Source organism: Camellia sinensis, chromosome 14 (genome assembly GCF_055761805.1).
Source record: "Camellia sinensis isolate YWXY chromosome 14, ASM5576180v1, whole genome shotgun sequence".
NCBI lineage: Eukaryota > Viridiplantae > Streptophyta > Magnoliopsida > Ericales > Theaceae > Camellia > Camellia sinensis.
The window spans coordinates 16,820,660-16,892,748 of record NC_138974.1 but is presented as its reverse complement, the minus strand read 5'-3'; the positions used below and the strand labels follow the sequence as shown (position 1 = coordinate 16,892,748).

The window sequence follows — 72,089 nt, the reverse complement described above, 5'->3', positions numbered from 1 at the left end:
AAAGATGATTTAAATTTAGATTTGAATATATAAAGATAATTTATATTATCAAATTTCACATCTCTCTCCTCCTATACAAATAGTTATGTTTCAATTGATTGTAAATACTTGCAAAACTATTGACAAAACCAAATAGGGTCATTTGCATTCAAGTCTAAAGATTTGGCTACCAACATGAATATTAAATTATTAATTCTTAATTACTTTTTGAGCTCAGACTCAATGATCTTGGTCTCTTGCGATTAACCCATGTTGCTCTCTCTCTCTCTCTCTCTCTCTCTCTCTCTCTCTATATATATATATATATATTATATAGAATTTTATATTATTTTAGGTATGAGTGAAATGCTTCATACATTTGTAATTTTTGTCTAATTTTTTTTTTTTTTTTTTTTTTTGCAAGTGACATCATAAATTTATTTTTTTAATATAATACTCAAGTTTGACGACTAGAAAGATTTTGAATTTTACAATTTCTTTTTATTGCATCATGTTAAATATTATGTACCAAAATTGCAAAAAGAAAAAAAAAAGTGTGAGGAAATTATTTGTGTATCATTTTCATAAAGATTTTCCCACCAAACTAAAAAAATTTATCACGCCCCAGATTTACAGAATCCGGCCCACGTAATTAAACCACCTAATGATGAAGAAAAGACAGTAATAATATAGAGAAAGATAATAATTCTCATGCAGATGTATACAATATAGTCACATAATACATGTGTTTATCTAATTCCATACATTCTATATACAACCTCTAAGTGGGATGAATGTTCTCTATATTAAACATGCAATGATGTTATTCATTAAACTGAAATGCCCGTAGGCTAACATCATATACAAAGGGTGTGACCCTTACAAGAATGACACACGACCAAATAAAGAAAACAAATGGCCCATGGCCTACAAATAAAGGAACCACTCTACACGGTTCCGAACACAACTTCAATGCCTTAGTCCACATCCGTACAAGCCATACACTTGAAAAACATTTTCAGCCATGTAAAGTAAGCATAAAACCCAATAGAGAATATTTCAAAAACTAAATATGCTCTACTAGCATAAATGATCATGATGCAGTACATATATGTCCAGATGCATTTTCAAAATCCATTTGATTCTCAGAACACAAATCCTTTTTTTCCGATCACCAAAATCCTTTTCGTTTATTGAAAATGATTTTTTCAGAAATTTAAACATCTGTTTATTAAAACCTATTTCCAAAACAAGTTTGGTATGTCACAATACCAATCAACAAATACATTGCCAAATCAAACGCGAATATGTCGCTAAACAACAACAAATATATTGCTAAAAATAGTTTTCAAAACATCATTTTCAAAACCAAAATGACAATAAATAAAATGAGTAAATCTCCAGGGCTAGTGTTTATAATAGTGCGCTATACAAGCCACTATGCCATTTTACCGGGATTATTTGGATGGACTCAGCACTTACCGTGCGGGTTTTAGGTCTTTTACCATGGACACACAAGTTAACTTATTTTTGCTTTAATACCCCTTGTAGACACCCCATTTTTGACCGCTCTTAAGACTTGGGCACCTCATTTTGAACACTCGATGATAAAAATGTATGTTGTACAAACGTTCAATTTCCTCAACAAGAAGCTTCGATTTTGAGTTTCAGAGCCTGAAACCTTGCACCCTTCTTTGAACCAAAACCCAATTTTTTCTAGCCTAACCACCCAGAGTCCTGTTGGCCAACAAGTAGCCAACTGGCCAAAAATTAGTGGCCGGTCGTCCCCCTATATGGTTGGCCAGCCAGGTTTCTCGGCAAACAGATATTTGCTGCCAGTTGTCCCCTCCTTGTGCATGCACTGCACCAGCTGGCTAAATACAGATATTTTTGAGATAGGAATGTGTTTTTCTATATATACTTGACCATCTCTCATGGTTTTAGGTTAAAAAATTCTCCAAACTCCAAAGTTTGCAAAACACTCTTACTCTCTATCTTGCAATATACATACACTATACATACATTTCCTAAACCAATATTTTGAGGCTCCTTGCTGGAATTCTTGAGCTAAAATATCAGCCCTTGAGAGTGAGCATCTTGTGGTTTGTGAAAAAAAGAGTGTCTTCTCTTCAAAGGTATAACTCTTGCCATCCTTTTGCCTACTTTTCTCAGCTCTTTTTCTTGGTTTTCTATACTATTTTTGGATTGTTTTGATGAGCTAAAACTTGTGATTTAAAGCTCCCAAAGGTGGAGGAGTTAATCACCCTTTCTTGAACCTTATTCCATAAGCTTTTATCTTTGTGTTTCTCACTTATTTCTCTACTTTTGGCTACTAATTTTTAGAGATTTCAGAGGCTAAAACATGTGGTTTTAAGGTCCAAAAAGTGGAGGGATTAACCACCTCTCCTTAGGTTTGCTTACTAGCTTTAATTTTCTTCCATTTTGCTTACTTTTTTTAATTTTTGCAAACTAATTTCAGAACTATTTTGTGCTATTTTAGGGTTGTTTTAATTATTTAGTTAGCTTATGCTTTGAATATCATGCTTGTATTGTTGTAAGTCCTTATAGGTTTGGTGATTTAGGCCTTAGAAACCAACCTATTTGAGTTGATAGCTTTTATTTCATAGTTTTCATACGTATACTCACTCTTGTAATAATCATTTCTGCAACGCCCCTCATTTCTTGGTTTTCTTTGTTTAAGAGTTGTTTCAAATTTGATTCTAGTTTAAGGCATGAGAAAGAGACCTTCCATGTTTAATGGTTTAATCTATTCGAGGTGGAAATCCTAAGTAATTCGTGATTAGATCAGGATTTAAAATATTCCAATTCCCAAAAATTTAAAACACTCAATCTAAATCAACAAGCACTTACGAACGTGATTTAGATTGTTGTTTTAAGAATAAACAATAAATCGACACAAAAGATTTTTACGTGAAAAAACCACAATTGAAGAACCTTCAATTGTAATAAAAAACCACGGGCGAAACGCCACTAATCAATCCACTACTGAAGAAAGAAAGATTACAAAGATAATACACAAATTACCCAAATCAGTCAATTTGCCTTCGAATCTTCTGTAACTCTTTCACCAAGCCTTCGTCTCGGAACTAATCCACTTGAAGTTGAATCCACAGCTTCACTTGTCGAATTAACGACTACGTACAGAATCAAATGCCTTTGAAACTCTACGTTTGAATCTTCACCGAAGAATAACACTCTTGTATGTATTCGATTAACCTCCTTGATGTATGCTTCTCAATTCATGAGTTTAATACTCAATCAATGTTATCAAGGAAAAACTCACAAAAAACTCTCCAGAAGAAAACCTTAGAAAACCTCAAAGTAGATTTGAAAGAGTAATCCTAGTTTTTGGAGAAAACCAACTACTTATAGAAATCCGGATTTTGAAGCTCGCTCGAGTGAAGCTTCTCTCGCTCGAGCGAGAACCTTAACTCGCATGATTTCCATAAGTGCCTTCGCTCGAGCCACGAAACCTTCGCTCGAGCGAACAATGAACACTTTTAGGTTTTTATACAGACGCAGTTCTTCGCTCGAGTGCACATTCAACTCTCTCAGGTTTTTGCTAGACGCAGTCCTTCGCTCGAGCGAGGATGACAAAACAGTAAGGAGAACAGTAAGGAAATTTTACAACTCGATTAACAAAGTTGTTCACGGGATTGACAAGAACAAGGGACCTAACAATCTCTCCCTTTGTCAATACCTGGACAAAACTTTCTAACATAATTTCCTAACCAAACAACAAACTAAACAATCCAACGAAAAACCAGGAAAAAAAAAAAACCAACTCGCAAACCAATCTTGATGGACAAACAGGCTGCACAAAATTAACCAATCTGCACAACATAAACTAAAGAGAATTTCCATTATCAATCATCATAAGCAACTTAAATTGCAATATAAACAAAACTGAAGTCCAAGTGCTGCCTGCAAAAGTATACCAAGAGTAGCATATACATTCATATACATCAAAACATATCATACCCCATAACCAGCAAAACATATACCCTATAACCAGCAAAACATATTCCAAACCTATGTACCCTGCAAAAAAATATGATAACATATGATAGACCCCTGCAAGCAAATCATACTCCCCCTTTTTGTCCGGGAGTGACTCAAAAACAGTCATAGAGCATATCAAAACTATCCAAAGTAATAACAAAAACTGTCCAAAAAATAGAAAACTGTCCAAGAGAAGCATATGCCAAAAGCTAAGAATGAGAAGATGGTGGCTGCTGCAACTGAAGAAGAGAAAGTATCTAAGCAAGCATAACACTCTGCTCATCAAGGTGACCATCAAGGCGCGCATCCATAAGATCAAGGCGACGTGTAACTGACTGCTCAAAATGCTGTAGCTGGCCACGAAATGAGCGAGGACGCAGCTCAGGAAGATCCGGGACACCAGCAGTGGTGGCCTCAAACTCCTCCTCCTCTGTTAGGAGATCATCATCACCTGTACCAGAACTCCCAACCCCCGACACACTCCCCCTCACATGGGCCTGACTCTGGGAAACTGTGAGTTTGGTGATGGGTTTTATAGGATGTGCAAACTCATCGTCATCAAAAATAGGAATATCAAGAGAAGTGAGAAACCGAGTAAGCAGACACCCATAAGGAAGCCCCAAAGACTTTCTACCCTCAAAGACCCCAATCATTTTAGAAACAATCATCTCTGGAAGATCAATGGGAAGTCTATGATGAATATAATACAGCACATATCCCCGGCCCTGGGAAATGTGTGAGGAATGGGTGGTGACATAAAGATTCGCACACACAATGATATTCAAAAGACGGAATCGAGGAAGCAACTCATTTTGCTGAATGAGTGCCCCAGCAAGCCAAGTCTGGTCAACTCCACATAATTTAGACGCGACACGATCAAAATCAACACCGGACCGAGTAAGAAACGGAAAATGACAATTACTAATTTCAGGAAGATCAAGAAACAGCCGAAACACATCCCCAGTGATAACAAGTGACTTCTTCCTAACCCAAGTCTTAAAGGATGCCGGGAGTTCTTTCCGAATGGAATGGATATTGCAAAAGAATTCCCGGATGAGACTCAAATTTTGTGGACCGGAAAAATGCAACACTTGATCTCTGCCTAATGAATCAAATAAAGACCGAATGGTAAGAACCTCAAAGGCACTTGGGAGGACATTTCGCTCTAAATGGACTTTACGAGATGCAAACGACTCCCTAAACAACTTGGCCTTTTCTTTTGACTCGAACTTTGCAGTGTTGAAAGGGGGACGGGAAACAGTGGTTTTACGACGCTTGGATGACTCCGCCATGGCTAAACAAACCACAACCCACAACACAAGGACAGAGATAAACCAACAACCCAAAGTACCCAATATCAACAGAGCAAAGCCACAGCATTAGTAATCCATCAGTTAAAATGAAACAAAATGCATAATATAAATGTTATGACTTAACACAGACAGAGGAATAATCAAACAATCATAGATGGAACAATGGATGAAATGCATTAATCAATAGAAGTAATATCAGGACAAATCATAGAGATCACCAATGTGCAACACAAGCTAATCAGGAAGAGAGTAAACAGAAAAACAATCTACTAAGATCACAAATTAAACACTAAAAGGTGAAAACACTAAGTAAACAGATTAAACACAATAAACCCCAAATTAAACCAAAGCAACAAAACCTAGTATAAAATGAACCAAGAACGCTAACCCTAGATGCACGTGAAAGACACTAAACAGTATGAAAAAAACAAAATCATCAATGAAGTACCCTAGATTGAATAGAGCAAACTCACAGACACAACTCAACCCAAGTACCACACAAACCAAAGAAATAAAAAAAAAAACAAACGAAGAAAAAAAAAACTTACCAAATACTTAGAAGGCAGATGAAGACAAGGAAAATGCTCCAAAATCAAGGGAAAAACAACAGATGATTGCAGCAAAGCCAACCACGAAAACCCTAGGGGAGAGAGAGAGAGGAAACACGATGAATGAGGGAAAAAAATGAACTGAAAAGACACCCCTTTAGAATTTGAACCGCAACAGGTCGCTCGAGCGACGACTTTCTCGCTCGAGCGAGGTCAATAATGCGCAAGGGTTCGTTCGAGCCAAACACTAGTCGCTCGAGCCAAAAACACATGCTCTCAGGTCTAACTTAGTAGCAGAAGCACGCTCGAGCGAGGAATCCGTCGCTCGAGCCACGAAGAAAAAAACAAAACCCCAAGAAAAAAAACATTTTTTTTTTTTGGAAAAACAAAAAACAAGATACTCAAGATCATGAAGAGAGACCTGGAACAAAAGTAGATGATCACATTTAGCCAAAATGAATACTAAGATGAAATAATCCGCAATACATGAATTCTGTAAACTTGCAATTTATATAAAAAAAAAAATGACACTGGAAATCATGAGCAAAGCAGATAAAATATAATCAGTGATCATAAGCAACATGAGAATGTACAACTCAAAATCCAACATGAGATCTCACAAAATAAAGTGTGTGCGTGTAATCCATGAGAGTCCACTGAGCTAGAGTTAATCCTCATACTGATCGGATGGCTAGACCTCCGGCAAGAGTAACTGAACATCACAGAGAAAAGTCAAACCACTAGGAATCACGGGGTATTTGTTGAGTAAATGCGGAGGCTCCCCCTCAATCAATTAGTCCTTTTTTTTATATTTTTTCCATACTTTTTCTTTTCTTGTAGGCACTCACTGGTGCCATTCACGCTCAAGAGTATGGAAACCAAACCAGAGAATAATGAAATTTATAATGATGGCCTGATTGGTGCCTCTGAGGTAGCCTTTTCCTAATGCCCGGACTTCAAGGAACTGAGGGAGAAACCGTGGAAGTGAAAAACGATGGTAGATGGTTAAGAGACTCAACATCACCCATGATATACTAGTATCAGTCAATTCCACTGTAAAAGTATAAGAAACACTATTAGTGGTCCATAGAGAACTTTGATCACTTGTGCGGAAACCCCTGCAATAATTTATCTCAAGGATGTGTACAGAATAAGGTCATGAGGTTAATGAGCATGGGCATTCAAAATGAGCTATGAACAAAGAACAATGAGATCTTGTAAGCAGCATGAGTAGTGTACATAAAAAGTTGGATGCAAGAAAAACAGATATCAATGACAATGAGATTATAGCATCCAAGCACACGTAAGGCAAAGCACTCACAACCACTCAAGAAACAAGTAAAACTCTAGTGATCAAGCATGACACCCAAGGTCTTTCTAAGGAACTCAAACCGAAGAAGGTCAAGGGGTTTTGTGAAAATATCAGCTTTTTGATGCTCAATGGGAACATGCTCAAGAACAACAAGGCCCTCTTCCACTAACTCTCGAATAAAATGATGACGAATGCCAATATGTTTGGTGCGAGAGTGTTGGACAGGATTTTTTGAAATGTTTATGGCACCTGTGTTATCACAGAAAAGAGTGAGAGTGTTCTGTTCTATCCCATAATCATGAAGCATTTGCTTCATCCACAGCATTTGTGCACAACAACTCTATAGCAACCCTCACTTTACTCTAGTCATGCTTGCATGTATTTACATGATCTTGTCTTGTTAAGTTGCATTGCAAACCTTGATTTTGTTTTGCATAAGTGTTGCTTGCATGTTTTGTTTCTTGCTTGGTGTGAGTTTAGTCGAGGTCATCTTAAGCCTAGGTTACACCTTTGAACTTCTTACACCTAGGACCATCTTGGAACCACTTTGGTTGACCTCCATCCTCACCCTGACATGTTGGCCGAGATATCATTATCTAGGCCGAGGTGTTCACCACCAAGGCTGAGATGTGTATTATCTAGGCCGAGATGTTATACCAAAGTGATCTTATCCTTGGACTGGTATGACCTAGACCGAGGTGTGGCACATCTAGGCCAAGGTGTGGCACAGCTAGGCCAAGTATTGTCCTTCCTGGCCAAGATCATTGAGACCTTACTTGCCGAAGCTTTGTCCTAGCCGAGATCATTACCCGTCGGAGTGCCTTTGTTACCTTGCTTATCATACACACTTTGTCATAGCCTTGTCTTGTCTTTCTATCACCTTTTTGAGAAGATCCAATCAGTCGTTGCCACGTGTCCCAATAGAGGGTTAAGTCAGCCGACAGAGTTAGAATTATATCATTTGTGTCATATCTCTTGCATGGTAGAGAGAGAAGCTCTAGGAAGAAGAGAGGAAGTTGGAGTGAGAGAGAGCTAGATTCCAAGCTTGATCTTTAGAGTTTGAGCCGTTTAATCCGTGTTTTGAGGTTAGAATCTTGATTTACTCTTGTTATTCTTTACGTTGATCCGATTGCATTGCATGATCTAGCATGATTCATGAACCATGCATTGATTTAAAGTTTGTTTTAGAAAGAGAAAATGATGTTCTTGTGTTCTTGAGATAAAACCATGTTTTGATCCGAAAGTTTGTAACAAGTCCCATGTTTTTGTGTTTGTTTCCATGAAATCTTCAAGTATGGGTACCTAGGTCCATGTTTTCAAACTCATCTCATGAAAACTCAGATTTTGAATGAAGAAGTTATGATTTTAGCATTTCATGTTCTTGTTCTTCATGTTCTTCAAGAGGGAAACCCAGATTTTCCCAGACTTCATTTCTTCGAATGTGGTCGTCGGGAACACACCTCGACCAAGAGGTGTGGGACCTCGGCCTAGACTTGGTTAGTACCCAGCATGTTTTGCTTTGTTTTGACTTGGTTTTAAAAGAAATGCCGAGATCCTTTCCTGTCATGTGAAGCTTGTTTTAAGGATGCATTTCATATCCATCTTTGAGCATCTCTTCTTGTCTTCTTGAAATGCATTCAATGGGATTTATTATGTGCTTGTAGGCCTTGGATCCTTGCTTGTAATTCCTACACCCGAAGAACTATGTGAGTAGTATTTATAATAAAGTTATGTTATAAAATTTTGATAAAGCTTTGCTTTGCTTTGTTTTGGAAAAAGTATTTGTTAAGCATGAATGAATACCCCTATTTTGTGTATCAAGTATTAGCCTCGTTTTGGATGACATTCTTGGAAAGTCTGTACGTGCTAGGGGACTTTAAACCTTTGTAGCACAAGTCCGTACGTGCTAGGGGACTCTAAACCTTTGTAGCACAAGTCCTTACGTGCTAGAGGACTCTAAGCTTTTGTAGCACCTTTGTTTAATGTCATCCCTTGTATTATATTGATGCTAGTAAGCGTCCCTTGAAGATTTTGAAAGACTTGATTGATGGACTTGGTTCATCCCTTGATTTTGTATTGTATGCTATGTATTGTTTAGAAAAAAGATCTTGAATATCATTCATGCAAAACCTTTATTACTGGTATCATTCACTGAGTACCCAAGCTCACCCTCTCTATATATATGTAGGTGATGAGCAAGAAGGCGGCGATGCCTAGATGACTTATTGCAACTTGTTTTGGACTCGCATTTTTGTAGCATCTTGAAGATCATGCTTCTTGGCTTGTAGTTATCCCTTTTGTATATGTCGGCTTGAGAAGCCTTTTGATCAAGATTTATTTGTACTTTATTTTATTGTATCCAAGTTGTAAGCTATATTAAGATGTATGTCATTTCATTTGATCTATGCACAGCTCTTGTGGACTATTTAGTTTTAAATTTATTGCTTCCGCACTTGTAAGCCCCATATGTATACTCTGATTGTGTATGAATCTTTGTAAGTTGGCCTTTGGTAATCTCGAATTACTGGCCATCACGGCACCATTCTACTAGGGACGGGATGGGGTCGTGACAAACTCCCTGCAGCAATGTACTCAGCCTCAACAGTTGAAAGGGAGATGACATTTTTCTTTTTACTATGCCAGGAAACCAAATTATCCCAAGGTAAAAACAACCCCGGATGTACTCTTCCTATCATCCGCACACCCTGCCCAGTCGACATTAGAAAAACCAGTAATTTCAGCTGTACTATTAGTAGAAAACCAAACCCCATACCCCAATGTCCCATTAACATATTTGATGATGCATTTGACCGCAAGAAGGTGAGACTCTTTAGGACTGGCTTGGTAATAGGCACAAACACCGACACTGAAAGAAATATCAAGACGACTGGCTGTGAGATACAGAAGATTCCCTATCATACTCCTATAAAGGGTAGGATCTACATCAATTCCGGAGGAGTCTTTGGAGAGGTGACGACTGGTGCTCATGGGAGTACGTGTATAGCGATTCCGGTTTTCCCTTTCGTGCTTAACTGTAATCCGGATTTGGTTTCGTAAGGGTGCTGTTGTCTTATCCTCTTTCTATCCCTTTCCCTGTTGCGTTCGAGCTTTGAGTTGTGTTGGGCAAGTTGGGAATAAGTTGGTTATGTTTTAAAACGTAAAACCTTTGCCCAGTTTTTGGTCTCTCAGCTCGAGCGGCGCTTTTGACGCTCGAGCGGGGAAATCACCCATCCAGTATTTCGTCTGCAGAGGTAGACGCTCGAGCGGGGGGATTGGCCGCTCGAGCGGGAGTTTGTGTCTGACACTCGAGCGGGGAGTTTGACGCTCGAGCGGGAACCATGTCTGTAAAAGTTCTGGGAGCGTGCATCTGCCGCTCGAGCGGGGGATTGGACGCTCAAGCGGGGATCTGTGAGTGACGCTCGAGCGGGGAGTTTGGCACTCGAGCGGGGCGACTTTTATATAAAGTCGAGATCCAACTTTTTTGTTCACTTTTCAACATCCTTTCTCTCTCTTACTTTTCCAAAAAGCTATTTTGAGAGTTCCTCTCACTAAAACCCTAACTTCTCTCTTAGGATTGATCTAGTAGGAGTTGCTTTCTCACCTTGGGCCTTTACAAAAGTTGTGTTGATCGTCGAGGGCTATCTTTTAATCTGAAAATTTTAGGATTTGGAGCATTTCCATTTCTTCACCTCCTTCGTTGGGTCCCATTATTTGAGGTAGGGATATCCTACTCCTCTTTATGAGTTATGTCTTTAAATTTTGGCATTTCGATATGTTGGGAGTTGTTGGGTAATTTTGAGAAAGTTTGGGCCTTTGTGTAATTTTACAAAAGTTGGGTTTTTAATCATATAAAACCTAAATGCATGTTTGGCATGGAAAAGTGAAATTAATGTTAAAACATTAATGAAAATGGAACCTAAGGGTTGTGATGTTAATTATGGAATATGCCCTAATTACATTGGTTAATTAATTTGTATAATTAATTGTTGGAAATGAGGAATTGAATTGAGAATGTTGAAAACGGGAATGTATGGGACTAAAGAGTGTAGTTGAACCTTTTATTGCTCATCTAGTCGGAATGTTGATATATTATCTATTTGTGCATTTATTTCCTACTTAGAAATAATTGCTTTGGGCTACCGGTGGAGGGTAGTGTTGATTGTTGTAGACAATGCATGATGATTAGGCAAACTAAAACTAATCAATTGGATGTGTCATAGAGTATGACGGTTGATAGAATACATTAACTTTATGTATCTGTGGATTGTGCATGTGACCAATGTGTTTATATGCATTATGTGTAGACGGTTGATAGAATACATTAACTTTATATATTGATTGATTGCGTATTTATATGCATTACTTGTGTATGGGAGGAGATGGGGGATGTACTCCACGGTTTAGAGGAAGATGGGGGATGTACCTCTAAACCGGTTAATGGTTTAGGGGAAGATGGGGGATGTACCTCTAAACCGGTTAATGGTTTAGAGGAAGATGGGGGATGTACCTCTAAACCGGTTAATGGTTAAGGGAAGATGGGGGATGGACCCAGGGATGCAACTCATATGCTCACCCATTGAAGTGTTGATACAGCTCATATGCTTATCTATTGAAGTGTTGATACAGCTCATATGCTTATCTATTGGAATGTTGATACAACTCATATGCTTATCTGTTGTAGTATTGAATATATCTCATATGCTTATTTGTTGAAGTATTGATATAGCTCATATGCTTATCTGTTGTAGTATTGAATATAGCTCATATGCTTATTTGTTGAAGTATTGATACAGCTCATATGCTTATCTATTGAAGTGTTGATACAGCTCATATGCTTATCTATTGGAATGTTGATACAGCCCATATGCTTACCTGTTGTAGTATTGATATGGCTCATATGCTTATCTATTGAAAAGTTTGTTTGATTTGATATAGCACTAAAATGTATATCATCATCGTTTATGAAGTATGGAAGTAGTTTATGTGCTATTGATACAATACCAAAATGTGTATCCATCTTGAATTTCGAAAATGTTCTAGTGATGAACTATAATCCCATCAAATGTTTTGGCCAGAGTATTGAACCTTGTTTTCAAACCCAAAGTTGAATAAGAAATGGAAGGTAAATTGTAACTTAGACTTAACCGTCATGGAATTGTAATAAGATGTAAAATGGAAGTGTCAGTGTTGACCATCTATCAGTTGCTAATTTCTTAGTCATTGTTCATAGTTGGTTTAGTATATTTCTACTGGGCTGTGGCTCACCCTTTATGGGAACGTCATTTTCAGGTACAGGTAGCATGCCACCTCCAAGGACATAGCTTGGGAGGCTAGAAACGGACAGACTTTTGTTGTCTTATTTCCTTTAGGATGTATTACGTGTAAATTCAAGCCAAGGGCTTAATGTGCATTTGAGTTAGTACTCTATTTTTTTTGTAACCACGCGTTGACTTGGAAAGCTGTAAGCTCGTAGGGCATTTATTATTGTTGTTAACTTGTAATGCTGCTGTAAGAACTACTCTGATGAGTTGAAGAATGTGGATCTCTTGTTTATAAATGTAGGTTTAATGTCTTTTTTTTGAGGGCGTTACAACGTGCATGTTTGGCAAACTCAAGACCAAACTTGGAAACAAGATTTTTGGCATACTTACACTGAGAAACAAACATACCTGAAGGAGACTGTTTAATTTGAAGACCTAAAAAATAAGACAACTCTCCCATCATGCTCATCTCAAACTCATGTGTCATGCAATCCGAAAAATATTTCACAAGATGTTCAACAGTGGATCGAAACACAATATCATCAACATAAATCTGAGCAACAAGAATATGAGACTTAGTATGTTTCGCAAATAAGGTCTTATTCACACTACCCCTTTGAAAATCATTGTCAAGAAAAAAGGTAGTAAGTCTATCATACCAAGCCCGAGGGGCTTGTTTCAACCCATACAAAGCCTTGTCTAACTTGTAGACATGATTTGGACATTTAGGGTCCTCAAACCCTTTTGGTTGCTCAACATATGCCTCTTCTTTCAAGTACCCATTCAGGAAGACACTTTTTACATCCATTTGAAACAATTTAAAGCCAAGAAAACAAGCAACACCAAGCAAAATACGAATAGGTTCGAGACGTACGACTGGGGCAAACGTCTCATCATAGTCAACACCCTCTACTTGTTTGTAGCCTTGAGCAACCAACCTAGCTTCATTCCTAACAACAGTACCATTCTCATCAGATTTATTTTTAAAGATCCACTTGGTACCTATCACATTCATGTCTCTAGGTCTGGGAACTAGAGTCCAAACATTGTTACGTTCAAATTGACCTAATTCTTTATGCATGGCATTGACCCAACTATCATCTAGCAAGGCCTCTTTAAAATTCTTAGGTTCAATTAATGAAACATAACACATATGTGATACCTCATCCCGAATATGTCTTCGGGTTTTCATTCGATCCGATACACTTCCAATCACCTGTTGTGCTGGATGATTCAGTTTCACCCTTGCTGATGGTTTGAACTCAGGACTTGTGGTGATAGAAGCAATAGGAGTGATGTACCTTTGAGCACTCTTTGGACTTGAACTTATCTATGAGGGTGGTGCTGTAATAATTTCTTGTGATTGGACCTCAGCTTCTCTTTGACTTTGTGGTTCAGTATCCAAGATTGGAGACTCACCATTGTCATCCTCATTTGTTGCTGGAGTAGGTGAACCTGTGTCATCTATAACCACATTAATAGATTTTATTAAAGAAGAAGTTCGTAGGTTATAGACTCGAAAAGCCCTATTGGTGGTTGAATACCCTAGAAAAATACCTTCATCACTTCGGGAGTCAAATTTCCCCAAAGGCTCTCTATCTTTGAACATATAACACTTACTCCCAAAGGTTTTGAAGTATTTTACATTAGGTTTCAATCCCTTCCACAATTCATATGGAGTTTGTAAAGTGTCAGGCCTTAAATACACGCGATTTATGACATAAACAGTAGTATTTAGGGCTTCAACCCAAAACTTTGGAGGAAGACTCTTACTAAGGAGCATGACCCTAGCCATTTCTTGAATGACTCTGTTCTTCCTCTCAACCACTCCATTTTGTTGTGGAGTAATGGGTTCAGAAAATTCATGCTTAATTCCATGTATATCACAAAAATCCAAAAACGAACTATTTTCAAATTCACGACCATGATCAGTTCGGATTCTTATGATACGCCCAATGGAAAACACCTTGTTCATTTTGGATTTTAAGGACTAAAGCCTAGAAAGCATCAAATGTATCAAATTTTTCCCTTAAAAAATTTACCCATGAAAAACGAGTAAAATCATCAACAGTTAAAAAAATATATCTCTTACCTCCAATGCTTTCAGTGCGAGTAGGACCCATTAAATCCATGTGAACCAGTTCAAGAGGTCGTTTGGTTGTAAAGCTGTTCACCTTTTTATGAGGGGCACGGGTTTGCTTTCCAAGTTGACATGGTCCACACACATGGCTCAAATTCTTACCCAGTTTAGGTACTCCTCTCACAAGCTCTTTGTTGGCTATCTTAGTTAGGTCTTTGAAATTCATGTGACCTAATCTTTGATGCCACAAATCAATGTTACTTATGATGGCAGAGTGACAAGTGAGATCATTAGTAGTAACAATCCCATAGCAGTTATCAGATGTGCGAACCCCATGTAGGACAGTATTTCCCTTTTTATCCAAAATTTCACCTTTATTTTTTAAAAATAATACTTCATGATGGGAATCACACATTTGACTAATGCTTAAAAGATTTGCTTTAAGACCATCAACAAGTAGAGCATTATCCAGCTTGGGAAGACTAGCAACACTTATAGAGCCCTTACCAATGGCTCTAGAAGTGCCGCCATCTCCAAAGGTAACAATTCCTCCTTCATATTTTTCAAGGGAGGTGAAGTAAGATTTGTTACCGGACATATGACGAGAGCACCCACCATCAAGATACCACATGTGTGAGTCACGTACTTTTAGAGCAGTGTGAACCACTAAACAAGTCAAATCATCTTTTCTCACCCAAATCTTTTTAGTCTTGGTAAATGTCTTGGCGTTGTGAACACCCTCATGAATCTTGGTATTCCGCCTAGACATGTAAGGTTGTCTCCTAACCCAAAAAGTATTCGAATTTCTACCCTTTTGAGACACCTTACCAAACAATTCAAAGCAATAAGGATGAATGTGGCCATACCTACCACAGTGATGACAAATAAAAACAGGTTTTACCTCCCTTTTGTTGATCTTACCCACTTTCAGTAGATGAAGAGATGAATCATCCTGGTCTACCTTGAACTTCCCCTTTGCTTGAGTCTTTAGCTTACGTGAGGTAGAGGCTTGTCCCTTGTGAGTTGTCGCACCATAGCCTAGCCCACTTTTGTCACAACCCATTTGTTGAGACCTGAGAATGTCTTCTAGAGATTTGGAACCTTTGTTCCACATGGCAATTGTTGCTCTAGCAATACGGAGTTCTTCATCTTTCTGACAGACTATCTCTTCCAATGCAGCTTGTGACATCTCAAAGCTTTCAAGCTTTTCTTCATATGTGGAATACACTTTCAGAAGTTCATTCATTTCAGTTTCACAAGATATGAGTTTTCTACATAAGTCTTGCCTGTCACTTGAGATCTTGATGACATTCTGTTTTGCTGCTACAAGTACTCCTTTTGGCCTGACATTCTCACTCTCACATGTTTTGAGCTTGAGAGAGAGTTTGCCGTTGATTTTGTATAAATTCAGAGATTCCTCGTATAGCTTTTCGTAAGCTTGTTGTAGTTCATCGCCATTGATCTCATCATTGTCTTCAGATGTTTCATCATCCTCTTTTTGCTCTTCATTCTCCTTGACCTCATCCAATCTAGCATCTAAGACAGGGAAGTTGTTAGATGGTCGGGAAGGTGAATCTCCTCTTTCATGGAATTGGCTCAGAATTTCCCATGCATCTTTAGCCTTTGTGCAGTGAACAACTCATTGCTGTTCTTCATCAGAAATTGCTCCACGAATAGTAATCAGTGCTCTCTGATTGCCCGGATTGTCTGCACTTTCTGTATCTTCTTCAATGGCTTGCCAACCTTCTGGGTCAAAAGCTCTCAGAAAAGCTCTCATTTTGATCTTCCAATACAGATAGTTACTCCCATCAAAGGTAGGAGCATGATGCAGGTTCTGACCATGAGCTAATTCCGATGGCTTTGGAAGAGGTTGAGCGAAAAAGGACCAAAATGCCATGAAAGCACTATCCCCGTCTTCACCGAATTCAGGTTCTTCGGGTTCTTGCTCCGACCCGCTTTCATCATCCCAAGTCACAGTGTAGACTTTCTTTTGGTTCTTTTTTGAAGGGCATTCAAGGGCAATATGACCAAACCCTTAACATTCATAGCACTTGACCCCTTGCCCCTTTACAATCTTCTTTTCAGTTTTTGGAGCAAGTTTTGGTGGAAAAGTTTTGGGTTTTTCATTACTCTTGTCTTTTGAAATAGGGTCTCTGAAATTAGGCTTCTTTTTCTTTAATTTTTTTTTAAACTGTTTAGTAAACATAGCTGTCATCTCAGACTCTAAAACAAATTCAGTCTCCGGAGTTTTTGCAGTCTCATGAGCACTAGTGAAAGCCACACCATCTTTTTATTTTTTTTCTTTGAAATCTGGTGGGCTTCATAAGTCTGCAAGTTTTCAACCAATTGATCAAGCTCTAGGGTATCAACATTCTGAGCCTCCTCAATGGCTGTCACTTTTGATTGGAACCTCTCGGGTAAAGACCTCAAAATTTTTCCAACAACTTTAGCTTCTGAGATTTTTTCACCGAATGTGAAACAGGAATTCACGATATCACTAAGTTTTGCTTAGAAACCATCAAACGTCTCATCATCGCGCATAAAAACGGTTTCAAAGGCGGAGGTGAGACGTTGAAGTTTTGACCTTTTGACAGAAGTAGTACCTTCGTGAATCGTTGCAAGAATGTCCCAAGCCTCTTTTGCTACCTCACAAGTGCATATACGGCGAAACTCTTCAGGTGTGACGGAGTAAAACAGGGAATTGAGAGCCTTACTGTTCTAAAACGAGTTTTGGTAATCAGTTGTGTCCCATTTATCAAGGGGTTTAGGAATATCAACATCATCAATGGTGACAATAGGTTCACTCCACCCATAGATCACGCAGTGCCAAACTTTCTCATCGATGGATTTTAAAAATGCTCTCATACGAGCTTTCCAATAAGAATAGTTTGTACCATCGAGTAAAAGAGGTCTATGGGTCGAGTTACCTTCACGAATAAAATCCATATCACTAGTCACACAAAATCACACTCCTATAGTTTTGATAAAAAACAAAGAGTGACCCGCTCTGATACCAATTGAAAATCCTAAGTGATTCGTGATTAGATCAGGATTTAAAATATTCCAATTCCCAAAAATTTAAAACACTCAATCTAAATCAACAAGCACTTACGAACGTGATTTAGATTGTTGTTTTAAGAATAAACAATAAATCGACACAAACGATTTTTACATGGAAAAACCATAATTGAAGAACCTTCAATTGTAATAAAAAATCACGGGCGAAACGCCACTAATCAATCCACTACTGAAGAAAGAAAGATTACAAAGATAATACACAAATTACCCAAATCAGTCAATTTGCCTTCGAATCTTCTGTAACTCTTTCACCAAGCCTTCGTCTCGGAACTGATCCACTTGAAGTTGAATCCACAACTTCACTTGTCGAATTAACGACTACGTACAGAATCAAACGCCTTTGAAACTCTACGTTTGAATCTTCGGAATCCACCGAAGAATAACACTCTTGTATGTATTTGATCAACCTCCTTGATGTATGCTTCTCAATTCATGAGTTTAATACTCAATCAATGTTATCAAGGAAAAACTCACAAAAAAACTCTCTAGAAAAAAACCTTAGAAAACCTCAAAGTAGATCTGAAAGAGTAATCCTAGTTTTTGGAGAAAACCAGCTACTTATAGAAATCCGGATTTTGAAGCTCGCTCGAGCGAAGCTTCTCTTGCTCAAGCAAGAACCTTAACTCGTGTGATTTCCATAAGTGCCTTCGCTCGAGCCACGAAACCTTCGCTCGAGCGAACAATGAACACTTTCAGGTTTTTATGCAGACGCAGTTCTTCGCTCGAGCCACCAACTCTTCGCTCGAGCGCACATTCAACTCTCTCAAGTTTTTTCCAGACGCAGTCCTTCGCTCGAGCGAGGAAGACAAAACAGTAAGGAGAACAGTAAGGAAATTTTACAACTCGATTAACAAAGTTGTTCACGGGATTGACAAGAACAAGGGACCTAACAAAAGGTTCATTACCAAGGCTTTACATCTCTCTCATGCCAAAGATAACATCTTGTTTGACACTCTCTTAACTAGTGGACGTAGTTATCACTTTCAGACAAAAATGATTAAGTAATGGAAAGGTAATAAAAAGAGGCTAATAAAATTGGAGTAAAGGAGGTTAACAAGATAATAAAATCAAGGTGGGTTCAATTAGACGTTAATTGAACCTATTGCGTCTTGACTCATGGCGTACTCTCTAGTAACGTTCAATGATTTAAGAAGCAATGTCCACCACTTTCTTTGAGGTAACTCCATGATAAGAAAAGGGTGTGGTTAGTCTTTTATTTCTGGTTATTGACATTTTATCCTTTGATTCATAGATCATCACGCAACAACTTTGTGACAATTGATGGTTTGTGAATTGATTCTACTCCGCTCTTGATCAATTTCATGATAGGGAGAGGCAGAAAGGACAAACATCTCATGAAACACTCTGTTTTTGCTCTGTTTTCATTTTGTTGCAGCAGGGCAGCACCTAAAACCAATGGCCAGCCGGCTAGCTCTCCATCCGGCCAACCACTTTCCATGGCCGACCGACCACTTTATTTTGGATAGACAGTGTCATTTTCATGACAGAACAAAGCAGAAATTGCGGCAAAAACAGAATTGTTTTCTAATTGCAAGCAAAACAAAATCTGAAAGCAAAATAGAGAAGTTTCCGGGAGGATTTTCTCGATTGCACGTGTGGTTCTTCGACTCCCGTTCGAGTTAATTAGTTTAAATAGCTCTTAGATTAATTAGTGTATTGCAATTAATTAGTTAATTCCCTTGGAATTTGTAATAGCTAATTAATTTAGTTAATTAATTCGGTGTTGTAATAATTATTTAATTAGAACATTCATTCAGACTCTCTTGTGCGAGGGCCAATTTATAACACTTGTAAATATTGTGTATGTCTTCCAACCCCCATTTCTTTCTCTATTTTATTTACTCGTTTATGATGGTCGCATGTAATATCATATTTTGATTTCATATCATTACCATGTGTAAATATCCATTTTTACATGTATCAGGTTCGAGTCATCATTCTAACAAATATTGTCATTTCTTACTTACTTGAATACGTATGCTATCGTATGTTTTAAGTTAATTCACATGACATATGAAAAATCGAACCTCGTAGTTGCATTTTGTATATGTTGCATTAGTCACTTCATAGTAGAGAATGCATTTCTCTAATGATTTTATTTCTTTTAACTTGCCTCGGTTGACTACTAGGTGAGCATTTCTTGCTTTAGCATATTGCATGTGTGTTAGTGTTGTCATATCAAGCATGTTTACCATAAGGCTAAGTGCTTAGTTTCTATACCTCTCGATTGCCAGTGGATGAAGGCTTTTTCGTTTAAATTGGGATGATTTGATTAATGAACATGTGAGCTTACTTTTTCAAAGTAGCACATGTTCAAAATTCTTTTCAAAACAAACATGAAATCAAAACGTTCCAAAATGGGTGAATTAGTCTATACTTGTGCTTCACATAGTAAAGATAGCATAATAATCAAAACATGAGTATATATTGTACATAAGAATCACATCATGATTACTAGAGGTCGATTTTTGATCGAGTGAGTAGGGTGCTCAATTAATGACATTCTCCTCTCATATCTAAGTTCCCAAGCTGAAACACTTTGGTTATGATGGACAAGTGGCCATTGGCATGAGTCATGACCTTCCTAAATTTTTCAAAAATATTTAGGTGGCGACTCTGAAATCTGGCAATGTGGCCAAGTTTTGGCATTTTTTATTAAAAATCAATTTTCCAAAAATTTGTTGGATTTAGACTCTTTTGTGTTTTTCTGTTTCACATTGTACTTGTGAAACCAGATTCAGAACCATGAGAGTCCGACCTGTAGGGCTATCATATCCGAGAAGACTAAACCCCTCTGAGGAGCACGAAAAGCAAGCTACACCCCTTTACAGCTTTACTACTTTATTTGCCCTTTTCTAGTAGCACAATACATGTAATCCAAAATATTGTTTTCCAAACTGATATACACATGTTTTTCAAACATAAAACGAGAATATTCCAAAACCCATGACATGCACCATGATATGTGTGATTTTATAAACATTTCAGTTTGCTTAATTCACATGCAATTTCTAACACACGACAATGCTATCGTCCACCGATAACCAAAACAGTTATCTCTAATGCAATAATTAAAAGATAACAATACGGATATACAATCCAGTAATTTTAAAATCACATTTCTAGAACATTCCCAAAAGAGTATTCAATACTCGGTATTTTCAAAATCTCATAACACTTTTCCAACCAAATTCATTTTCCAAAACTCTAACCAATTCCCAAAATCAACATCATTTAGGATTTTTCTACAAATTGGAGCTTCTCCACTTTTAGAAATCCATATGCGATTTTGTATACCAAAAATAGATTTAATAGCAAAATCATGACCAAACAACCCTTAATTTGGACAAACACTCAACCCTCATAATTTCAAAATCAACCCAACAGCAACAAAAACAAAATCTATATAACAAAATAAGCCACAAATACACTATTGAACTCATATTAAGTTAAAGAAATAGACCCTACCTCTTGAAGCAAAGAGGAAACAAGTTAGAAAAATCGCCGATGGCAAAAAGCTGATCTGCTCAGATTAAATGGAATGGAGAAAGGAGGGGATGAATTGAACACTTTAGAAATAAGGTAAGCAGATTTACTATTGAATTCTCCATCAGTTGATGAACCCCAAACTGGTAGGTCCCCACCCGAAGTGAACTGAAGAAGGGTGATGCTACAAATATGGTTCAAAATAGATGAAGGGAAGGTAAAGGAGAGTCTAGAGAACTCCCAGCCATAGTTAACCCGACAGTCTCTAACAAAAATTGTTTTTTTGTCCCTATGGAGGGGTCCAGCAGTAGCATGTCTAAGAAACACTTACCAATCAGTCCTATTAACTAGACTTATTTACCCACATGTCCTAACTGATAAATTTATCACTATAAAACTAAGACACTGATAAATTTATCACTATAAATTTATTCATAAAAACAAAAAAACTGATAAATTTATCACTATAAATTTATTTATAAAAATAAAAGACTTTGACAAATTTATCAATAGGACTTAATGGGTAATAAGTCTAAAAAATAAGACCTATTGATAATTTAATACTACCTAACCCAAGTCCAGTTATGTAACCAAAAGGATTCATCTGACCCACTAGCGATTGGAGTTATTACCTAATAATTTCTATGTGAAGTTTTTATGGATATTTTAATCTTGAAAATCAAACTTTAGTTTTATTACGAATAGTTAGAAAAGTGAGTTTGTGAGTTGGAAATTATGGTTTAGCAAGACTTGTAGTCCAGTCCAAAGGACTGTCCATAAGTCCCTCTCATTTTAACTAAATGGCAGTTTGCCAATAATAAAATGAAAAAAAATATGGGATTTTTATTGATAAATCTCATTTAAAAGTGTTTTAACCCAAAAAGTCCATGAAAAAATTTATTAACCCATTTAGACCTATGTATGTATAGTTTTATTCCATAAAGTCCTTTTTCTTGATTTACACTCTTTTTTTAGACTCCTATGCCCTTATATTTAATTTTGATACCCTTACAAATATTTTTTGAACGGTTAGCAATTTTATGATGTAAATATTCACATTTTAACATTCACATTGGTAAGAATGTAAAATTGGCCCGTGGGCGGTCCGAAGATCGCCCCCGGGCCGGGGCGGGCCCGGTCCGTTGACAATGTGAATATTCACATTGACATGTTAACATTCACATTGATAAAAGTGTAAAATTGGCCCGCTGCCCGGGGGCGGGCTCGGCCCGGCCCGGCCCGGCCCGTTGACAATGTGAATATTCACATTAACATATTAACATTCAGGTTGATAGGAGTGTAAAATTGACCCGCGGTCCGTAGGCGGCCCGAAACCCGCCCGTGGGCCCGGCCCAGCCCGTTTACAATGTGAATATTCACATTGACATGTTAACATTCACACTAATAAGAATGTAAAATTGGCCCACGGCCCGTGGACGGCCCGAAGCCCGCCCCTTGCCCGGAGCGGGGCAGGCTGTAAATATTCATATTTTAACATTCACATTGGTAATAATGTAAAATTGGCTCGCGGCCTGTGGGCGGTCTGAAACTCGCCCCCGAGCCGGGGCAGGCCCGGTCCATTGATAATGTGAATATTCACATTGACATGTTAACATTCACATTGATAGAAGTGTAAAATAGGCCCACGGCCCGTGGGCTGCCCGGGGCCGGCCCGGCCCGGCCCGTTGACAAAGTGAATATTCACATTAACATATTGATATTCACGTTGATAGAAGTGTAAAATTGACCCGTGGCCCGTAGGCGGCTCGAAACCCGTCCACGGGCCCAGCCCGGCGCGTTTACAATGTGAATATTTACATTGACATGTTAACATTCACATTGATAGGAGTGTAAAATTGGCCCGCAGCCCGTGGGCGGCCCGAAACCCGCTCACAGGCCCGGCCCGGCCCGTTTACAATGTGAATATTCACATTGACATGTTAACATTCACATTGATAGGAGTGTAAAATTGGCCCGCAGCCCGTGGGCGGCCCGAAACCCGCTCACGGGCCCGGCCCAGCCCGTTTACAATGTGAATATTCACATTGACATGTTAACATTCACATTGATAGGAGTGTAAAATTGGTCCGCGACCCGTGGGCGGCCCGAAGCCGCCCGTTGCCCGGGGCGGGGCGGGGCGGGCTGTAAATATTCATATTTTAACATTCACATTGGTAAGAATGTAAAATTGGCCCGTGGCCCGTGGGCGGTTCGAAGCTCCCCCCTGGGCCAAGGCGGACCTGGTCCGTTGACAATGTAAATATTCACATTGACATGTTAACATTCACATTGATAGAAATGTAAAATTGGCCCGCGGCCCGGCCCGTTGACAATGTGAATATTCACATTAACATATTAACATTCACGTTGATAGGAGTATAAAATTGACCCGCGGCCCGTAGACGGCCCGAAACCCGCCCGCGGGCCCGGCCCGTTTACAATGTGAATATTCACATTGACATTTTAACATTAACATTGATAGAAGTGTAAAACTAGCCCACGGCCCGGAGCGGGTTCGACCTGTTGACAATGTGAATATTCACATTGACATGTTAATATTCATATTGATAGGAGTGTAAAATTGGCCCGCAACCCGTGGGCCACCCAAAGCCCACCCGCGGCCCGGGGCAAGCTCGTTTGGGCCCGGGCCCAAGCCCAGCCCGAGAACTTGGGCTAGGACCTGGGCCATCACTTTGAAGCTCGGTCCGCATAAGACCCATTTAAGGCTCGGCCCGAGGCCCGGCCCGCCAGAGGCCCAGTGTCTTTTTTGTGAAAAATAATAAAATTTTGGGAGAAAAAATTAAAAAGAATTTTAAAAAATGGTGAGGCTCACCCAAGCCCAAGTCTAGGCCCAAGCCCCTTGGCTCGACCCACCGGGGCACCTAAAGCCTGAATACCTTTGTGCCAAGGCTAGGGCCTAGGCCTAATTTTTTGGCCCATGGGCCGGTCCGGCCTGGCCCGAATTTTGGCAAACACCCATGAGGCTTTACATGGGTTGGCCCCGGTCGGGGCTGGGCCGAGCCCCTACACATTGATGATATGAACATTTATATTGACGGTGTGAACATTTACATTGACAGTGTAAACATTCACATTGACGATGTGAACATTCACATTAGGGGTATTTTGGTAATTATGTCACCCATAGGACTTATTGAAACATAAGAAAATAATGTGGACTAAATGGAACATAAGTAGATGAAAAGAGTATTTTGGTCTTTTTACCTCAAATAGGAACATTCACATTGACGGTGTGAACATTTACATTGACGGTGTGAACATTCACATTGGGGGTATTTTGGTAATTATGTCACCCATAGGATGTGAACATTCACATTAGGGATATTTTGGTAATTATGTCACCCATAGGACTTATTGAAACATAAGAAAATAATATGGACTAAATGGAACATAAGTAGATGAAAAGGGTATTTTAGTCTTCTTACCTCAAATAGGAACATTCACATTGACGATGTGAACATTCACATTAGGGATATTTTGGTAATTATGCCACTCATAGGATGTAAACATTCACATTAGGGGTATTTTGGTAATTATGTCACCCATAAGACTTATTGAAACATAAGAAAATAATGTGGACTAAATGGAACATAAGTAGATGAAAAGGGTATTTTGGTCTTCTTACCTTAAATAGGAACATTCACATTGACGGTGTGAACATTCACATTAGGGGTATTTTGATAATTATGTCACCTATAGGATGTGAACATTCACATTAGAGGTATTTTGATAATTATATCACTCATAGGACTTATTGAAACATAAGAAAATAATGTGGACTAAATGAAACATAAGTAGATGAAAAGGGTATTTTGGTCTTCTTACCTCAAATAGGAACATTCACATTGACGGTGAACATTCACATTATGGGTATTTTGGTAATTATGTCATCCATAGGACTTATTGAAACATAAGAAAATAATGTGGACTAAATAGAACATAAGTAGATGAAAAGGGTATTTTGATCTTCTTACCTTAAATAGAACCTAATGGAATAATCAAAAAGAATATAGGTTGGATGGAATAAAGCTCTTAGAAAAAAGATTTATCAAAAAAACTCTCAAAAAATATTAGTAAGCCTTATTTTGCTCTCAAAAGTATAAGTGAATCCTATTTAAGTTTAAATGTAGATAACTAAATCTTTGTTTTGATATTTTGTTTCCAAAAAGTCTAATTCTTTATGATTTGTATGTTTTATTTTAAGTTTACCTTTCATATTAAAATATGAATAACAATTTTATAAAAAAGTTAATTTATTTATTTAAAACTATTTTAAAAGTTAGCAAATTTTATTAAATAAAAGCATGTGCAAAAGATTCATCATTTTTTATTGTCTCACACTTTGAAAAAATATGGATTTGCTACGGTATTTTTTCCCATAGTTCTTTTAATCTAATGTCAATAAAATTGGATCTTCTGGGTTGTTTATTTGTCTAGTTTCTACATTTCAAAAATAGAGTTTTTAAGTAAATTAAAATTGTTTATACAATTGTAAATTTTTTTGATTATCATTATTGGAGATGCTCTGTTTTGGCAATAGGCTATCCTGCACCAAACACCGTGGAGTGTTTCATTGAGTTATATTTTCTGTGAGAAAATTTGTTGAGAGTTTGATCAAAAATATAAAAAGGTTTTCTATTCCTTAGATCGTTGGAGTACTGATTTTGGTGCACAACCCGTGCTATGCAATAATGACTATCAAAAGAACGAAACGTAACTTTTTTAGTACATACCAAACATGATAGATTTTGTTATATATATATATATATATTATCTCAATTGTCAATTAAAGAAATTAAAATAAAGAATAAAGATATATTTGGCTCAAATTGTTAAAAAGTTAATTTTGCTAAAATAAATTGGAAAGAAACATTAAATTTTTTTCTTTTAATATTAAAAGTGATAGTTCATTAAACTTTTTTCATTTAGAAAAAAAAAGAAAAAAATAAAAAAGAGAGAGTATTATAGGTGATAATTTATTATTCATCTAAAATTATTTTCAGATCAAATGAAAAGATAACTTTTTTATTCAAATACTTTTATTTTGTAAGAAATTTGTTTTTATTCTATTTAATATTTTATTGTAATTTTTAAATTAAAAAAAATTTCTAAGAAATCATATTTAAATTATTTATGCCATTATAAAAAGTAATTTTTTTTAATATCAACTTAGTGGTAGTTTGGAAAGTGCAAAATAAGTATACATTTTTACTTTTTACGAATATATATATACAAAAGTTGAGATGTGATATGTCCTAAAAAAGATAATTAAGTATACTTTTTATTTTTACGAAAAAATGTGTAGAAAAGTAGAGATGTGATGTGACCCAAAAAATATAAAAAGATAAAAAAAAGTGAGTTAATAAGAGACTTCCCAAACAACCTTGTCAGACCTTTCTGAAGAATGTATTTTTTTAAATATCTTCAAGAAAAATTCTATTAGAAATCTTAAGTATATTGCTTTTTCTTTTGTTTATTAATATTAAAATTTTAATTAATTTTATTTATTGTTTTAAAAAAATGAATTAGCAAATAATTTATATATATATATATATATAATATTTTGCTTTGGTTGTTCAGGTTTTTTGGTGTTTCTGCCCAAGTCCACTCAAATTTAATTTGGATTTTTGAATTTCTGCATAGATCCTCACTTAATTTAAAACTATGTTGTTCAATTTTTAAAAAAATTTAAGCTCGACTCAAGTTATTTGGGTTGAGCTTACCTAAAGTTTGCAATTCTAACAAGGGGGTTAAAAGTTATATGATTAAATTTATGACAAATTAAAAGTTAATAAATAATGTGTGATAAAATTGTGTGACTTAAATTGTAAATTTCAATCTTCTTTGTTTTCATAATTTGCAAATAAAAATTTAATTATTTATATTATTTTGTATAAAAATATATTATTAATTTTTTGTATATGCCGTGCATAACACGAGTTACCACTAAAAAAATAGCACTCCAACTATATTATTAATTTTTGTATAAAAATATATTATTAATTTTTTTTATATGCGGTGCACAACCCGTGCTATAAACGTTTATGTACTTTTTTTTTAAATAAAAAAATTAACTAAATTAGTCAATTCCTAAAATAACCCTGAGTGTTAATCATCTAACAGTCAACCTCAAAGAAAATAATAATATTCTAATAATTATATTTGTGTTGTACATTTTATTTAAGAAAAAATGATTTTTTTCATTTATGATATAGTGCAATGAAACTCAATGAATTATAATAATAATAATAATCAAATACAATACATAATTAATAAAAATAAATTCTCAAAATGATAGGGAAAAAAAAATCTTAACAAATACACGAGAAACAAAGATCTCAAATTGTAAACAAAAGAAGAAAATAAAAGAGAAAACTCACATTTGAAAAAAAATAATAATTAAATAAATGGCCAAAAAATGGAAAATTATAAAATATTCTCGTAGGACATGTCCGTACTCTCTAATCAATCATTATTCATTATACTCTGTCATGTCCTTTAATCACCGAACACAGTACCCCACCTACTCACATTCTTCACCAATTACAATAGTATGGAGTGCAATATGTCTTTATTCTGGAATGGCTAAATAATTACCCAAGAACAAATAAGGGAAATGAGAGGAGAGAGAAAGTGGATTTGCAGAGTAAAAATTAAACATATAAGGAAAATATGTTTAGAAAATTTCAACATATAGGAAATTGAATTGTTATTTTAACAGATAAAAAAATTTGTACAGATAAAAAATTAGACATATAAGGGAAACAAATTGAATATATAGTCAAAAAAATTGAATAGATAGATATAAATTTGAACAAATAGTAAAAAAATTAACAGATAAATTAAGCTGTAAAATTGAAAACAAAATATCCCCTAAAACTAACAAAAGGACTTCTCACCAAACTATTTCACAAACCTCTCCACAATAATTTTACAGATCTTTCACTAACAAAAAAATATTCACTATATCAAATTCCTTATATGTTCCTTAGATTGAATTTTTTTACAATTTTTCATAACTAAAACCAAAATATTCAAAACAAATTTTTTTAAAATCAAAGCAAATAGAGGTAACTTCTCACTAATCTCTAAGTTTAGAAAATTTATTTCAAATTCCTTTGAAAAACAAAAGACGGAAGGACGTAAACATGTTTTATACTTTTTATTTTTTATTTTTTATACAGGTTATACGGTACATTCAAATGCCATCATTGATTATTTTATGTTTCATCTGTCTTAATTACATAATCCCTGTCAAATATTATTCAAAAATGAGATTTTTTTATCAATTTTTTAGTGATCTTGTTGCTGACTATGTTTCTTCTTTATTAAATATTTTTAAAAAAGATATACACTCTTGTGTTCTACTCGATTACACCAACTAAAAAATAAAATAAAAAGAGTCAAAATTTTGGAAAAAAGTCCACACAAAAAAACTACTAAAAAAAGCAGGGGAAAAAAAAATGTGACTTTGTAAGTGGGATCCAAAACTTACCCTAACCTTTTCAGAATTCGATGCCAATAGTAATCGTTCATAATTTTAAATAGTTTGGAGGACTTCCATTTACACCATAGATGCACACCCAACATCTTTTCTTAACTCCCATTCTTTGAATCTTACGATCTAAGGTTCTTCAAATGACTAGTGTTATTGAGCTTAAGTTCGTTTTTTTTCTTTTTTTAAAGAAATGTAAATGAGTGACCATTTAATTATTTTCTAGAGAAAATCAGTGTCCTTAATTGTGCATGGTGGTCTTCCCTAAAATTAATGCATGCTGTGAGTTTTCCTTACAGTTTTTTAGGCATTATATTTGATTTTTTTTACTACAGACATTATTTGACCTTTAATAAATACCTAATAGACCGTTTGTAAGACCCTAAATAATATAATATGACACCTAATTCATTATTCTAATAAAAAAAAAAGAGGCTAGGTTTCCCTCCAGTCCGATACTGCTGGACCCATGAGGGCCCATCACGGGTCTTATTTTGATAATTCGAACTGTTTAATGTGTAAAACTCGTCGGTACTATATGTCTGTAAAAAATCACGTTGATCGGATATCGATAGCTATCTCATCGGATCAAATTTCTGTCAACCGTTTATTTTTTCACCGTCCATTTTTTTATACAAAATTGATTTGATCATATAACTATTGATATCCAACAAACGTGATTTTTTACAAGCATATAGTAATTGACGAGTTCTACATATTGAACGGTTTAGATTATCGAAACGGGTCCTGTAATAAGTTCCCACGAGCCCAACAGCATCTTTCAATCCTGGAGGAAAGCCAACTCCTAAAAAAAAATCTAAAGTATGAAATTTTGATATTCATTTTAGGGGAAATTACATTGACATGAGTCGGTGAAAAACTATTTACAAACAAATAAAAAAATATTATAAATATTAATAATTAATGTTATAAACTTTTTTTTATTAATTTATAATTTTTTTCATCTAACACCACTGTTAGCTAATTCTCCCTTTACTTACCCAAAAAAATAAAAAAAGGAGATAATTCTCCTTGTTTGATTATGTACGATAGGAAAAGTTTCTTAAAATCACCTAAATGAATACATTGTTATTCTTTCTTTATTATTATTATTGTTTATTAAACTTTACAAACAAATAAAAAATATTATAAATATTAATAATTAATGTTATAAACTTTTTCTCATTAATTTATAATTTTTTTTATCTACGCAATTGTTAAGTGATTTCCCCCTTCATTTTACTTGCCTATTAAAAAGTGTTTAATTATGGTAAGGAAAGGTTTCTCAAAACCACCTAAATGAATTGATTATGAGAGAGTTTGGGAGGTGATTATGTGAATTGATTTTTTAATTATTTATAAAAAATTATGTAAAAAGTAAAGAGGGTGATATGATTGTGTGCTATAATTAAAAGGCCACCACCTCAAACGGGCCTTCAGTGTCGTATGTGAGGTATTTGTAAACTTTAAATTATTTGTATGTTTTGAATTATTGAAGTTAAAATGATTTATATTGACTTCATTCAGTATCACTTATAAATTAATTTATTACTTTAAAAAAAAGTTGATTGATGGTACATTTTAAATTCTTTAGATGTTTTGAATTATTGAAGCTAGCAAAGTTTATACTGACCTCATTTAGTATCACTTATAAATTAATTAATTTAATTTATTTTTTTAAAAAAAGTTGACTTATGGTGTTTACTTATTTATAAATTTTAGCTTTTTTGGTTTATTTGAAAATCTTAAATATATATGGACAAAAAAATCCCATTTTGTTTATCAAAATTGTAACTTTTGTTATGGTTATTTGTATAACAAAAAAGTTATGGGACAACTCATTTAGCAAAATAGATTCAATTTCTTTTCACAAATTATAATAGTTGATCAAAGAAATTCATAACTTTTTAAAGTATTTTAAGTTAATAATCTAAGGGAAATGCTAGAGAGCTCTAAATCTAGAGCTCTAATTTGAGCTCTAGTGATGTGTCAAAGCAAAAAAAAAAAAAAAAAACAAGGCACAAACATCACATCAGGATGGGTCCCACCTCCCCATTAGAGCTATTAGAGCTCTTATATTAGAGCTCTAAAGCATTTTTGATAATCTAAAATGCTATAATCATGAAAGTAACTTATAAGTAATACCAAACGACCCTATTAAAAAAAGATATAAGCATATTTCATGTGCAACGTACGTGTCCTACCACTAGTATATATATAAATGTATAGATAATATATATGATGTGTCTCTCAACTACAAAGAACGGTATATATGTGTTTTGAAACAAATAAGACAAATATAACAGTAAAAAAAAAATTTAAATAAACATAAAAAGACTACCCAAATATATGCACACATCCAACCCAAACGAAGGAGAAAATGAAAACAAGCAATCGAGAATAGTGAATCTAATGAGAAATTATTCAATACTCCCGAAATACATGTGGTCATACTCCAAGTAAATCACCAATTACTTAATCTCATGTTGTTCTTTATACTCAACATAAATTATGAGCCCTTATGTCTCTCTACCAATCAAAACCTTATAGAGCACCACGTATTCATATTTTAGGGAAAACAAGCAATCGAGAATAGTGAATCTAATGGGAGATTATTCAATACTCCCGGAATACATGTGGTCATACTCCAAGTAAATCACCAATTACTTAATCTCATGTTGTTCTTTATCCACAACATAAATTATGAGTCCTTATGTCTCTCTACCAATCAAAACCTTATAGAGCACCACGTATTCATACTTTAGGAGTACTGAATCACCCGAATCTAATAAACATAAACATCCAATAAACATATATCTCCCCAAAATATGAACACATACTTTAGACCTAACAGAACAAAATCTTAACTATATACCATTTAACAATTTCAAAATACCAACAAACAATAGATATCTATACTATATATAAAATGAACACTTTTTATGGTGTCTTAAAGCCTTGGTTTTTTATGCTACAATGTGTCCACTTTTTTATTTAAAAAAAAAAAATAGATAGATGAGAGAAAGGGACTTGAACCTTGAACTTATGTCAAGTGAAGAAGTCTCTTACCCCTTGAGTAGCATACTATATATAATAAATATTTTATTTTATTTTCACTTATTTGAATTGTACACGCATTGCATGTGCCAACCGCTAGTATATATATATATATATATATCTAGTATCACTTCTAAACTTTTCATCAACCTCTGCATGGCTATGGCTCATGAGATTTTCCTCCTCACCATCATAAACCTGATATAATCAAACAATGAAAAATTAAAATTCAAAATTATAGAGTTAAATAGTATATAAAATTGTAAATTCTCACCCTCGTGTTTCATCAGTTTCTTTGTCGATTTTGTTCATGGCATCCCAAACCATCATCCGCGGCAACCAATGAAAAGGGTACTTGTAGCGGGCAACATCCAATATCAAAAGCATGTCTCTGCCCTTGTGATATGCAGCCATTGGTGAAAAATGACCATCACCCGTCTAAATTTCAAAAAATAATAATAATAAATTTAATTTACTATATTATAACAAAAGTCATAATATCATAAAAATAATTAAATCAATATTCAAATCTAAAACAAAATAAATCAATAAATTACCTGATTGATCGTCTTCCTAGAGTAGGACAGAATCATATACAACTCTTCTGTTGAAGTCGTTTGGATCACACAGTTTGTAAATTGCTCTAAAGAGCTATGTTGAGCCTTGAATGCTTCAATGTCGACATGTTTCCTAGCAAGTTCAACAAAACCGTCAAATGTGATTCCTTTTTTCTGGACTATGGCTCATGAGATTTTCTTCCTCACCATCATAAACCTGATATAATCAAACAATGAAAAATTAAAATTCAAAATTATAGAGTTAAATAGTATATAAAATTGTAAATTCTCACCATCGTGTTTCATCGGTTTCTTTGTCGATTTTGTTCATGGCATCCCAAACCGTCATCCGCGGCAACCAATGAAAAGGGTACTTGTAGCGGGCAACATCCAATATCAAAAGCATGTCTCTGCCCTTGTGATATGCAGCCATTGGTGAAAAATGACCATCACCTGTCTAAATTTCAAAAAATAATAATAATAAATTTAATTTACTATATTATAACAAAAGTCATAATATCATAAAAATAATTAAATCAATATTCAAATCTAAAACAAAATAAATCAATAAATTACCTGATTGACTGTCTTCCTAGAGTAGGACAGAATCATATACAACTCTTCTGTTGAAATCGTTTGGATCACACAGTTTGTAAATTGCTCTAAAGAGCTATGTTGAGCCTTGAATGCTTCAATGTCGACATGTTTCCTAGCAAGTTCAACAAAACCGTCAAATGTGATTCCTTTTTTCTGGACTATGGCTCATGAGATTTTCTTCCTCACCATCATAAACCTGATATAATCAAACAATGAAAAATTAAAATTCAAAATTATAGAGTTAAATAGTATATAAAATTGTAAATTCTCACCCTCGTGTTTCATCGGTTTCTTTGTCGATTTTGTTCATGGCATCCCAAACCGTCATCCGCGGCAACCAATGAAAAGGGTACTTGTAGCGGGCAACATCCAATATCAAAAGCATGTCTCTGTCCTTGTGATATGCAGCCATTGGTGAAAAATGACCATCACCCGTCTAAATTTCAAAAAATAATAATAATAAATTTAATTTACTATATTATAACAAAAGTCATAATATCATAAAAATAATTAAATCAATATTCAAATCTAAAACAAAATAAATCAATAAATTACCTGATTGACCGTCTTCCTAGAGTAGGACAGAATCATATACAACTCTTCTGTTGAAGTCGTTTGGATCACACAGTTTGTAAATTGCTCTAAAGAGCTATGTTGAGCCTTGAATGCTTCAATGTCGACATGTTTCCTAGCAAGTTCAACAAAACCGTCAAATGTGATTCCTTTTTTCTGGACTATGGCTCATGAGATTTTCTTCCTCACCATCATAAACCTGATATAATCAAACAATGAAAAATTAAAATTCAAAATTATAGAGTTAAATAGTATATAAAATTGTAAATTCTCACCCTCGTGTTTCATCGGTTTCTTTGTCGATTTTGTTCATGGCATCCCAAACCGTCATCCGCGGCAACCAATGAAAAGGGTACTTGTAGCGGGCAACATCCAATATCAAAAGCATGTCTCTGCCCTTGTGATATGCAGCCATTGGTGAAAAATGACCATCACCTGTCTAAATTTCAAAAAATAATAATAATAAATTTAATTTACTATATTATAACAAAAGTCATAATATCATAAAAATAATTAAATCAATATTCAAATCTAAAACAAAATAAATCAATAAATTACCTGATTGACTGTCTTCCTAGAGTAGGACAGAATCATATACAACTCTTCTGTTGAAGTTGTTTGGATCACACAGTTTGTAAATTGCTCTAAAGAGCTATGTTGAGCCTTGAATGCTTCAATGTCGACATGTTTCCTAGCAAGTTCAACAAAACCGTCAAATGTGATTCCTTTTTTCTGGACTATGGCTCATGAGATTTTCTTCCTCACCATCATAAACCTGATATAATCAAACAATGAAAAATTAAAATTCAAAATTATAGAGTTAAATAGTATATAAAATTGTAAATTCTCACCCTCGTGTTTCATCGGTTTCTTTGTCGATTTTGTTCATGGCATCCCAAACCGTCATCCGCGGCAACCAATGAAAAGGGTACTTGTAGCGGGCAACATCCAATATCAAAAGCATGTCTCTGCCCTTGTGATATGCAACCATTGGTGAAAAATGACCATCACCTGTCTAAATTTCAAAAAATAATAATAATAAATTTAATTTACTATATTATAACAAAAGTCATAATATCATAAAAATAATTAAATCAATATTCAAATCTAAAACAAAATAAATCAATAAATTACCTGATTGACTGTCTTCCTAGAGTAGGACAGAATCATATACAACTCTTCTGTTGAAGTCGTTTGGATCACACAGTTTGTAAATTGCTCTAAAGAGCTATGTTGAGCCTTGAATGCTTCAATGTCGACATGTTTCCTAGCAAGTTCAACAAAACCGTCAAATGTGATTCCTTTTTTCTGGACTATGGCTCATGAGATTTTCTTCCTCACCATCATAAACCTGATATAATCAAACAATGAAAAATTAAAATTCAAAATTATAGAGTTAAATAGTATATAAAATTGTAAATTCTCACCCTCGTGTTTCATCGGTTTCTTTGTCGATTTTGTTCATGGCATCCCAAACCGTCATCCGCGGCAACCAATGAAAAGGGTACTTGTAGCGGGCAACATCCAATATCAAAAGCATGTCTCTGTCCTTGTGATATGCAGCCATTGGTGAAAAATGACCATCACCCGTCTAAATTTCAAAAAATAATAATAATAAATTTAATTTACTATATTATAACAAAAGTCATAATATCATAAAAATAATTAAATCAATATTCAAATCTAAAACAAAATAAATCAATAAATTACCTGATTGACCGTCTTCCTAGAGTAGGACAGAATCATATACAACTCTTCTGTTGAAGTCGTTTGGATCACACAGTTTGTAAATTGCTCTAAAGAGCTATGTTGAGCCTTGAATGCTTCAATGTCGACATGTTTCCTAGCAAGTTCAACAAAACCGTCAAATGTGATTCCTTTTTTCTGGACATTCCCCATGATCTCCGAATCCCCGATCATGGGATCCTCAAACCAACACCACGGACCTACAACAAAAAAATAAAATAAAATAATAAAAAATGAAGGAATGAGCATTGAGACAAAAACATAACAAGCATTAATTATTGGAGCATGAGAGAATGAAAGGGCAACAGGAAAGCAAATCAAATATGAGAGCAATGAGCCCCTGGGATGCAGTGTGGTTGCTCTGCCCTTTGCATAGCAGCCACTGTTGTGAGATGTAATAAGGCTCACTTCAGGTCCCATCTAAATGATCCAAATCACTCATTTTTTAGTGTACATCAATTAGTACATTCTCATAAAAAATTAAGTCGATCAGATATCGATAGCCTCCTAATCAGAACAAATTTATATTCACTTTTATACTAAAAAATACACCAAGCGTTTATTTTTGTAGATACAAATTTGCCCTAAACATAAGTCGATTAATGTCCAATCAATTTGATTTTTTTCAAGAATGTTCTACTCGACGTACCCTAAGAAATAAACGGTTCGGATTATTAAGGAGTAACCCAAAGTGAGCCCTATTACGCTCACAACAGTGGCCACACTGCATCCCCTGCTTATGCCCCTTTCATTTCATTGGCCACCTCATCATTAGTGATGCCATAGTAATTTAGATTTAATAATGTCACACTGAAATATACATGGTAGCAAATTCAATTACAAAAATCAATATAACAATCTTTCCTAAATAATTACAAGTTTAACAAATAGAAACTCTAAGACTAAACTGAACTTTTTTAAACACATTGAAACAAGTTTTATACTGAAAATTGAAACAAAATTTAGCAACCTCTTCAGATAAAAAGGGAATTTATTGAAGGAAAACACATTAGGAAAACTAAACCCAACCGCTTTTTTATTAGATCTAAAGGTGGCCCAATGAAATGAAGAGGGGATAGAAGGGGATACTGTTATCAAATTTTTTTTCCCCTCACAACTATCTATACAACCAAAAAATTATTGCAAATATACTACCCAAAAATTATTGCAAATATACTAACATTTCTCATTGCATAAAAAAGTTAAAAATAAAAAATCACTAAAAAAATTAAGTTGTAAAACTCACACTCAAATTCATCAAAAATCTGTCAAAAGAAGAGGAAAACAACAAAACCCTACTTGCAACATAAATCAAAAAATTGTTTTAGGACAAATCAACAATAAGTTACCATTCTATGTTTTTTACTTTTCGCACATTTTTTTAATAAAAATTGAAAAAGTTATTCTCAAACACCTTTTATACTTTTACAACATATTTTAATCAAAACCCAAAAAATCACTAGAAAAACACTTCCTAAACGAACCCCTAATCGAAAAACCAATCCAGCCTCAATGGATTGAATACTAGAAAAGGAGGCTTTAGACACAGAACTTTTAGTGACGGTTTAAAAATCACAAAAAGCTTAAAAAATTGTCGCGAACTTATTTTTTTGCCGACGACATTTGATTTTCGCAAAAAAGACACCGACTAAATATCACTATTAGAGACGGAAAATTCAAGACTGTGCCAAAAAGTAATATTGTACACGACAGTACGTTGCCCATCGTTTTTTTTTTTTTTTGCGACGCCGTTTGTTAATCCATCGCAAAAGATTTTTTTTTTTACTCATTAGTGACAGTCCTTAAACCTGTCGCAAAAACTTAATCCTTAATTACCCACACGCCCTCCCCCTCCAACCCCCACCGCCACCCCCACCCCCACCCCCACCCCCTTTCCCTCTCATCTCTAAACTTTGGTAATTGATGTTGCAAGACTACTTTACATTTGGAAGTCCAATAAGTTTTGATTATTCACACTACTACAATAATGCTTAAAGATCGCACAAGAAAAATTAAAAATATCTCACTTTTATTATAAGTGTAATTAAAAAAAATTAAATAATATTTCAATCATAGTTAATTTAGTTGAGTGAGATAATATTTATTTTTAATCTCAACATCCAAGTGTGATTATATATTTTTTTTAATCACAGTTTCTGTATAAGTGTGATTGTGTATATATTTTTAATTTTATTTTTATATTTATATAATTAGGCTTGAGGGTTTTTGAATTTGTCCTAAGGAAAAATACTATAGGTACCAAATTTTCTACCAAACAAATGATTAAATGCCTCACATAAATGTGAGGTCTATAAAATTACGGAGCCACATTTAATCATTTATTTAATATAAAATTTGGTATTCCTAACATTACCTTATCCTAAGTGATAAGAAATTGTCTTAGAAATACATTTATAACCAACTATTCAGATCAATATCAAAATCTAAGGGCCAAATATATAACATTGCCTGCCTCTTTGGATTCCTGCTCATGAATACCAATCACACCTCCCCCTATCTTTCACAGACGTCCTCCACTCTCTCTCTCTCTCTTCTTGGTTTTACCTATGGCAACTTTGTTGAAATTCGAGTGCACTATTTGATCAAATACAAGGTAGACCGGTCGACACAACCAGCGAGAAAGAGAAAGCGCCATCAAGATTGGTATCCTCTTCAAATTTTTCCTCCCTTTCCTTGGCATAGCTAGCGTTTCTTAGTTCATTGTTTGTTTATTTTTTTGTCGATTTTTCTTTTTGGGCATTTTTGCTGTGTGTGTCTCTTTGTATGCATACACTAAGTTCTGTAAAATGCCTCACATGTCTCTACATTTTTTTTTTAAAATGGGTCTCCAAAATGCCTCAAAATTTTTATTTGGGTTTTCGTTGGGTGTCTAACATATGCAACATTAGAGTGTAATTTTTTAGGGGGTAATCCAATGGCCCCATCAGCATGAGACTCAGGAACAGAATGTTTACAAAAGAGATTAAAATTTGAATTATCAAAGCCCGTGTTTTCAGAAATAGGAGTATGGAAACTATTTCTTTCTCGTTGTAATCTACTGATTGAAAATTCGTCCTGAATACTATTTCTTTTGTTGGGTGGGTGGGTGGGTGGGTGAGTGGAAGGGGGATTCAATTTTCAAGATATTAGTCTCCTTTCCTTTTTGTTCTTTTTGGTGAATGATCGGTTAAGGCCGTTGATCTAATTACTGAACACGCATGCTGTCACCCCATCTGCAAAAATATGGGCTGATCTTATATTGAAGCAGCCAATTAAAATGTTGATCTAATGCTTCATACCACTCCTTACTTCCTCAAATCTTCAATTAGGGTATCAGATATCTAAATACAATTAAGGAAGTCTGCACTCATCTACTTATACTGACAGAATGGACTCTCAAATCTCTAATATTGTAATAAAAAAAAAAACCATAAAATTCTTAATACAGCATAACATTCTTTTAAAGTGTTCACATCCAAAAAACTATTTCTGAATTAATAAATTTATTGTAGCATATTCATACTAGTATATTACAGTCTCTCCTTGAGCAATCAATGTCAAGGTATGACATGTGATCGCTCAGATTTTACCAAAATATTAAGCAAACTTAATGGAAAAGTCTATATTTGGGGGAAATTATTAAGAACTGGACCAATTTGTAATAATTCTCTACAACTCTTTTTGTACGAAACTTTGTGTTTGCATGATGTTATGCTATTACATGATCAAACATGACAACAAATTTTGTTTATGGACTTGTTTAAATGAATTTACTCAACAAGTAGATTTATCTGCATCATGGCTCTTCATTCATAAGTATCTCAACCTTAAGTGGTGTTATGACCACCTTGAAATTTGGTAACTACAAGCTTTTTGGAATATAATGTGCCTATTACTACCAAAACATAAATAGAACATGTACTAGAAAATGTCTCTAGCTCTGTCAGCAAAGCTTGTTAGAGATGGAATAGAGACTTGGGTTCTAGTCAAGTCACCCTTTGAGCTTGAACATCATCTCATGAACTGAGTTTATGTTGGCCTTCTATGACCTGAGTTTCTGGATCAGATATAGGGGGTTCTGAAATGGACAGTAGGAGAATTACTACCAGTCCTTGGCTGTGATGACCGAGAAAGGTTTGATTGTGTTTCTCATTTACATTATGTAATTTGTTTCTCATTTACAGTGTAAATTGTTTCTCATTTACTTCTCACAACCAAGAATATTGCCACAATTAAAATTTGTCTCTTTCCCCCTCTATATTTTGTGTCATCATGCATACACCATGTTAGGTAAAAGCCTTAATTAAAATAGTTTATTTTCTTTTGGTTAAACCAGTTGTTTATATAATTCTACTTTTTTGTTGTTCAAATAGTGAGTGAATCTATTATAACGGACCAAGTAAATGACTAAACAACCTTTCCAAAATGTAGTGTGGTGGTAAGTTTAGCAAAAATAGAGGGTATATTCAAATGGGTAATGCAAACAGTGGGAGTTGGATATTATTTTTAGTAGGCAATTTTTAGGAAGTTGATTTTGGATAATGGATAATGGAGCTTGCTTACTTATATTTTCTACTCTTTGGAATAACATAGGCACAAATTTATTAAGATCATTTGAAACTTTCATTTGCCTCTAAGATTAAAAATTTAAAACTTCCACTCTCTCTATGTGATGTTTTTAATTTTATTTTTGGAGATGTAGGCCCCCAAAGTCCATCAAGGACCAAGGTTGAGAGCTGTGAGTTTTCTCTATTCCAACTGCGCCTTCCAGTAAGTTTCTCCTTTATCCTTTATTCCCAATTTTACTACTTTAAATTAAGTTCCATTTGGATACTCTCTCTCATGCTTTTGTGTTTTTGTGGGTATGCTTTCTTTCATATTTGTCAATTGATTTGATAAGCAATTTCATCAACTTTTTTTTTTGTTAACCAATGCTTTTATCAATTGATGTCATGAAATGGTTATGTAATATATCTTTTTTTGTTTCAAATTAGAAGGTACTCCCTATGATTTTATTTTTCCTTTAAAATGAGCGGTTTCTTCGCTACATAGCCGTGGTGTGTCAACCTCTTAAGCAATTTCGGTGTTCATATTAATTCAAACCATGGACAATATCAATATCAACATCAATATTGAGGCCTAATTTTTACTTATTATTATATCTAATTTCTTCATAATAAAATGCTTTTGTATCATGTTTAACAGCTGGATAAACGGTAATATTAGATCCATATACCAATTTTTTTTTTTATTTAATCTGCATTTTCTTAATATGAGTTGTACTACATGTAAATATGACATAACTTCCATCATTGTAGTTTTTGTATGTTTTTTTTCCTCTAAATTATCTGCCAATTGGGGTTTTGTACTAAAAAGACAATCTCCAACACTAGAAAATGTACTGATACAATGCCATCGAAGTTACAAAAACACATACACGTACCCTGCATCTGCAGGGTACTCTAAGCAGTTGCTTGTCTTTGGGCCCATTGTCCTATGCTACCATGGTGGTGAACTAAAGGAAGATTGGTTGCTGATGGATTATTATGAGAGCTCTACAGCAACTTACCATTTTCTTTCAATGGTCGTCATCCCTGTTCCTATGCTTCTAGAGACCTCAGCTTCAGCTTTAATCTTACAAGCCTTACATCAGTTCACATTTGCAGCCTTATTAGCAGCCTTAGTGACACATGAATGTGACCCCCCAAAAAAAAAAAAAAATTGACAAGTAGTTCTGTTAGCACTTGATCTTTTCTCGTAACATGTAGCTTGAATTGTTCATATTCTTTAACATCTCTTGTGGTCAAAAGTTATGAATCTCTTGATTGCCTATTGTAATATCTCTTCACTTTCACATATACATCATGCACTTTGATCATGTAATGCAAGTAGTTTTTGTGAATATTATTTGCACATAGATTGGCAAGCATAAGTTATCGCTCTTTAAGAGTGTTGTGTTGATTTCTGATGCGTATCAAGAATATGGATATGCAAGCTTCAAAGGAATTCCTTGCTGAACTGAAGGTGTAGTATTTGATATGGATTTTGTTAACATTTAGAACCTAGAGTAATTGGAATTGATTTCATTTTTGGGAATCCTTTCTATTTTTAATCCTCCAGAATTTAACATCATATTATGGTAATTTGATGACCACTATATTTACATTGTGCCATTTACCAGCAGTTGGAGTCCTCGGGCTTTAGATGGAGTTGGGACTTGCTCTGTTTTTTCTCTGTTGGCTACTTGTACCTAACCACCACTGTATACACACTAGGGAAAATGATATCAACCTTCACTTGATCAACTCACACAACACATCAAACTGGGGTTGAACTCCATTAAACACACACTCAATGATTATTGCTTTGTGGACTGCTTTAACTCATAAAACAGGGCACCTCAATATATAGCTACATAATAAACTTTCATGTAGTGTAAACCTTTTGCACTGTGACTTGTGGATGGACTCGTGCAATGTATTACCTGTTTAGTCTAATCTGGTTTTAAAATTACTCAACTGCACCCAAATAGCAACTCTTAAGTCTTGCTAGTAGATTATGTTGACAACACATCACCACTATGACTATTGTATTGTTCATGTGGCACAATTTGAGTGCCTTACTGAAGTAACAATGCCCAAATGGTTTCCTATAAAAATTGGTTTTTAATGTTAGTTAATTAATTTGAATCTTTCAATTGGAGTCATAGAACTTTTTACAAGATTGTATGAAGTTTCTTCGTTTTACATGGCATATTTTTCAGTGGTGCTTTTTGCCTGCTGGCTGCATTCCAGTAGCGATTATTATGTGTGAATTTCAGAATTTGAAAAAATCGTTCAAATTTGCTTGGGTTTCAAAATTTTGTTTTTAAATAACATGAGTTTGGTTAAAAAACTTTAATTATTGTCATTAGACTTGAATGTTCTCCAAAGTTTTCTCTTGGAAGGTCAAAACATGAAATAATCCATATCCATTAGTGTCTAGTTAAATTTTTAGTATTTTATTTCAACATTCTTATAGAGTATTTTCCTACTTTGAATCGTTTAAATGTTAGGTCGTTACCCTCAAGTAACGCGTTGCGCTTGTCTCCTGGTGTTTCAAAAAGTGAGCAAGGGGCGCTGCATCGACGCTTGGGTGCGGTGAAAAACGGGCAAAGGTTTCCGCGTTTTTTTGGACGAGCGCGGGTAAAGAAGCTAGTCCAAAACTACAGGTTTAGGGTAGCCACTTGGAATATAGGAACCTTAACTGATAAGACGATTGAATTGATAGATGTTATGATTAGGAGGAGAGTTAGTATAGCTTGCGTACAAGAAACTAAGTGGACGGGTGAGAAAGCTAGAGAAATTAAGGATACTGGTTTTAAACTGTATTATAGTGGTAACGACAGACGCAGGAATGTGGTAGGAATCATAATTGTCAAGGGTCTGGTGGAGAATGTACTGGCGGTCATTAGGAAAGGGGATAGGATTATGTTAGTTAAACTAGTTATTGGAGGGAATATAGTAAACGTTATTACTGCATACGCCCCTCAAGTAGGATTAGATGATCAGACTAACAAGGATTTTTGGGAGCAAATGGATGAGATCTTACAGGAGATGCCTGTAGGAGAAAACCTGGTTATAAGTAGAGATTTTAATGGCCATGTAGGCATAGATAAACTAGGCTATGAAAGAGTGCATGGTGGATACGGTTTTGGTGACAAAAATGAGGCTGGAGAGAGTATCTTAGATTTTGCGTTGGCTTCTGACATGGTGGTGGCCAATACTATGTATAAGAAGAGGGAGAAGCATTTGATAACTTTTAAGAGTAGGTCAGTTAAGAGCTAAATAGATTATTTCTTAGTGAGAAAAGTGGACCGCCTAAAATGCAATGATTGTAAGGTGATTCCTAGAGTGAGCCTGACCTCTCAACATAGGATTTTGGTACTAAATTTATGTTTTAGAGGGCAATACCAAGATAGGAAGGATGGTGGGCGTCGTAGGACGAGATGGTGGGACCTAAAAAGGGATAAATTAGAAATATTTAAGAATAGAATGGATAAGGAAGGTACTTGGGACTTGGAAGATGATGCTAACACTATATGGAACTCGATGGCTAATTGTATGAAGAGAATCTCAAGGAAAGTGCTTGGAGAGTCGAAAGGGACAGGACCCAACGCCAGGGAAACTTGGTGGAGGGAAGAGGTTCAAGCGGTAGTTAAGGCAAAAAATGAGTGCTTTAAAAAGTGGCAAAAGGATAGAACTGAGGAAAACCTTAAGAGCTATAGATTGGCTAGTAAGTCAGTCAAAAAAGTAGTGAGAGAGGCTAAGTTGAAAGCTTATGATGACCTATATACTAGACTAGATAGTAAAGGAGAGAAGAGAGTATACAAACTTGCCAAGATACGAGAAAGGAAAACAAGAGATTTTAATCAAGTTAGATGCATCAAGAGTGAGGATTCTAAGGTATTGGTGAAGGAAAGATGGAAGAACTATTTTGAAAAACTATTAAATGAGGAATATGAAGGTACGACAGTAGGGGAAGAAATGGCTAGTAATACGATAAACCAAGACTAGGTTTTATCGCAGGATTAGGAACTTTGAAATGGAGATTGCACTTAAGAAGATGAAATCAAATAAGGCTTTAGGACCCGATGATATCTCTATTGAAGCTTGGAAGTGCTTGGGTAAAAAAGAGGTTGCTTGATTGACTAGATTGTTTAGCAAAATTTTATTGACTAGGAACATGCTATATGAATGGAGGAAGAGTATTTTAGTGCCAATATATAAGAACAAAGGAGATGTCCAGAATTGGAACAACTATAGAGGAATCAAGCCAATGTGTCATATAATGAAAGTGTGGGAGAGGGTGATGGAACGCCGATTGCGAGATATAACAGAGGTGTCAGAGAATCAATTTGGGTTTATACCCGGCAGGTCAACAATGGAAGCGATTTATCTTTTGAGAAGAGTAATAGAAAAGTATAGAGAAAAGAAAAGAGACATTCAAATGGTGTTTATTGACCTTGAGAAAACATATGATAGAGTGTCCCGAGATATAATATGATGGGTGTTAGAGAAAAAAAGGGTAACAAAAGGTTACATTAATGTGATTAGGGACATGTATGAAGGAGTGGTGACCACTATTAGATCGTCTGTTGGAGAGACAAATGAATTTTCTATTACTGTTAGATTACACCAAGGATCTACCTTAAGCCCTTATCTTTTTGTTTTAGTTATGGATGAGTTGACGAGAAATATTCAGGATGACGTGCTATGGTGTATGCTTTTTGCAGACGATATCGTGTTAGTGGATGAGACTAGAGGAGTTAATACAAAGTTGGAGATTTGGAGAAGAGTTCTTGAATCTAAAGGTTTCCGGATAAGCAGAAATAAGACAGAGTACACGGAGTGTAAATTTAGTAACAGTAATAATGAAAGCAGAAGAGAAGTGAAGATTGAGAACCAAGAATTGCCTAAGAGTGAATATTTTCGTTATTTAGGGTCGATTATCACAACAAAGGGGGAGATTGATGCGGATGTGGCCTATAGGATTAAAGCGGAATGGTGTAAGTGGAGAAGTGCGTCTGGGGTATTGTGCGATAAATGAATATCCACTAGACTCAAAGGTAAGTTCTATAGAATGGCTATTAGACCAGCGATGTTGTATGGAACGGAGTGTTGGGCAACCAAGAAACATGTAGATAAGATGAGTGTGGCTGAGATGAGGATGTTAAGGTGGATGTGTGGCAAGACTAGACAAAACAGAATTAGGAATGAGTGTATTCAGGAATGGGTAGGAGTAGCACCGATAAAAGATAAGTTCAGAGAGAATCGATTGAGATGGTTTGGTCACATTCAACGGAGACCAACAGAGGCAGTAGTGAAGAGATGCGATGCTGTAACAATAGAGGGGAGTGTTAGGAGACGGGGTAGGCCTAGATTAACGTTGGCTAACATTGTAAATAGATATATGGATCTACTTAATTTGACTAACGAAATGGCCTTTGATAGGGCCGCGTGGAGAAGGAGGATTCATGTAGCCGACCCCATTTGATGGGACTTAGGGCTTGGTTTGGTTTGGTTTGGTTTGATTTATTCTTATGGAGTTTTTACTGTAGCTGAACATACTCAAACCTGCATTAAATTTGCAGTTTGGCATTGACAGGAAGGGACTAATTGACCCTTAATATTTTTGCTTTGACATGAACTAACACATGGGATAGATTTGAGTTCCGTGTCCACAAGCAAGTGATTGATCTCTTCAGCTCCTCAAATGTGGTTAAGCAGATCACCTCTATCACTATTGAAACTGGTGTTGAGGTTGAGGTTACAATTGCTGATTCTTAAAAAATAGTTAGTGTTGTGTGAACCTTTTTCTTTGATGTTTAACATGGGATCAAGATTTGTAGTAGCAAGTTACTTGGTCCGAGTTTTATCAATTACAATTTTGAAGTTTAAAAGTTAGAGTTTGATGTGACATACGCCTTGTGATGTTATGTTTTTATTTTTAAGAAATTCGAATGCATGCTATTTTTTTATATTTTTGATCCGCTAATGGTTGGGAAACTCTCTTGGGGTATTGATATCTGGAGATTGGTTTGTGTTTGAATATTGTGCATTAGGTGAAAACTAGTTACATAGACTGGTTGTTAATGGTGTTTTTGTTGGTTTGTCTGTCACTTTACCAGTTATTTTTTAATTTTTTGTTGGTTTGTGTATTATGTTTTTTTTCTTTGTACTCTCGATACTTTTCTTTTGTTTTAGATACAAATTTGAGTTTTAAATTATTAAAAATTATTAATATTTTTGAAGGATGTTTTATATAATTTTGTAAAGAATGTTTGGTTGACACTGTATTGTTATAGGGTACATATATATTATTATTCGTATATATGATTTTATGAACGTGAATGTGTGTGGATGCGGATGCATTTCATTTTAGAAAATATTAATAATTTGTACAGGGAATAAATTAATGAAATATATATATTTATTTTATGAAAATATTTTTTTTTTGTGACAGTAATAAACCGTCGCTAAAGCAATCATTATTTCTTTGCATTTTGTTAGTAACGGGTTAACCTGTCACAAATATTATCTTTAGTGACGGTTTAACTGATGCGAATATATTATTGATTTAATTTTATTTTTTTGCAACATTTAAGACCGTTGCTAATAATACTTTTTGCGATGTCAATTACCATCTCTAAAAAAGTTTTTGGTGACAGCATCCTAAACCGTTGCTAAAAGTGATGTTTTCCCCACTTTTTTGTGTCAAGTTATAACGTTGCAAAAATCATTGATTTATTGTTGCTACAAGAAAGCAACGGTTTGTAACCGTCGCAAATATTTTTTGTCACGCTCCCTTTCGCTACCCTCCATTTTTTGTCGCTATTCCGTCGTAAAAAGTCTTTTACGACGACATGTGAACCTTTTGCTACGACGACATGTGGATCTTTTACGACGTTTGAGACCATCGCAAAAAATTCGATTTTTAGTAGTGTGCCGAACTAATAATCTACTCAACCTCACATATGGAGGCGATTAAGCATGAACCTTAGACACATAATTGACCCATATTATAACAAGACTAAACTAAACTGACCCAATCCATAAAAATTAAGTCGAGTTCCTTCATTTTTAGGATCTTTTGAACACTAGGGATAAGCTAATAAAGATAAAAAATCAAAAAATTATTAAAAAAGTTAAAAATCCTATACTATTCAAAGGTAGCTTGTGGAGAAAGCCACTAGGGCAAAATGAATTCAACTATCTAAAAAGTCAAAAAATTAAAAGTCAACAAATCAAAAGGGTGAAATGGTCATTTTAATTTTACTACAATATTTTTTATTACACATTTTTCGTAAAAAGTCAAAAAGTTATTCTAAACATACATATATTTTTTTTTTCTCTATTTTTTTAGCTAAAAAGTCAAAAAGTGCATTTATATAGTACATCCCAAACAACCACTTAATTTGAATCATTTTAGGTTGATAAAATACTCAATATTGATTCAGGACATTCCAAACAGGACCTTAAAGCCAAAAAACTATTCTTAAATAAAAATTTCAACAAATATACTCCCTCCGTCCCAAAATATTAATCATTTATTCTATTTTTTATTGTTCCAAAATATTAGTCTCTTTTCAAAAATCAAGTACGAAAATAATATAAATTTCCTATTTTGACCGTTTAAATTTATTAACAACATAAAAAGTACAATTATGACATTGATATTTTTCAAAAAATATACTATCAAAGAGTAATTTTGAAAAATCAATTTTTTTTAAAGTAAAAATATACTATCAAAGGGTAATTTTAAAAAATTAATTTTTTTTTAAGTTTAATAATTGTACTATCAAAAAAGTTAAATTTTTCAAAACGAACTATTATTTTAAAACGGAAGAAGTACTTTTTTAAATCATTGATGATAACTAACTTTACTCCTACAGAAGGTGAATCAAAGTCAAAGACCAAGGAAATCATTGAAAACTGATGGTTTTGAATTCTCACAAATTGGCAATCTAATTTGAGAGAATGATTTAAGCTTGATGGATTTATTTTGAAATCGATTTCGATAATTTAAATTATTCATTTTTTATGATTCATTGATTAGAATATCCATATAAAAAATTAAAATAATTGAAAATGGATAATTACATGTTCGAATTACATTTTTGTTACAAAAAATAAATGATTATTCTGAAAATTATATTTATTGTCCATTTTACTACCGATATCTAATCATTTTAAATTTTTTCACAAATATACTACTTAACAAATCTTAAAAGGTAACTATTCAAATAATGAAAATCAATCCCAAAATTAATCCATCAAACCCAAATTATTCTCTAAAGTTGAATGGGGACTTGAATCCAATCACAAAAGCAAACAAAACCCGCCAGCCGCCCGCCCCCCCTCCTCTCTCTCTCTCTCTCTCTCTCTCTCTCTCTCTCTCTCTCTCTCTCTCTCCCACACACACACACACGTGAGTACCTGATAATTCTCTTAAGTTCATTGTCATGGAACAAAACCCACCAAGTTCAGAAACAGTGGAGCAAAACCCATCCAACAACGTTTCTAAAAAACCAATGATTTTGTTTCTCAAGTTACTTCTTTTAATCTGATAAATCCACCAAAACACCATTGTCATCGAGTTTACTTTACTTCAATTTTTCATTTACTCGATGTACGGGGAGCAAATATTCTGCGGAACTCGTACTCCTTTCGTCCAAGCTCCTCGTTTGTCTAATCGACCTGTGAGCACAACAGTGATGAGCTACCCGGCGGTGTATGGCTGGAAAACCCCTCCGACGGTCAAGTTAGCACACACTCAAGGATAGAGAGAGAGAGAGCGGAGAGAGTTGAGTGTTTTTGGTTTATCTCACCAAATGATGTTCTCCCTCCAGCATGGGGGGCGCAGCCATGCTTATATACTTTCTGCGCTCACAACTCTGCACCCATTAGTCTCTCGACACGTGGAGCTGCTCTCCCATCTGTCAGCACAAATCCAGCGAACACCACCTAACCAAACCGTCAGACAACATTAGCGGGAACTTGGCAGCCTGGCGACATTACCACGACCGTGCTGCGTAACATGCCTGAGTGCTCCACACACCGAGCTCCATAACGGCCGAGCTCGGTAGCATTCCTGCAAAGCCGAGTTCGAGGCATGTCAGCCGGTGAACAAAAGACATTCCCCGCCGAGCTATGCGTACGACCCATGGAACCCAGGTTGGCAGGCGGTCATCTTGGCCAAGTAAGCTCGGTCTAAACATGGGACCTGGACCTCGGGCCTAGGCCTCGACCGAGCAAGATCAACTCCAGGGAAACCCCAGTTAGCTTGGCCTAAACAGGGGGCCTGAGCCACGACTGAGTGAAACCCACTCAAAACAAGCCCAAATTAGCTCGGCCCATACGTGCTAGGCCCTATCCATTCCGGCTTCTTCCACGGCCCAAAGTCAGATTATAAATCTCCCTCTCAATTGCCCCTTAATTCCGTCCGCGCTAGCGTGACTAGGATTCCATTACAAGGCCCGGCTAGACTCTTTGCTCAGTGGTTCACTTTGCTTGATTTAGAAACTTCAAAGTTGACAAGCAAAGTCAGCTCGGCAACTTGCTTCTTTGCGAGTAAAATCAACTCAGCAACTTCCTTGGCGAGCAAAATCAACTTGGCAAGGACCTTCAAAATTAGAGAGAAAAGTCAGCTCGGCAACTTACATCTTGGCGAGCAAAATCACCTCGGCGAGGAACTCTAAAGTCGGCAAGCAAGGTCCGCTCCGCGACTTGTTTTTTGGGGAGCAAGATCAGCTCGGCAAAAACTCCAAGGTCGGTGAGCAAGGTCCGCTCCGCGACTTGCTTCTTGGCGAGCAAGATCAGCTCGGCAAGGAACTCCAAAGTTGACGAGCAAGGTCAGCTCGGCGACTTGCTTCTTGGCAAGCAAGATCAGCTCGGCAAAGAACTCCAAGGTCGGTGAGCAAGGTCAACTCGGCGACTTTCTTCTTGGCGAGCAAATTTAGCTCGGCAAGGAATTCTAAAGTTGATTAAAACCGTCAACAAACCTCTTGCTGAGTAAAATCCATCCGACAAAGAATTCCAAAGTTGATAAAATCATCAACAAACCTCTTGCCGAGCAAAATCCACCCGGCAAGGAATTCTAAAGTTGATAAAATCATCAGCAAACCTCTTGCCGAGCAAAATTCGCTTGGCAATGAATTTTGATCTTTCCGTCAAAATGATCGTTAGTTGCCCCTTGGTCCGCACTAAATCCGCTTGGCGAGGCGAATATACAACAATTTTCAAGAAAATATTCTACTTGTTTCATTGCGCCAATGGCAAAAAAGGGTTACAAAAATAGAACTAAGAACAAAACTTTAGATTGGCAGAGTTCGATGTTTTGGAAATGGATCGACCATTCACATTCTGTGAGTTTTTTGCCCATTTTCCTCGGCCAACTTACTGACGTCTTCCAAAAACCGAACTCCTTATAACCCTTCCATGGTGGTTTGCATGGCCATCATCTTGTCTGACTACGTAAACCTTTCCCACTACTCTCTTGTTCTCTACTACCGGACTTGCCGTCACGGTAGTTGCGGCTGCATCGTGTTCGACTCGAATGTGCTCATTAATGTGTTGCATGAGTAATTTCATGGTCGACGGTTGATTCAATGTGAGCGAGTCTCTCAGTCAATGTCCAACTGGAAGACCGCGCTTATATTGAGTGATTGCAAGGTTGGTCAGGCAATCAAGGATCTCGTTAAAAGTCTCCCAATACTTAGTGTTATACACCTTCAAAGAGTCACCTGGCTCCATCTTTGCTCTCAAGAGATGGTCAATTTCCTTGGGCGTTTTGATGTTTGTCTTAAATCTGGTGACAAATGCCTCTGCCAACTGTTGCCAGCCCTCGATGCTCTCCTCCGGCAGCCTTTCGAACCATTTTAGGCCCAACTCGCCCAAACTCAATGGAAAAACAAGGCACATGAGCGCATCGTTTCCCCTGTGCCCAGCCATAACCTATTGGAAGTGGCTTACGTGCATATATGGATCAGTCTTTCCGTCATAGAGTGTGAACTTTGGTTGATGGAACCAGGGGGGGAGCCGTGTGTTCTCGATCTCTCCAGAAAAATGGGTGGTGCTCAGCCTTGCTAACTCTCTGTCTAGTGGCGCGTGTGCCGCCAAGCGTGGTTGTGGTATGGCGACTTTTTCATTGGTTCGCCCTCTAGGGACCAGCCGTTGCAGTGCAGGCACCCTCTGTGCCTCCTGCCGGCGAGCGCGCTCCTCCAACATATCCTTCAAGTCTTTCGAACAGTCGAAGCGAGAATATCTCAACGCCGTCGTCGGGCATGAGGGGTGGTAACTGTTATCCTACGTGCGAGATATCATCGCCGGCACAATGTAGTCTCCAACTCTGAGGCTTCTCGTGACGGAGAGTGAAGGGGTGCGACGTCTATTAGGACTGTTGGAACGGCAGGAATGGGCGCGCTCACAGTGGTTTCCCACTCCAGCGACGCCCTTTCCTTTTATCTAGCGTCTCATGGCCGCCTTTATCTCCGTCGCCATATTCTTGATGATGGTATCATGGTCTCTCAGCTTGTCTTCCAAGTGTTGAGTGTGTGAATCTCGCCGTCGGTGACGCTCTTTTGGAATGATAGAGCGCCTAAAACTCCTTGCGCGCTTGTCTCGCGCATCCCAGGGAAGTCCTTGTGCGGTCTCCAAATAAGCCATCGTCAGACTAGCGGACAGGCCATCTCTGCACCGAACAAACTCTAGTGTGATGCCGTCAATGGCGAACAACGAAATGTCGTCGTGATTCGCCATAAAAGATGACCAAAAAAGCTTGGAGGACAAGGTTTTGTTTATCGTTTTCCCACAGACGACGCCAATTGTACGGGGAGCAAATATTCCGCAGAGCTCGTACTCCTTTCGTCCAAGCTCCTCGTTTGTCTGATCGACCTGCGAACACAACAGCGGTGAGCTACCCGGCAGTGTGTGGCCGGAAAACCCCTCCGACGATCAAGTTAGCACACACTCAGGGATAGAGAGAGAGGAGAGAGTTGAGTGTTTTTGGTTTATCTCACCAAATGATGTTCTCCCTCCAGCATGGGGGGCACAGCCATGCTTATATACTTTATGCGCTCAACTCTGCACCCATTAGTCTCTCGACACGTGGAGCTACTCGGTACGTTATATAGTTTATTTTAAGACTTATATCCATATTTTATTATATTGTCTATGATACACTAGTTATAAATAACATTATTTTTTTGATATTTTTCGAAATCAATTGTAAAAACTTGTGTGAAATATTTTTGTAAAAATTTTCAATATTGTAATTAATAAGTACCCCCCTAATTTAATTTTCTGGCTCTGCCACTGCCAATCATGCCTGTTTGGTTATGGGTACCGGTGATGGGTTTAGTAAATGTGCACCATGTTAGAAATGGTTTTGGAAAATATGATTTTTCCTTGATTTTGGTCTAATTTTTAGGTGGAACCCATAGGTCAAATTTGGTGGGTCTAAATGGTAACGCGTTTTATGCCGCATTGTGATTCACGTGGTATATTTGGTTACTCAAAACTATTATTGGGTAAATGGAAAATTAAAGCCAAAGAGAGCTCCATGGAAATGGTATTTTTGGTGAAATTTCCTAAAAGTTTGATTTAAAGCTTGTCCCACATTGATTTTGTAGGCAAGTTTTGAGTGGGTTTATAAGGCATGAGATTGTAACTTAGGGAGGACCTCAAGGGGCACCTCAAGTTTGTAGAAGGGAGAGGTTATGAGCAAATTGAGCTAGACCCATTGGACCAAAAAATAAACATGCGTCGTCAGCCCGCCCGATCGTCTGTCCGTCCGGGGGGGCTGGGCTTAGCTTGGGCGCAAGTGCGTGGTGTGAGGTTGGGCTTGTCCAACCCAATACTAATTATTTTTTGGAATTTGAATTTCGGAAATTAATTTCAAAATTGGCTCCAATTTTGAAACCACCTGAACAGATGTATATCTGTGTGAATTTAAACCAAACAGATTCATATCTGTTTGAAATTTAAACCCAACAGGTTCCTTACCTGTTCATTCAAACCGAACAAGTATAATACTTGTTCAAACAGGTTTTGCACCTGTTTAATTCAAATCAAAGAGCCACGAATTTTCCTAAATAAAGGCAGTCCCTCATTTGGATTTTCACTCCAATTTTCATCCCAAATTCTGCCTACTCTGCATTTTGCTACATAATTTTTCCTGTGAGAAAGAGTGTAAACACTAAGTGTGTTCGTTGTGTGAATAATTTGTAGTGCTGCTATTATTCGCAGATGATCATTTTATACTGAGAGATAGATGTCCACAATCTGAAAGCATCGTGCAAAGGACGAATCTGTCTTAAGGACACTGTTAAATACTGGACTTGATCAGAATTTTGTTCAATAAATACATAAGGTTATTAATTTATTTACTTTCTGTTTTATTATTTTTCCTGGTTTAGATTTTGATTTTGATTTTATTTTTCTAACAAAATAAAAATCTATTTTTATTTATTTATTTTATATTCTGGTTTGATTTTTGAAATCAAACAATCTCTCTCATTTTCTTTATTTATTCTGTTTGTTGTTAGGTACACAAACATAATTTATTCGTAATACAGTGAAGATTGTCCAACACACCAATCATGCCTGTTTGGTTATGGGTATAGTAAAGGTGCACCAGTCATGGGTAGGGCTGCAAATGAATCGAATTATTCATGAACAAGCTCGGCTCGGCTCGGCTCGGCTTGGTTCGTTTAGTAAATGAGCCAAGCTTGAGCTCAAGCTCGAATATTAGGCTCGTTTAGTAAACGAGCCAAGCTCGGCTTGTTTATCTTTATTTAAATTATGTAATAAATATATTATTTATATATTAAATAATATAAATAATATTTCTTTATTTAAATAATATAAATAATATTAAAAAAAATTATCGAGCTGAGCCGAACTGAGCCAAGCTCGAGCTCAACAAAGTTTGCCTCGGCTCGATTCGTTTACAACTCTAGTCATGGGTATAATAAAGGTGCACCAATCATGCCTGTTTGGTTATGGGTATAGCAAGAGTGTTTGGTTACGGGACGGTCCACTTTGTGACAGCGACTCCAAATCACCACCATTTATTATTTATATTTTATTTTTTAAAATTTCTAGTATTTATTTCATAAAAATTACACGGCCAGTTGAGGTAATGAAATTATAACATTATTTTCAATATTTTGTATTGAAATAAATATATATATATATATACATACGTATACTTATGTTACATTACACAATTATTGTCCATTCTCTTCTGAATTATCTAATTATTCACATTTTCCCACAATGTTTAGACATAATAATTATATTGATGTTTTGACCAAACTCTTATGAAATTTATATTTATAAGAGTGAGAGATTGTTGTTGGCCGTGGTAGACTAATGGCGAGATCTATCTCGATGATTTCAATAATTTATCTCTTCTCTAAATAAATTATTTATGTAAGAATTTAAATGGGTCACTTACGAGTATGTTCTATTAATTAGATTTATTTATTCAAAAGTCTTGAGGAATAGATTTATCACTGTAAATTTATTCATAAAAATAAGAGAGACTGATAAATTTATCACTGAATAAAAAATGAATAGAACTTAATGGTATTTAAGTCTCTTTAATGGGATTAGTTGGTAATTATCCTAATTTAAATTGGTTAGACAATTATAGTTACTAATCGGATTACATTTTGTTTTTAAAAAAGTGTAACGACTTGAATGATTGTAAAAATTGACCATTCATTATTTTGAAAATAAACTAATAGAATCATATGTGGTTATAGTTATTCAATTAATTTAAATTCTTATATAAATAATTATTTCTCAAAATTTTAAAAAATAAACATTTCATACTATCGAGGTGAGCCATATGTTGACCCACTTAGGTCCACCAACACCATCTAATTAGAAATTTCTATTTACAGATATCTTTTTCTTAAATGGGTGCATCAATGATGGATTAAAGGAGTGTTGGGGATGATCGGAAGTCTAAAAGTTAAAATAATAATAATAATAATAATAATAATAATAATAATAATAAAATCTCATATTATATTATTAGTTAGTATGATAATTTTAAAATTATATGAGTTAACTCTTCAAATTTATATATTCACATACTAAAATTATATATGTGATGGAAATTTTAAAAATAGTTATAGTCAAATTTTATTAAAAATTATCTAAAATTTTAAGTCTTCAATTACTATTAATCTGTTAGCAAAAATCTGGTTAGGGCCAAATCGACAAACGAGTTTCGACAGAAAACCCAGAATTTCACAAACAACAACAAATCAAGCAATTGTGGTTTGAATGTCCTATGCCTTGATAGATTCAAGGACTTCTTTGGAAGTTGTAATGCAAAGACATAAATGTGAATAGAAGAGAAAACCATTGTTTAGAAGGTATTAAGATGTGTGCGTGTATGCATATGTATATTTGCAAGGTTATTGTACATTAATACAAAGTGAAGTTTTGATAAGTGCTTTTAGAACTAGATTTTGAAGTTACACCAACATGGTTTTTATACTCATGCACGCCAAGGCGATCAAAAACTGTCTCAAAAACCCAAATGGCATAATCTCGACTATTCCAACTATAGAGAGCCTCTAAAAGTCTCTAATCCTTGCATTGGGGACAAAAGTCAAAACGAAATCGGTCCGCCTCCCCTACTTGCCCTTCATAAGGAATAGTTTGGAGGAGAATGAATTGCCGTAATATGTTGGCACCAAAGCAAGGTACCATTCCATTAATCCCCACTAGAGAGAGGAAAGTTAATCCCAATGCCCTGATGCCAATTCGATCAAAGAGACGAGCACCCGTGTACGGTGTACCATACCACGATATCAAGAGTAATGCTCTCAAAAGTTTGTCCAATCAGCAATATCTTGTGGGATCTTTAGGTGCAAGCGGTTTTTTTTTTTTTTTAAATGTTCAATATAAAAAGAAAAGAAAAATAAAATAAAACAAAACAAAAATAAATAAAGAAATAAAACAAAGAAAATAAATAGTATATCAAATGGCTAAATACCCACAACTATAATAGTTTGGCGCAACCCAAAAAATGGCATGTTGGGTTGTCATGCAAGATGAAAAGGCCGCGGTAGGTCTCTGCAGCTACGGTAGATATAATGGAGTGACAAACCATTGCACGTCTATTGCTTTTTAAAAAAAGTCCCCACTAGATTGTAATTACTCTACTGATGATTTCTGGTAAAGGTTTTCAAACCAAAATGAACAAGAACCAACGGTTGGTTAACCACCAAAACCACAAAAGGAAAAATAAGAAAATACCAACCAAATTAATACATGAGCTACACAATATGTTAACCAGATCTTTTATTTTTCTCAAATAAAAAAGTTTCATCAAATTACCAAGTAAAATGCAACATTATTATAAGAGTAGAGAAACTATTGATTGAATTAAACAAAACATTAAATAAAAATAATATAAAAAACAATCTAATTAAATAAGGAAAATACACACAGGATAATGAGAAGCAAAGAATACCTTATTTTATTTTTTTTCCGACTCCACTCATGCCATCAAAACTTCCAAGTAAACAACCTATTTTATTACAAATGAAAAGAAAAAAAATATATAAGAAACTATATACTCTTGATTCCAAGCATTGAAACCTATTAGAAAATAAAACAGTTGCACTCCAAAAGTTCTTGTTCATTAATATATATAAAAAAAAACATATATATATATATATATGCTCTAATAAAAATAATGCACGGCAAAAAAAATAATTCAAATAGTGAACTTGAATCTAGACAAAGATGAACTGAAGAAAAGAATGTAAACCCCTAAGAAGTGTTAACATGTCTAGCAATGACAATGAAGTAGAAACATTACCTGAAGACTGAGGGGGCATGTCTCTCGGCCCTTTCGAGTCTCAACCCATTAAAATGATGAAAACAAAGTGATGAAGAATGTGATCTAGTCTCTGTTTATTGCGGGAGATTCTATTCCACACTTTTTTTTTTGTCTCTGTGTACAAAATTAATGAAGATAAAAGTTATGACAATTTTATCATGAAGCCAAATGACCATAATGACTACAAATTCAATCTAGATTTTCTATATACACATCTTTAAAAAACAATAATTCTCAATGCACGTCTTAAAAAAAAAAAAATTAAAATTAAAACTTAGTTCCTACATTGTTTCTCACTACCTCTATTGTTTTCCATTACTTGCTGCACACCATTGTTACACTCTATCCATTGCTTCCATAAACTACTCTGATATCAAGTACTGAGAAATTGTAAAACATTCAGCACTACAGAACCAATTTAATTTTAAAAAATCAAAATTTAAATATCAAATATTTATAAATAATTCCGAAGTATATAATTGAAAATGTACAATAATTTCGGAATATTTTTTCTGATTGGTGAGTGACTTCTTGTTTCTGAATATTCTTTCTGATTGATCTTTCAGTTCCTTCGGATTTCAATGGCTGCCAACAACAGCCCCTCTGCCCTAGAAAAAGAACAGGTACTTCATACAGATACAGACATTGACACTATATATGTATGCTTATGAGATAGGCAAAACTATTAACCGGAAAAGATTACTCTTTTTGATGATTTTGGGCAGATCACGAAACCTCTCTTTTTTTCTTGAGATCGCGAAATGGAAGAACAATAACATATTATTGCTTTTATTGTTCACAAATACTGTAGGGTTACGGTGGGATGGTTAGGGAAAGAGGAGAGAGAAAGTGGAATTACCTGAAAATGCTTGGGGTTTTCACAGCAATTGCTTTGGTTCTCCTACTCCTCTTTATTCTCTGTACGCGGCTAGGGTTTCCCAGCATCCACTTCGTTTGCTCATATATATATATAGAGAGAGAGAGAACGCTTCAATCTGCAATAGTTTTGGTTCAAAAAAAAATCCCGAAATAGTTATGAAATTTAAAAGGAAGGCTCTAGATAGAAGGAAAATGGGTGGAAACACTAATTAATGCGGCTATAAATGATGTGGTAGTGGTTCCATCCACTGTTATAATGTCATTGTGTCTTTTTTTTTTTAAAAAAAAAAAAAAATAGATGTCACATTATTAGTGATTATTTTAGAACATCACCACTTTTAGTAGTCTCTATTATTGCTCTCTAGATGAAATAGTTAGTATGTTATTTAATTTTTATGTTATCATTAATGTATTTTGGGTAAATTATAAATATACTTTATGAGATTTGCTTAAAGTATAAATTATTTTTTATGATTTAAAAAATTTGAAATATCTCTTTATCAGAATTTTTATTTAACAGAATTAACAAGAAAAATTAAATTTATAATTTTTTTCGTATATAATAATGAAATTACTTAAATTATTAATTGAAATATGTTTCTAAAATTATTAAAAATTGTTAATTGACTTAATAATTTTTTAATCAAAGAAACGATTTGTTATAAAATTAGAAATCTCAGGGATGGAATATAATTTTTAAAACCATAAGAATGATTCGTATTTTAATCAAATCTTAGGAATATATTCTTAATTTACCCAATGTATTTTTTTTATTGAAATAGATAATATTTTATATAAAAATAAATAAATAAATAAATAACTTATGATAGTATGTGAATGGTGGTACTACTCTTACCAGTTGCAGTATAATAAAAGTATTCAAGTACTAGTTGTAAGTATTTCTTTTCCATATTTCTTTTAATGTATGTCTGTTTATACTCTTGTTATATTAAATGATATATTAGCATTTCATATTGAAAGGAAAAATAATTTTCTTGAAAACTTTTTATCAATTTGGCCTAATGACCCTTGGGGTCTCTTATTTCCATAATACCATTGTAGAAGAAACTGTTCTCTACATTATTTCCGAAGATGTCCAATGGCTCAATGATCCTGGGGAAATTAAAAGGCGGTATTTGACTACACAAAACTCTCCACCGCACTTTGATCAATACAGATACATTTTCGAGCAAATTCTTACTGAACTTGTGTCGATTGATTTTAAGCATACATTGGCTGAACCCAACCATACTGCCAGTCCAATTAATTATAGCAAAGCTACTATCCAGAATATTTTATCCATGCATGCTTGGGGTATTCATCCCCATGTTACTTGCACAGTTGAGATCCGTAATAAGGAGTCTCGTTACAGTTACTGGGATTATATAGATGCTTTTACTCAAGCATTTTATTATATGAATCCCCTTCGAAGCCATTCTTGGTTCTTTCGAGTTCTTCCCAACGTCCTTAAAAACGATCTCCCTAATTGGTTTCTCGTTTGTTTCGAGTTCTTCCCGATGTCCTTAAAAGCAATCTCCCCAACTGGTTTCTCGTTTGGTGGGATAAATTTGGTTTACAGCTCGATGCATTTCCAGAACCCATTCATCTTGCATTCAATGAATGGCAAGCTGCTTACAGTCACCTTCCAGTCTACAAGGACATTTCTATGTCCAAATCTACAGCCCATTTTGTTATCAGATTCGGTATCCCATGGATTTGGAAATGGGATTTCCAGTGTGATTTCCAGAACAAAATTTCCCGTTTAAAAGGAGTTTTCTTTTATAAATGGTGGAATAAAATGGATGATCTCAAACCTCACCAGGAACTTCTCCAGAAAATTAAAGCTCACACACAGGCTTGTTGGGATGCGACTCCCAAACTTATCCCAGCTGCTCCAGTACAAAACCTTTTTGTCCAGATTCAGAATGAATTAAGGCAAAAATTTCCAGGATTATCTGAGCAAGAATTAGTTATTAAAAGCATGGACTTTATGAAAGAACAATTCTTGTAGTCCTTCTCCAAAGACGATAGCAGTATGAAATCTGGTTCCAGTAGCGATGGCGGCCATGATGAAGATGAGCATTTTGATCCTCTTTTGGATGAAAATGAGTTTACAGTATTGGCAAGTGAATCACAAGACCCTGCTAACGCAAATGCTGATGCTAATCCCAACTTTGGAGATTTTTGGGATTCTCTCACAGGCCTGATTACTAAAAAAATGAGTCAGGACAAACAGTCAAAAAGAAAAGGCAAAGCTGAATAATGCTTTGTCCCCCACAATGTTCCAGTATCTTTACAGCAGCATAAGGCGACAAATTTGCTTTCGGCAAAAGTGGATTTTTTGTCCGCCAGAATACCAGCTGGCCAGCCAGCTGTCCATCTAGTTACATCCTACCAACATTTGAAGATAAGGGAATCACGAGGAGATAAGGAAGAACGACTCCAAGCCATTCAGGACACGCCACCTGTCTACCTCATCCTTATCATTTTATTTTCAGTTTCTATATAAGGGATGCCTCACCCTTGTTGAAGGCACGCTAAATTTTTCAGTTTTTACTTATATAAGTGTGTACTCTCGCCCTCTCTTTCTCTCTATACTACTCTTACCAGTTACAGTATAATAAAAGTATTCAAGTACTGGTTGTAAGTATTTCTTTTCCATATTTCTTTTAATGTATGTCTGTTTATACTCTTGTTATATTAAATGATATATTAGCATTTCATATTGAAAGAAAAATAATTTTCTTGAAAACTTTTTATCAATTTGGCCTAATGACCCTTGGGGTCTCCAGCAATTAGAAGAAACTAATCAACAGATTAGCCAAGTCCAGTTACAAATACGAGAACAAATTTGCCTTTTGGCTGCGGCCATTAGGCCTCCTCCAGAACAGTAGATTATGAGACCATATATGGCATAATTAGAATAAAATAAAACAAAACTATATTAATGTTATTCTTGGGTTAGTGCTTAATAATGGGTAGAATAGTGTTAGGGTTAGTGGGACGTCACCCAAGTCGCGTAGAGTTATACCGTTAGCAGTGATTGCGGTTAGGTCATTCTCGTAAGTCGTTGACAGACGTGCTAGCTTTACCCTGTGTCAAGCATCATTATTGGTATCGGAGCCAAGTTTACTGTTAATCATAGTTAGTTTTATTTCATTTTAATTATACATATATGGTCACCATACATCCAGATGAGTACTGTTCCTCTAGAAGAATTGTCAAATACAGTAGCCAACACAATGGCCAATACAGTAGCTTCTACGTCAGAAGCCAGAGAACTTGTTGCTTATCAAGATGTTAAGGAAGCACTTGATAAGTGGACAATCCCAAAGGTCAAACCAAATACTATCTATAAGATAAGTATGCTAGACTTCTCCAGTAAAAAAAATCATTAAAACTTTTGAGCATGCAGCATCAGTCCAGAATAATGATGAACTTATGTATTTATTACATATCCAGGATCTATACCCTTTTCTACAGAAATATAAGTATGTCCACATAGGACTTGTGCAGGTAGCTTTCAAGCCTTTGACTCCTTTAGGTCAAAATACCAGCATACAGTGTACACTACGAGATGGTAGATGTACTAATTGGCGAGCCTCACTTATAGAGGCCATAGAAACCAGTCTCGCCCATGGTCCAGTATATTTTGACATATACCCAAACTTGAGTATAGCTCTTTCAGATCAAAATCTATCTAAGGTTTTGGAACTTAGAGTGTTATCTCATGGATATGAGTATCTTCCAGGATCCCCACCTTTTACGGTAATTTCCAGAATTTATCTAAAGGTTTTATCCACCTTAAACCCATATATCAGAAAGCAAAGTGACCAAGGTCATACAGTGCTAATTGATACTAATCTTTACAGTAGCCAAGTAGCTATGCCAAAAATGATTGAATGGCAGAAAATAACTTTTCCAAAAAGATGGCAAATCACTAATGATGTTCCCCCTAGACCAATTGTTCAACAGTCATTAGATGAAATAATTCAGACCGATGGAGGTAATGTTTATCTTCGTTTCCAAAGGCCACAAAGGCAATTATCTCGAAGCATGTCAACCACAAGTGTTAGATCTACTCCCTCTTTTAGAGAAGCATACAGGGTAGACTTTCCTGAATCATCTAGACATTCCACTGCTGAACCCCTAGAATCAGTTATGCAAGGAATGCCTTCCAGACCTCCTAGTAACCCTGACCAAACTCCAAATCCCATGGATCCAGTAGTTCAAGGATTACAATTTTCTGCAAATAGAATTCCACATGGTATTTATGAACCAAGGGAATCCAGTAGCAACCAGAGGCCTTACAGCCCTATTGCGAGTGACATGAATTTTAAAGTTTAATGGATTTTAGTCCAGGAAGTGAAAATAGGAAAATCCTCAATCGGGATTTATACTAGGACAAGTATTCAGAATTCAAGACATGGTACTTTAGTAGCCATAGTCAGACACAATTACAAGAATTTAAAATCCAGTATTATTCTTATTTAGAAGAACACCAGATATTAAAACCTTTCCCTTTATGGTTTAAGGAAAATACTGAATATTCTAATAAGCAAATCAATGTTTTAGAAAATATCCAGAAGAGTTGGGTAACCACTGATGGTCAAAGTATTACTTCAATACACCCTCCTCCAAAATCTTTAGAATTACGACCTAGTGATTCTACTTCCAGTCAGCCGTTAATTATAACTGCATTTGTAGAACCTCCTACAAAAAGTAATACTGCTTTGACAGCCAAAGAAATTATTCCAATTATTAAACAGAATAATTACACTAATCTTTACTGTCAAACAGTAGGGAAACAGTTAACCAGGATTGAAGAAACAATTGTCCACCTCAAAAATAATTGTTCTCTTCAACCTAAAATTCCAGAAATTCATCATGTAGCTATTAAGCCTACACCTACAGTAACAAATTTTAATTTAAAATCTAAAAAACCCAATACAGAATTTATGGATACTCTTATTAATAAGATTAAAGATCTTCATATAGGAGAATCCTCTCAAGTTAATATGTTATCTAGAAATCATTTCCAGGGATTTGATGAAAATTACCAGAATTTGGATCCTCACCAAATATCTGAAATTCAGGCTAATTTTCAGAATGAACCTTTATCTGTCAATAAAGTTCATTATGGATCTAATATTGATAGAACAGCCTTTACAGCACCCAATAGGTACTATTACTCTAGACCTACTCTTATGGATATTCTTTACGAAGAAGATTTCCTTCATAACCAGAAATCTTACCATAGTAGGACCATTTGTGAATGGAATATTGATGGTTTTTCTGAATATCAAATTTTTGAACTTTTACAGCACATGTTGATGTTTGCCACAGTTTGCAAACAAAATGAAAATACTGATCACCAAGTAGCCTGATTTATTGTCAGTGGCTTTACCGGATTACTTAAAGGTTGGTGGGATAATATTCTCATGACCGTTCAAAATGATGAAATTTTAAATTCCACCAGAACTATTATAGATGCAGACACAAATCTTGAGCGCCAAGAACAAGATGCTGCGTATACTTTAGTTAATACTATTGTCCTCCATTTTATTGGTGACGTTACTGGTATTGAGGACCGTAGTAGAGAACTATTACAAAAATTAAGATGTCTATCTTTACCTCATTTTAGATGGTATAAAGATGTCTTCCTAATGAAAGTTCATAGGAGAGCTGATACCAATTCCAATCATTGGAAAGCTAAATTTATTGATGGTCTTCCTACCCTTTTTGTCGAAAGAGTCAGAAAGAAATTAAGAGATCGTCATAATAATTTGGCTATCCCGTATAATCGATATACCTATGGCCAACTAATAGGTGTTATCACTGATGAAGGACTTGCTTTATGCAATGATTTTAAATTATAGTAACAGATGAAACAACAACATCTTACAGAAAGAAAAGAATTAGGTGAATTTTGTGAACAATTTGCCTATGACACAAAATTACAGTATCCTCAAAAACATAAGAAACATAAGAAAATTCCTAAGAATTTTTCTAAAAAATCCAGAAAGTATAAGCCCTCTAAAACTTATACACAGCAACCAATACCTTCTAATGGTAAACAAAAATATTCCAGAAAAAAATCTAAATCCACAATTAAATGTTATAAATGTGGACAGGCAGGTCATTATGCTAATCGTTGTAAATTCAAAATACAACAGAAGCTTAATGAGCTATCTATAGATGATGAAATTCAGCAAAAGATTCTTCAATTATTATCTGAAGATTCTAGTTCTTCTGACAATTCTGCAGATGATCTTGCAGCAATTTATTCATCTGATTCTACTACTGAATCTGATAGCCCTCCAGAAATTTGTGATTGTAAAACTCATATAAATCAAATTTTAGATGAAGTCAACTATTGGAAAGCCATAGTTGAAATGAATGGACTTGATATTGGTGGTCCCAGTATTAATGTCCTTACTGAGGATGAACAGAATATGATTAATCTTGCTGATCATATTGCTGATCCAGAAAATGAAATTTAAATTCTTAGAATTATGTTTACAGCAACAGAAGAAGGAAGAAATTCTTCCTCCTAAATATTACAGTATGAAAGAGGTTTTTAACCGACTTCAGCATGTTACTGAAGAAAAACCTTTAACAATCCAGGATTTAAAAATGGAAGTTAATGCTTTAAAAGTAGAAATTAAGCATTTGTAGACTTCTAATATTGCTATTAATTCTGAAATTAAAAAGATTAATAGTAAGCTTCAGAATTCGTCAAAAGGAATAACAATTCCTGAATCCAGTAATACACAAGATAATAAAAAATTTGAGCCTGACTATCTCATGCTTATGAATACAGTTACTTTCCAGAAATGGTATATCAGAATCACTTTTATGATAAAACCTGATTTTACTATAAAAGATGCCATTGCCCTTGTTAATAGTGGAGCTGATATGAATTGTGTTCAGGAAGGATTGATCCCTACTAAATATTTTCATAAAACAACTCAATCACTTACAAGTGCAAGTGGAAATTCATTATACATCTAGTATAAACTTCCAGAAGTTTTAATTTGTAATTAAGGATTATGTCTTCCCACTTCTTTTGTTCTTATTAAGAACATGTCTCAAGCCATAATCCTAGGAACACCTTTCCTGTGTTTACTAATGCCAATTTCTAAAATTGATTCTATTGGTATCCATACAACTCTGAATAATCAAAAGATTATTTTTGAGTTTATTACAGAACCTTACACCAAAGAGTTAGATCAAATTAAAGATCTAGTTAATTTCAAAGAAAAACAAATTAATTTCTTACAAAAAGAAATTAGTTTTTTAACTACAGAACAAAGACTACAACAGTCTTCTTTCCAACAAAAAATTAAATCACTTGAACAAGAGTTTCAAAATGAAATTTGCAGTGATGTTCCCAATGCTTTTTTGGGACAGGAAGAAACACATAGTCTCTCTTCCCTATGAACTAGGTTATGATGAGCGGAAAATTCCAACTTGCGCTCGACCCAGTCAAATGAAAAAAGAGTATTTAGAACTCTGTAAAACAAAAATTAATACCCTTCTCCAGAAAAAGCTTATTCGGTCCAGTAAATCTCCTCGGAGTTGTACAGCCTTTTATGTAAATAAAAATGTAGAAATTGAAAGAGGTGTACCAAGATTAGTCATAAATTATAAACCTCTGAATGATGCCTTGCAATGGATTAGGTATCCTGTTCCGAATAAAAAAGATCTTTTAGATCGTCTCCAGGATGCGATCATATTTTCAAAATTTGATATGAAATCAGGTTATTGGCAAGTCCAAGTAGCCGAAAAAGACAGATACAAAACTGTTTTTACAGTATCCTTTGGGCATTTTGAATAGAATGTTATGCCATTTGGATTAAAAAATGCTCCATCTGAATTCTAGCATATCATGAATGATATTTTTAATCCTTATACAGAATTTTTAATTTGTTATATTGATGATGTTCTTATTTTTTCTTCATCAATTGACCAGCATATGAAACATCTTAATATATTTAAGCATGTTATTATCAGAAATGGATTAGTCGTTTCTGCATCCAAAATGAAACTTTTTCAAACAATAGTTAGATTTTTGGGCCATAACATTCATAATGGTACCATAATTCCTATTAACAGAAGCATGGAGTTTGCATCTAAATTTTCAGATGAAATAAAAGATAAAACTCAATTACAGAGATTTTTAGGTAGTTTGAATTATATTCATGATTACTATCCTAACCTTGCTGCTGATGCAGCAATTTTATATTCCAAACTTAGAAAAAATCCTCCACCCTAGGGTCCAGAGCATACAGAAGTTGTTCAGAAAATTAAGGCTAGAGTTAAAACTCTACCTTGTCCTTCTTTACCACATCCAGAATGGAAGAAAATTGTTGAAACAGATGCCTCTAATTTAGGTTTTGGTGGCATACTTAAACAATTTAATCCTAATAGTAAAACTGAAGAACTTTTAAGATTTCATTCAGGTATTTGGAATAAGGCCGCAAAAAATTATCCGACAATTAAACAAAAATGTTTAGCTATTGTTAAATGTGTTTTGAAATTCCAGGATGATTTATTAAATAAACATTTTTTTAATAAGAGTTGATTGTTCTGCAGCAAAACAAATTTTTAAAAAAGATGTTCAGAATTTAGCCCAAAAATAGATTTTTGCAACTTGGCAAGGCCAACTTTCAGTATTTGATTTTGATATTGAATATATCAAAGGCGAAAATAATTCTCTTCTAGATTTTCTAACCCGCGAATATTTGCAACAGGGTTCTAATGCAGAATAGAGGCCGAGGCTCCGGCAGAAGGTGCCGAGGTAGGGGTAATCCCTACAATACAAACTTTCCAGGGCTTAATGCCACTTCCAGTAAAAAAGGAGAATCTAGCCGCACGGCTAAAGATGTCCTTCTAGCTCCAGAGTCATCTTATTTCCAGAATACCATTGTAGAAGAAACTGTTCTCTACATTAATTCCGAAGATGTCCAATGGCTCAATGATCCTTAGGAAATTAAAAGGCAGTATTTGACTACTCAAAACTCTCCACTGCACTTTGATCAGTACAGATACATTTTCGAGCAAATTCTTACTGAACTTGCGTCGATTGATTTTAAGCATACATTGGCTGAACCCAACCGTACTACCAGTCTAATTAATTATAGCAAAGCTACTATCCAGAATATTTTATCCATGCATGCTTGGGGTATTCATCCCCATGTTACCCGCGCAGTTGAGATCCGTAATAAGGAGTCTTGTTACAGTTACTGGGATTATATAGATGCTTTTACTCAAGCATTTTATTATATGAATCCCCCTCGAAGCCATTCTTGGTTCTTTCGAGTTCTTCCCGACGTCCTTAAAAACGATCTCCCCAACTGGTTTCTCGTTTGGTGGGATAAATTTGGTTTACAGCTCAATGCATTTCCAGAACCCATTCGTCTTGCATTCAATGAATGGCAAGCTGCTTACAGTCACCTTCCAGTCTACAAGGACATTTCTATGTCCAAATCTACAGCCCATTTTGTTATCAGATTCGGTATCCCATGGATTTGGAAATGGGATTTCCAGTGTGATTTCCAGAACAAAATTCCCCGTTTAAAAGGAGTTTTCTTTTATAAATGGTGGAATAAAATGGATGATCCCTAACCTCACCAGGAACTTTGCCAGAAAATTAAAGCTCACACACAGGCTTGTTGGGATGCGACTCCCAAACTCATCCCAGCTGCTCCAGTACAAAACCTTTTTGTCCAGATTCAGAATGAATTAAGGCAAAAATTTCCAGGATTATCTGAGCAAGAATTAGTTATTAAAAGCATGGACTTTATGAAAGAACAATTCTTGCAGTCCTTCTCCAGAGACGATACCAGTATGAAATCTGGTTCCAGTAGCCATGGGGGCCATGATGAAGATGAACATTTTGATCCTCTTTTGGATGAAAATGAGTTTACAGTATTGGCAAGTGAATCACAAGGCCCTGCTGACGCAAATGCGGAAGTTGATCCCAACTTTGGAGATTTTTGGGATTCTCTCACAGGCCTGATTGCTGAAAAAATGAGTCAGGACAAACAGTCAAAAGGAAAACGCAAAGCTGAATAATGCTTTGTCCCCCACGATGTTCCAGTATCTTTACAGCAGCATAAGGCGACAAATTTGCTTTCGGCAAAAGTGGATTTTTTGTCCGCCAAAATACCAGCTAGCCAGCCAGCTGTCCATCTAGTTACATCCTACCGACATTTGAAGATAAAGAAATCACGAGGAGATAAAGAAGAGCGACTCCAAGCCATTCAGGACACGCCACCTGTCTACCTCATCCTTATCCTTTTATTTTCAGTTTCTATATAAGAGATGCCTCACCCTTGTTGAAGGCACGCTAAATTTTTCAGTTTTTACTTATATAAATGTGTACTCTCGCCCTCTCTTTCTCTCTGTACTACTCTTACCAGTTGCAGTATAATAAAAGTATTCAAGTACTGGTTGTAAGTATTTCTTTTCCATATTTCTTTTAATGTTTGTCTCTTTTTATACTCTTGTTATATTAAATGATATATTAGCATTTCATATTGAAAGGAAAAATAATTTTCTTGAAAACTTTTTATCAATTTGGCCTAATGACCCTTGGGATCTCCAGCAATTAGAAGAAACTAATCGACAGATTAGCTAAGTCTAGTTACAAATACAGGAACAAATTTGCCTTTTGGCTGCGGCCGTTAGGCCTCCTCCAGAACAGTAGATTATGAGACCATATATGGCATAATTAGAATAAAATAAAACAAAACTATGATTAATGTTATTCTTGGGTTAGTGCTTAATAATGGGTAGAACAGTGTTAGGGTTAGTGGGACGTCACCCAAGTCGCGTAGAGTTAGACTGTTAGCAGTGATTGCGGTTAGGTCATTCTCGTAAGTCGTTGACAGATGTGCTAGCTTTACCCTGTGTCAGTAAAGCCACTGACAATAAATCGGGCTACTTGGTGATCAATATTTTCATTTTGTTTGCAAACTGTGGCAAACATCAACATGTGCTGTAAAAGTTCAAAAATTTGATATTCAGAAAAACCATCAATATTCCATTCATAAATGGTCCTTCTGTGGTAAGATTTCTGGTTATGAAGGAAATCTTCTTCGTAATGACCCACTTAGGTCCACCAACACCATCTAATTAGAAATTTCTATTTACAGATATCTTTTTCTTAAATGGGTGCATCAATGATGGATTGAAGGAGTGTTGGGGATGATCGTAAGTCTAAAAGTTAAAATAATAATAATAATAATAAAATCTCATATTATATTATTAGTTAGTATGATAATTTTAAAATTATATGAGTTAACTCTTCAAATTTATATATTCACATACTAGAATTATATATGTGATGGAAATTTTAAAAATAGTTATAGTCAAATTTTATTAAAAATTATCTAAAATTTTAAGTCTTCAATTACTATTAATCTGTTAGCAAAAATCTAGTTAGGGCCAAATCGACAAACGCGTTTCGACAGAAAACCCAGAATTTCACAAACAACGACAAATCAAGCAATTGTGATTTGAATGTCCTATGCCTTGATAGATTCAAGGACTTCTTTGAAAGTTGTAATGCGAAGACATAAATGTGAATAAAATGAAAATCGATTGAAGAACAAGTAAACTTGCTACTTAATTATAAGAATTAAATTACAAGCTCAATGAACATGACAATCGACAGAGAGAAACTTGGCCACAGAGGCTGAATTCTACACAGACTACTCCTAAATACATAAACTATTGTTAACTAAGTTAAATTACTCCTAATTCCATATGAGTTGTGTGTTTGATTCCTCTTTCTTTCCTTTGAAATTTCAGCCTTTATGCTGCTGGCTTTGTTGCTTCTCTGCTGCCATGTGTCCCATTATAGAGCAAATTTCTTCCACTTCTTGTATAACTTCCCATGATCTTCACAACTGTTGGTAACTACTCCTCTGCTGCAGCACTCTTTTTCTCTGCAAATAAACCACGTATCCTGCATCATCTGCGTGCCTTATCTTATGACTTGACACCTGGACCACGTTTGGCCCCATCTCATCGTGTTATTAGAGGAATCGACAGAAGAAACTGAATTTGCCACATCTGTCCCTTTAATTGCGTCACTTAGCTCTACATTCTAGGGTCCATCTCCCACTGGAAACTTATGCTTTTCACCTCTAGCATCTCTTGGATCAACTCTCTGTGTTTACTGTAGCTATTCGACAGAGATGATAACTTTTAGTGCCAACAATGCCCCCCTCATTCAAGACAAAAAGATGTTTTTGCTTTGAATGAATGTCAGACAGGACAAAATAAAGCTTGGACATTTATATATTTGGGCGATGCATTTAGGCTTATAAAAACTAGGACACAAATCGAAGCCCAAATATTTAAAGTAACATCCAGATGTTAAAATAATCATGAATTCAAAAAGGCCCAACCATCAAGCCCAATTGTAAGTGACTGGCCCAAACTTAATTAAGAGGGTCCACTATAGGCTATATGAATATCAGAATTCAAATCATCACTTCGCCATTCTCATGCCTTCTGCTCTACTCTGCTCTTCGCCTTCCTCTTTGAAAACCCTTTTCATTGCTTATACATTCCAATGGCACCGAAGCGAGCTCAAGCCAAAGGAAAGAAACAAGCAGAGACGCCATCTGCGCAGCGCTTTCCAACTAAGTTCCAACCAATACTTCGCCAACATATTTTTAACAGCTGCATTATTCCTAGCAGCAACACGTCTGCCCAAGGGGAATTAGGTCCAACCTTTTTTGCCAAATCCCTGATGAACTTAGCCTCTATTATCCCATTGCAGATACTGAAGTGATGCTTTTTAAAAAAGAAAAACTAGCCTGGAACCAGTGGCATTCAAGCCCTAACCCCTTATGTTCGTGGCAAAAACCAAGCCCTAATTGGAGATTATGGGTTCATTGCATAATGGTTTACGATATTGACCTTTGGAGAGCTCTTGGCATTTATGATGCCACTCGACTGTCAACATTAGCCCTAGATATGGACAAATGGGCTATTGGCGTTACAGTTTGTTTTTGGTCTCTATCCTATAACTCTCTCATTTTAAAGTTTGGTATGATCTCTCCCACCATTGTTGATATTGTACATTTGACTAACCTCCCTATTACTGGCTAACATATAAATGCCCTTTTAACTGCTCAATCAGTAGTCCTACTTGACACCGATCTTAATTATGGAAAGTTCCAAATAAAATATCAACAATTCTCTGGTGAACCCACCAAAAAAGAAGGACAACTTTTTACTTGTTGTGGCTCTCCCAACATTTTCTATGTGTCCCAGGTCTCAAAATTACCAAAGAGTATTTGGCCCTGGCAACTTGTATCCAAGAAGGCACACAATTGGCCTTTGCCCTTTTTCTTTTGGGCACGTTTTATAGGGGTCTTTTCTCTTTAGTCGATAAAGAGATAGATCATAATGGTGGAGGTCCTTTTTGGCTCTTTCAAGTTTGGCTCTATGCTTATTTCCTTGAACTTAAGCCTACCACTCAAACCCCTTACTTCTCTCCTTGCGAAAGTTATGCTGAATTCTTCTTATCTTTTTGACCAGCCTCATCCAATTCATTTACCAAGGTTTTCACTATTCTATTTGAGCTACCTGTCGATAGAGACCCTCAGCTTTTCATCCCTTTCCATAACTTTCAGTTCACTTCCACCGGATTAACTTATATCCATGTTGCTCCTCAAACACTAAGGAACACTTGGAGGCAACAACAAAAAGACTTATGGGCTCAAATACTCACTTCCAAATACATTCTAGTAGGTGGATCCATCTCTACTAGCAGGCTTTCTAACTATAGCTTCGAAAGCTATAATCCCTGCCAGTGGGCCAGACAAATGGGACTATATCAAACTGTCCCTTGTCCTTACTTACACTCTACCATCCATGAATAAGTTGGATCCAGGATTCAATTCAAAATCTCTCAAGAAGTAAAAGATCTGTTGGCTGAGAATCAAAAGTTATTTGATTAATTCAGCTTTTTCTACTGCCAAATTACCCCCTTTACTACCACAAGGTTTAATGAATTGTGGTCTTTAATGAGTGCCTTGATCTTTGATAAAGATCTTCAAACTTGTCTTTGGAATGTGCACCCAGACAACAGGAGAGGAGCAGAGATGACTATTAGTAATTCTACCACTTTTTTCTTTCTTTATGTATACTGCTTACTTTTTAAGTTTATTTAGCCATTTCTGCTCACTTATTCATATATATTTTATATATATGTAGCACAACCTCCTAGCAAGATTACCCCTCTAACTATAGAGATGCCTGCCCAGGCTGATCCAACTCCTAAGGACAAAGGCAAGGCTCCAATGAACCTCCTAAAGAAACCTAAGGCAATCCTCTAAACACCATTAGCTGTGAGGGGTTCATACCTTATAACCAAGGTATAGAGATTGAGAGGAGGACCAAGAGTAGGCAATAAGAACTCCAAGAACTTTTACCTTCTTAGTTTCAATTGGAGGGTGGTGTTGTTCTTGAGAGGAGGTCAAAAAGAAGACAAGAACAATCAATTCCTCCTCAAGTCACAGCTCCTACTATACCAGCATTCTTTTCCTCTAGTAGTTTTTCTTCTCTTCCAATAAAGGTATAGCTTTCATTCAAAACTCTTACTGAGTCAATATGTATTATGTTTATCTA

General features: G+C 35.4%; 1 protein-coding gene across 8 annotated transcripts; it reads right to left on the bottom strand.

The window, feature by feature from the left end:
- Positions 1-31,457: 31,457 nt before the first annotated feature.
- LOC114285270 (uncharacterized) lies at positions 31,458-57,568 on the bottom strand. Of its 8 annotated transcripts, XM_082904135.1 has the most exons (18): positions 57,415-57,494; positions 57,047-57,163; positions 56,856-56,935; positions 56,535-56,669; positions 56,184-56,240; positions 35,112-35,347; positions 34,829-34,992; positions 34,536-34,668; positions 34,253-34,416; positions 33,960-34,092; positions 33,677-33,840; positions 33,384-33,516; positions 33,101-33,264; positions 32,808-32,940; positions 32,525-32,688; positions 32,232-32,448; positions 31,949-32,112; positions 31,458-31,872 (listed from the first exon to the last, which is right to left on the bottom strand). In XM_082904135.1, the coding sequence occupies exons 6-16, from the start codon at positions 35,319-35,321 to the stop codon at positions 32,418-32,420; spliced, it is 1,593 nt and encodes a 530-aa protein (XP_082760261.1). In that variant the 5' UTR covers positions 35,322-35,347; positions 56,184-56,240; positions 56,535-56,669; positions 56,856-56,935; positions 57,047-57,163; positions 57,415-57,494; the 3' UTR covers positions 31,458-31,872; positions 31,949-32,112; positions 32,232-32,417. The 8 variants fall into 8 exon arrangements, with proteins under 8 accessions (XP_082760261.1, XP_082760259.1, XP_082760263.1 ...); XM_082904133.1 differs by having other exon boundaries at positions 56,856-57,163; XM_082904137.1 differs by having other exon boundaries at positions 35,112-35,244; positions 56,856-57,163.
- Between the last annotated feature and the right edge of the window lie 14,521 nt (positions 57,569-72,089).

Coding starts and splice junctions, on each gene's coding strand:
- LOC114285270 (XM_082904136.1), bottom strand. CDS start 35,321: ATGATCGGGGATTCGGAGATCATGGGGAATGTCCAGAAAAAAGGAATC. Junction 34,669..34,828: donor GAAACCGATGAAACACGAGG/GTGAGAATTTAC, acceptor TGAACTTGCTAG/GAAACATGTCGACATTGAAG. Junction 33,841..33,959: donor CTAGGAAGACAGTCAATCAG/GTAATTTATTGA, acceptor TTTGAAATTTAG/ACAGGTGATGGTCATTTTTC.